The sequence below is a fragment of the Trachypithecus francoisi genome, unplaced genomic scaffold, assembly GCF_009764315.1.
Source record: "Trachypithecus francoisi isolate TF-2019V2 unplaced genomic scaffold, Tfra_2.0 Lachesis_group10, whole genome shotgun sequence".
Taxonomy (NCBI): domain Eukaryota; kingdom Metazoa; phylum Chordata; class Mammalia; order Primates; family Cercopithecidae; genus Trachypithecus; species Trachypithecus francoisi.
In genome coordinates this window covers 111,567,408-111,639,496 of record NW_022681455.1, presented here as the reverse complement: position 1 = coordinate 111,639,496, position 72,089 = coordinate 111,567,408, and the positions used below count along the sequence as shown (strand labels likewise).

Genomic DNA, 72,089 nt, shown 5'->3' with positions numbered 1-72,089 from the left:
TTAGGTGGTGCTAGGACGACTGGCTAGACAGTTTTTTGATAAAGTTAATAAAGTTAGATCTATCCCTTCCAACTACATAAAAGACTATCTTCCAAGTGGATCAAAGAGCTACGTGAATAAATGAACCCTACAAGTACTGGAAAAAAACATGGGTGAATTCTTGGTCGTGAAGAAATGACTTCTAATTTGAGTCAATATCCACAGTCAATAGAAGAAAAGATTGATAAATTTGATGATATAACATTTTAAAAAATTGCATGGAAAAAACATCATAAGCAAAATCAAAAGATGCGTGACAAATGGGAGAAAATTGTTTGCAATGTGTATCACAGGCCAAAGGCTAATTTCTGAAATATACAAAGACTTCTTAAAAATTGAGGGGGCCAGATGCAGTGGCTCACGCCTGTAATCCCAGAACTTTGGGAGGCTGAGGTGGGTGGATCATGAGGTCAGCAGTTCAAGACTAGACTGGCCAACACAGTAAAACCCTGTCTCTACTGAAAATACAAAAATTAGCCTGGCATGGTGGCGGGCACCCGTAACCCCACCTACTCAGAAGGCTGAGGCAGGAGAATTGCCTGAACCCGGGAGGCAGAGGTTGCAGTGAGCTCAGATCGCAACACTGCACTCCAGCCTGGGTGACAGAGCAAGACTCCATCTCAAAATAATAATAATAATAACAAATAGAGGGAAAAAAGGCCAATAAAACAATCGATGAAGGATGGGAACAGGTGATTCCAAAAAAGGATATGTAAGCAGCCTTTAAACATAAGAAAAAATGTTCAGCTTCATACATAATAAGTGAAATGCAAATGAAACATTAAAACAGTTTGACGGTTCCTCAAATGATTACTCATAGAGTTGCCATATGACCCAGAAATTCTACTCCTAGAGGTACACCCAAAAGAAACGAAAACATCTCTCCACACACAACGTATATGAATGCTTGGAGTTGCATTATTCATATTAGACTAATGGTAGAAACAACTTATAACAGACAAATGGATAAATTCCACAGATAAATGGATAAACAAGATATGGTATATATACACAACGGAATACTACTGGGTCATAAAAAGGAATGGAGTACTGATATATACCATAATATAGATAAGGCTTGAAAATATAATGCTCAGGTAAAGAAGCAAATCACAAAAGGCCACATATTGCATGAGTCCATTTATACAAAGTGTCTTAAACAGCCAAATCTATAGACAGAAAATGGATTTATGGCTGCTTAGGGTGGGGGGTATATGGGACATCAGGAGAGTGATAGGTAAATGGTACTAGATTTCTAAAATCGGCTGTGGTGATGGTTGCAGATATATGTGAATATACTATCATTCACTCAATTGTGCAGTGTAAAATGGGTGAATTGTATGGTACGTGAATTATATCTACATGAAGTGGTTTTTGAAAAACTGCCTTGAAATATTATTTCTCACCTATTAGACTCATAAATATTAGACAGCTTGAGACATTCTGCTGGTGAGGTTAGGGGGGAACAGGCCTTTTCATACCTTGTTAGAGGGAATGCAAATCGATACAACAGTTAAGGAGAGCGCCTTTGCAAAAGCTAACAAAACTACGTATTTGTATACCTAGTGACCCAGCAATCTCACTTTTAGGAATTCACCTAGGTAATTTACCCTGAAGATACCTGTCCAACAATATAATACATATTCACACGGTTATATATTGAAGCATGGTTCACAATGGAAAGATATTGGAAACAATCTCATTGGCCACGAATAGAAGACTGGTTGGATAAACGATGGTGCAATCAGACAATGCGGTACTATTCAGCTTTAGAAGAATGAGGAAGAGCTCCAGGTGTCAATGAGGAATGATTTCTAGGATGTATTGAGGGAAGAAAATAGAGTGCAAAAGATCATTTCTAGTATCCTCTTTTTTTATAAGAAAGAAGAGGAAATAAACTATACATGTATCTACCTATTTTAACAAAAGGAAACATTGGAAAGAAAATAATAAATGGAAGAGACTGGTTTCCTGCAAGAGGTGGGTAGGAACAGGTGGAAGGGCTAGGAAGGAAACTGGCACTTCTCTGAATATGTCTTTTTACTTAGTTTTGACTTTTATGATCATGCTAATGTTTTATACACTCAAAAAATCCACAGGGATGGGGAGAACACCCCTAACAGAAACAAATGAACCAAACAGTATTTCAAATGAGCAACACAGTGACACTGTGTGGGGTTGGGGAGCTGCCCCAAGTGACTTTCCAACAGAGAGTTCTGGCCAGCTACCCTCAGTCTAAATACTTGCTGAAATATTACAGTCTAGTTAGCAGGTATGTTTTTCACAGCAGTATGCACAAACAATTCCAAAACAACCTCCTATGTATTCCAGGATTGGACAAATGAATGAATATATTGAGAAACATGAGAGGTAGGTATCTAGTTTCTTTTAGTGAAGACGTTTTTTTCCCCCCAAATATACAGGAAGGGGAAAGCTAAAATGTTGTAGGACTGAAATGGAAAGTATCAGTATGTTTCATATGTGTGTGTGTGTGTGTGTGTGTGTGTGTGTGTATACATTCTGTCCATTGAAAGAGTCTTGAATTAATGATATCCCAGTAGCCCTGAAACTCAGATCTTTAAAATTCTCTTCTTCACCAAAAGAATCCAGGACTCTTTGGAGAGATGGCTGAATTCCAGGTCAGGTAAGCTCTTTCTTGCAGTAGAATTTAACTAATAAATGTGGAATGATGGAATTAGAAAATCATTGGGCAAATATCACAATAATAACTGGTTCAAACAAAAAGTGTCCATGGATGCTAAAACTAGGGGGTGAATATTTGATGAAGAACAGGATATTTATGTCACTTCAAAGTATCTCTCCACAATTTCTTATTAGTTGCAAAGGGAAAAATAGCAACCTAATAACAGATAGCATAAACCTGGCACATAGCACCTCAGCCAAGTCATCAAAGATAACATCACAAATAATGGCACTGACCCAAAATCATATCCTCTGACTTGAGGCACTGAGGAAGACACAGCATCACTTCTGGGGTGTTACTGCCAAAAATTCATCACCTGGATCTAATCATGAGGAAACATCAGACAAACCCAAATTGAGTAACCTTCTACAAAATAAATGGTCTGTACTCTTCAAAAATGTCAAGGTTAAAGAAAGTAAAAGAATGGGTGAAGATAAAGAATGAGGAATTGTTCTGCTTTGAAAGAAACTAGAGAGATGTGACAATGAAAGGCAATATGCGTTTACAGATAAAGCACATTATTGGATGGATGGAAAAAATTTGAATTTGGACTGTGGATTCATTGATGGTATTGTATACATGTTCAATTTTCTGATTTTGATAATTGCACAGTGATTAGGTAAAACAATGTTCCTGTTCTTAGGAAAAACACACCAACATGTTTAGGGATAAAGACCACAAAGCCAGCAATTTATTCTCAAATGACTGAGAAAAATTACGTATCTAGAGAGAGGGACAGACAGACAGACAGGGAGACAGGGACGTGGGGAAGAGGAGAAAAGGCATGAATGGTAAGGGAATGGGACAAAACGTAAACTGCTGGGGAAGCTGGATGAAGTGTCAGTAATTTTTCTACTATACTTGCTGCTTTTTGTAACTTTGACAATAAAGATGAAAAGTCAAGAAAGCATTGCTCACAGGTCTTTGAGAGTGGACGACTGCTACATCTCAGTTTTGACACTTGCTTGGGAACCTGGGGAGCTGCATAGAGAACCCGGGTCCCTTGGGCCTTTGTTTTTCAAGTTGCACCAACTTGCCCTGTATCCCTTGTCCTGTTTGTGGAACTTCTCAGCCTTACTCAGCTTAAAGGGGTTGAATGTCAATGGTTTGGAGCAAAATCTTCTCCTAGTTAACAGCATTTTTTTCATAGCCCTGGATTTAAATCCTTTTTATACAGAAATATTATCCAATTAGACACAGCTATTTTCTTTTATTTTCAGACAATAAAAATAATATTTTATTATTTCTTTTTATTTATTTTTATTTTTATTTTTTTTTTTGAGGCGGAGTCTCGCTCTGTCGCCCGGACTGGAGTGCAGTGGCCAGATCTCAGCTCACTGCAAGCTCCGCCTCCTGGGTTTCCGCCATTCTCCTGCCTCAGCCTCCCAAGTAGCTGGGACTACAGGCGCCCGCCACCTCGCCCGGCTAGTTTTTGTATTTTTAGTAGAGACGGGGTTTCACCGTATTAGCCAGGATGGTCTCGATCTCCTGACCTCGTGATCCGCCCGTCTCGGCCTCCCAAAGTGCTGGGATTACAGGCTTGAGCCACCGCGCCCGGCCTATTATTTCTTTTTAAAATTAATTTTAGTTTTTAAGTTCCAGGGTACATGTGCAGGATGTGCAGATTTGTTAAACATAGGTAAACACGTGCCAATGATGTTTTCCTGCACCCACCAACTCATCACCTAGATATTAAGCCCAGCATGCATTAGTTATCTTTCTTAATGCTCTCCCTCCCTCCACCCCAACCCCTCCCAACAGGCTCCAGTGTGTGTTGTTCCCCTCCCTGTATACATGTGTACTCATTTTTCAGGTCCCACTTAGAACATGCAGTGTTTGTTTTTCTGTTCCTGCGTTAGTTTGCCGAAGATAATGGCTTCTTGCTCCATCCATGTCCCTGTGAAGGACATGAGCTCGTTCCTTTTTATGGCTGCATCGTATCCCGTGGCGTACCACATTTTCTTTATCGGCTCTATCATTGATGGGCATTTGGGTTGATTCCATGCCTTCGCTATTTGGAGTAGTGCTGCAATGAACATATGGTTGCATATATCTCTGTAATAGAATGACTAATAATCCTTTGGGTATATACACCCAGTAATGGGATGGCTGAGACCCAGCGATTTTCTATATGATGTTGATCTGTGAGTGTGAAGTCCTGAAAGCTGCCCTGAAGGGCTGTGGTGCTCAGTGACTCCAGCCCAGGGCCCTGCTTCCCTAGGGCACAGATGGGTCCCCGACACAGCTGTGGCCAGGATTTAGAACATCTTGGTTCTGGGTTGTGAAACTGAGCCATAAAGACACTGGGATTCTCTACTGAGCACCTTCTGGGCTATGTATTATTCCTTGGGGAGGGCTCCCAGGCCAGAATGAGGGAGCTGCCCCTCTGAGACCCTTCTCACCCTTGGGTTCTTTCCCTCAAGGCTCAGGGGCCCTGCACCTTACGATCAGCCCCTCTCCTGGCTGTGAGCGTTGAGAGACTCCCAGCCAAACCATCCCCATCTCAACATCACATTCAGATGCGCAGACCAAGTGTGATGATCCAATGGATACACCCTCTGCCTGCCTTTTGGAACGTTTCCAGCATTTGGGAAACATCTGTCCCTCCCAGACCACTGACAGTTTGTCTTTGAAAGCTTCACACACCTGTAACACTCTGGGCTCTCCCACCCTCTGTCCTCTTGCCACCATGGATGCACAGGGCCCCCTTTGCTTGGGCAGGCAGCATCTGCCCACTCAGCCCAGACCTGTGATACCCAAGGTGAAAAAGAATCACTGATTGGCCAAAACAGCTATGGAATGGGTCACCCCTAGTTGTCATGCACTTTATTTATTTACTTATACAGAGTCTCACTCTGTCACCTAAGCTGGAGTGCAGAGGTGCGATCTCGGCTCACTGCAACCTCCATCTCCCAGGTTCAAGCGATTCTTGTGCCTCAGCTACTGGAGTAGCTGGGACTACAGGTGTATGCCACTACGCCTGGCTAATTTTTGTATTTTTCGTAGAGATGGGGTTTCACCATGTTGGCCAGGTTGGTCTCAAACTTCTGACCTCAAAATGCTGGGATTACAGGTGTGAGCCACTGTGCCCAGCCTGTCATGCTCTTTGGACACCGAGAATGGGGACCGCAGACCTAGCCAAAGAGACCTGTGACCTAAAGAGGCCAAGGAAGAGGAGACTTCTCTCCTCCCTAAATCATGAAGTTAACTATTTACCACTGTTGTAATTATCCTTATTATTTCATTTAAGAATGCTAATGATGATGATTCCAATTGATCTTCATGTTCACTATAAGGAGGTATGGTCATTCCTATGTTACAAGGGGAGGAAATTGAAGCTCAGAGTCATGAAATAACCAGCACAGGATCCTGGAACTGCTAGGTGCCTGAACCCAGATTCAAATCCAGGTCTCTGTGATGCCAGAGCCACATAGAAGACACACAAATAAATATTTGCTCTTTTAAATGACTGCAAAGTCTATGTTTACACAGTTAAGTCCCCAATTCATGTCATCCCAAACAAACTTCTTCCATCTGATTCTACTTCCTGACACAGCAGGGCTCACAATCGCAACCATTCCTTTTACTGGGAGTACCCTCAGCCTGGAGGGAATTGCTACCTTTTCTTAGCTTCATTCCTGTCTGCTCTCCAGGCCTGGATGCCCCATAACAGGTATTCCCGCAGTCCACAATGGTGTTCACAGCTTCGTTGGGATACCCAGCCCTGGAAACACTCTGTGATATCAGCATCTGCTCCATCTAGGGCATCAGGGACTCAGCCTGTTCCTCACACATAACCTCCTTGCCCAGTGGGTGTCTCTGTACCGTCCTCACCCTTCTAAGAGGTAGATACCAGCAACCAGGGGCAGCGAGACTCAGTGAGAGAGAAAGTCATTGTTATTGGCAGGTGGCTGAGGCTCCACTTGGAGCTATCAGTTGTGTTTAAGCATGAGTGCCGTGGTAACATATTTGCGCTGAGAACTACACTCTCTATTTGTCTGTTACAGTAGTTAATTTCATCTGTTTTGCAGAAATATTTACTAAGGGTGAGTGATGGAGGCAGGCAGCTGTGGCTGCACCCACTGTAACCATATGGTTTATTTACAACCAGAGCTCCATGGTGCAGATAGCTCAAAGAGGATTAAATTATACTTTGTAGATTAAAGTCCCGAACACTATAAAACTCATAAGCCTTTGTATGCTAAGCAAGAACTTTGATTCCCATTGGGCTTGAAGCTGATATTTTGCACACACAGAAAGACTGAAAACTTTTGATATTTAAGTATTTTCTTAAAAAGCTAGCAGAATATCAAGCTTGTTCCTTAGGCAGTTGACTGGTTAAAGGGGAAAAAAAAAGCAGCTTCACAAATACCTTTTAAAGGAACTGTGTGGCCTGCTTCATTCTCACTATAAACAAGGCCTCTCCATCTCTGTTTACTAATCTTCTTGAACTTGGGCAGGCCGACTGCTTAAAAGGAAACTGCCTCCAACCAGCCAAAGCCACGGTTTATTTTTCTGCTGGCCACCAAGACATACTCCATGTAATTACATCCCAAGCACTCGGCTTCTCCAAGTTGACTTGACATCGGTGAGAAAATAAGTCCTAAGGAAAAGCCTAGCATTGTTGGAATCTTCCATGCAACTGGGAGCAGCTCCGTTAAGTCTCCCTGCGATGGGTTGTTAATCACCTCTCTGGCAAGGGTCCTTCACCCTTGGGGTGGGTCATTTGCCCTCCTCCCAGCCCCCCAACCCCAGCCTCCATCCTCTTCAGAGCCTGAAAGAATTCTGTTCAATGTAGCCTTCTCATTCATCTTTAAAGTTTCACTCTCAGTCACCCTCCCACTTGAAGCCGTGTTTGATGTTTCCACGGGCGTTTCTACTGATGGACTTCACCCGGAGAGCTTTGTCGTTGACTTTGAGAGTCTGGCGTTCAGAAGACGGACTGATCTTCGCAGGTGTTATTTTCTGCACACGGTGCAATTAGCCACACAAGCCCAAATGGCACGAGCAACACACTCATATGTTCTTTGCACTGAACCCTTGGTGCTCATGTGGGAGGCTCTTGTGGGACCTGCATTCTCAGTTAAAGATGGGAAATTTCCTTGAGGATGACCAACCCTCACCAAGATAGGTGTAGAGGCAAATTCAGTCATCAGAAGCCCAGGGACTTCTCATTCATTGGAGGCAAGGCTTATGTTCCTATGTAGGGAATCAGATACCGTCTTGTGGCATTTCAATACATTGGTTCAGTGGAAAATCAATGACTTCATTAAAACACAGTGGGAAAATATACTTTTAAAAGATTTTGACTTTGGGAGGCCGAGACGGGCGGATCACGAGGTCAGGAGATGGAGATCATCCTGGCTAACATGGTGAAACCCCGTCTCTACTAAAAAAAAAACACAAAAAACTAGCCGGGCGACGTGGTGGGCGCCTGTAGTCCCAGCTACTCGGGAGGCTGAGGCAGGAGAATGGCCTAAACCCGGGAGGCGGAGCTTGCAGTGAGCTGAGATCCGGCCACTGCACTCCAGCCTGGGCGACAGAGCGAGACTCCGTCTCAAAAAAAAAAAAAAAAAAGATTTTGAAGCAAGAATGGGGATGGTTTTATTACCCTGGGGGTCCACAGGACCTTGTGTGTCTCAGCCTTCTTTTGGGGGCATCAATTAATAACACAGATCAAAACAGAACAGATTCCCAAGGAGTGTTTTTCACACTTTCTCACCCAGGGATCTCCCAAGGGAGCTCTTGTGGCTTCCTAGTACCTCTAGACTTTTGTTATGCCACAGCAAAGGTATCAAACATCTTAAAATCTGGAAAGGAGGCAGGGCCAAGGCTTGGAAGGCAACATTCCCCGAGAATTCCCCAAGCTGCTTGTCGCACCCCGTCCTCACGCCCTCCCACTGGAGTCACACTGGAATCCTGACACCTAGTTGGAGATTGATCACCTGATCAGAAGAATTATCTCTAGCCAAGTTCACAGTCAGCAACCTCACACAGGATTTGTGAGATCCCATACAGTGTTTAGTGTGCTCTTGTAGGAGGTGTTAACAGTGGTGTTACTAAAAGGTGATTGCAACTGTATCTTTCATTGGGGTGATCTTGTTTAATTTTCACAATCATTTCAAGAGATAAGGAGTACCGATGCTATCAGTTTTTGTAAGTGAGGAAGCTTGGGTAGAGAGCTAGTCTATCTCTTTACCTCCCTCCCTTCCTTCCCTCCCTCATTCCTTCCCTCCCTCCTTCCTTCCTCCCTCTTCTCCTCCCTCTCTTCCTTCCTCCTTCTCTCTTCCCTCCCTCCCTCCCTTTCTCCCTCTTCTTCTCCCTCTCTTCCATCCTTCTTCCCTCTTTCCTCTTCCCTCCCTCCTTCCCTCCCTTTCTCCCTCTTCTTCTCCCTCTCTTCCATCCTTCTTCCCTCTTTCCTCTTCCCTCCCTCCTTCCCTCCCTTTCTCCCTCTCTTCCTTCTTTCTTCCCTCCCTCCCTGGCTCCCTCCCTCTTTTCCTTTCTTTCCCGCCTCCACTCTTCTTTATTCCCCTTCTTCTTCCTTCCCTTCCCCTCCTTTCTCCTCGCCTCTCCTTTTCTCCCCTTTCCATGGATCCTTGAGAACTCAGGCCTGATACCCATGGCTTTTGCCTTTCCAGTTCTTTACTCTGAAATAAAGAACTGGCAAGGCAGAAGCCTTTCTCCTTGTGTCGGGAAAGTCACCTTTTTCCACACAGAGAAATCTGCCTTCTTTTAAGCGAAACAGTTTGAGGGGGGATGCTGAGTCTTCATCAGCCTAGACTCCAATCAGAATGGACCTATAGCAAGCTGCACTGAAATCACATCGGATTTATTCAACCCTTCTTCCCTGATGATTACCTGCTCCATTCTGAACAAGAATATCTGCTCTTTCTGGGTGAGGGAGCAGCCTGATGATAGCCTCATTAGAAAATGCGGCCGCTCCTTCTTGCAATCTAACTGGCTGACAGGGTTTGGGATGTGAAATGTAAATTGCTGACAGTGTGCATGGCCCTACTTTTATCACACTGAAATCTTCAGCTGTCAAAGCAAATGGATATGTGGAGTGTTTCATTTTATGTGTCATTAAAAGAACCATAATTCTGGCCACATGTTTTTCCTGGATTCTTTCAGGAGGTGGTACTTGGGACTCCCTGGACTCCTGAGTGTCTCCTTGACACCCTACACAACTTCAGGCGTGGTGAAGGCAGCTGTTGCAGCTTCAGGTGGTGAAGACTCAACTGAGAAAGTTGGCCCTATGTCAGATTTCTTGGGCTTCTCATATAGGCTCCTGTTTCACTCATCATTTCTCCTGTATCCTGACCCTTCAGTCAAGTGCTAGAATGTTCCAGAAGACGAGATAGTTGAATGCTGTTTATGGTCCTGGTGACTAGTGGCATTTCTACTCAAGGGACACTGGTTGGTGAGCAGCTTTGAGAGTCTGCAAGCCAAAGACGGTCTCTTGGGAGAAATCTCTTTGTACAGAAGCAGCACATGTGCAACGAAGTCTGTGCAATCCCAGAGCTTGAGTTCTGCTTCCTGGAAAGCATATCACAAGCTCCTCAAGGGGGCACGCGGGCCAGCTCATCGGGATCCAAACCCATGCGTCGGTCCAGCCGGTGACCTGAAAAATGGAGGTGTCAGCATCTGATGACCTTCCCCGCATAGGAAAGGGAAGTGAAACTGGTGGCATTTGGCATTAACAGTCCGAGGATACGTAAGGATGGCAAGTTAAACAGTAATCACCAGGTAACCATCTCAGACAGATAGAAAGAGAGGGGAAAAAACCCAAGAGTAGCTATCTTTAAAGAGAACAAGCAGATCTGAGTAATCCAATTTAGGGGAGATAAGAGCCTGCTGCTAGTACTGTCCTTTAACTGGACAAACGCCTTCGTTCAAGTGTCAACCCCAATCCGGAAGAGGTCACCGCACTGGGCCTGCTGCCTAATATACTCCTGAATTGGCTGAGTGGCTTTCCGAACAAACACACTGGTCCAACAGAATTGATTTTCAACAGGCCGTATTGGTCCCTAACGTAATTATCCAGCAGTGAGTCAGTTCACGGCGGCCCCTGCATTTAAACGCTGTTGGTCAGCCCAGGAGAGGGGACAGCTGTGCAGGGCGCCTTCTTCAAACATCACTTGGGAACCCATTTCTTTCCCCCCAGCCACTTTTCTCCCCGCTTCCTAAATAATTTAAAGAGCAGTGGGGATTTTGCGCAGCTCCATCTTAAGTGGGCATCGTCTTGCCCCTGTTTACAAGGAGTGGTAGAGGCCTTGGTCTCATGTGCCAATGAATATCAAGTCCTGGCTGTTTGATAGGTGAATTCAATTTACGATAAGGAATCAAATGGAATACTTTTAAAACGCTTCAATGTTTAACCTCTTCCTTTCTTCAAAGCCTTCTCGGCAGCATGGTTTCCATTACCTCTGGGTCTCCAGCCTTCCAGGGGGGCAGGTCCATAGGGGTGACCTTCCAGCATAGTGCCCTCCCCCAAAAGACTGTCGCTCAAAGCTTCTGGTCCAGGTCCTTGTCTGTCAAATGTAGTATGACCTTCAAACTTTCAGCTGACAATTACAAAAGTATCTAAATGTCAATGGCTTCCCAAAGCTGGGAGATCCATTATAAGGAGTATGAGAACTTTTATACCATTTCCAGGATATCCAAATAAAATAACTTCTCCCTGGATGCAAGAATAGTGGCAAGCCTCAAAGACCACAATTTTCCTTTCCATTCATCACTTCCACTCAGACTGAGAGAAACTTACATATTTCTCTCAGCCTGGGGAATTGCCATACTGGTACTATCTTTTATACACAGCCTTTCAGCTCATGCCTGTCACCCACAGAAAGGGCAGGAGTGAGGTCTAAGGCATCCTTGTCCTCTTGACACCCAGTGCACTGCATGGCCTAAAGCAGTACTCAGCAACTCTGTGTGGAGTTGAATTAAAATGATTTTTAACGACAAAATGACCATCAAATAGCTGTGTAAGCATGGGTAATAGCTTAACCTCTCTGTGCCTGGACTGCATTTCTTCATCTTTGAAATAAGGATAGCTCCTGTAGCATGAGGTTGTTATAAGGATAAACTGAGACACTATTTGTCAAGTCTTCGGTTTCTTTCCCTCTTTTTTTTTTTTTTTTTTTTGAGACAGGGTCTCTCTCTGTCACCCAGGCTGGAGGGCACTGGGCAAGATCACGACTCACTGCAATCTCCACCTCCTGGGTTCAAGCAACCCTCCCATCCCAGTCTCTCAAGTAGCTGGGACTACAGGCACATGTCACCACCCCAGGCTGATTCAAAAAATTTTGGGCCGGGGGTAATGATGGGATCTTGCTATGTTGCCTAGGCTTCAATATTCATCAAGCTGTTGAAACTGCACCTGGGACACATAGAAGCTTTAAGTAAGGGACACAATTAGCCACTTACAGGGTAATACAAGGGGTGTCCAATAGAAAGAGCCTTCCTGAAACTTTTCTTCATCTGGGACTTCATCTGCTGTGAAACCCTCAGTCTACTGATCAATCAGCCGTGCTATCCAGCCTGGCCTTCCTAAACTGGCTTGGTTCGGGGCCGGGGTCCCAAGCCTGTGTGTGTGCCTGACCAGAAGCCTCATGGTCCAGGGGTAAGTTGCTGATGGGGAGATGTGGAGCAGGATATGAAGAGATGTGTCCCTGCCTGCCCCGCCCTAGTTCCAGGGGGAATCCACACAGGCAGTGGCAATGAGTTCATGGTGGCAGTGACCATGAGAGAAACTGATCATCTAAGTTCTCAAGAAACACTGTTCATTCACAACTGACCTGCTGGGAGGCTCCGCTCAGGCAAATGGTAAGAGACACAATTAGAACCTGTCTGCAAGAGACAAGAAAAATATTCCCGTTTGTTTAAAAACATTGAAATCACCCACGGGCTCATTTCGCCAAAGGTGTTTTGGTTTTCACCGAGTTCCCCTGGCCAGAGCGGATCTGTGAAAGCCAAGGCGAGGACTCCCATCCATTTACTCACTCTGGGTTGGCCCAGGATCCTGCTTGGCTCATACAACCTGACTGAAATGAGCACGCTTTGGATCATTTCTGGAGAAGCCCAAACTAACACATACGTGCTATTAGCAATAAGATTGATAATATGCTGGATACTATTTAAGTGCTCTTCTTCTATCAGTTCACTTAATCTGACATGTAACATCACTGTCATTTCATCTGAGGAAACTAAGGCACAGAAAGTTTAAAGAGCATGACTGAGATCACAGAGTTGGGACTTTGAACCAGCTCATGGCCACTTAGCCATTCTGCCCCTCTGCAGAGAGGAAAGTGGATGGAGACGCTGCAGTTTACAAAATCACATGAATGCTGCTAGTACAGACCCAGTGTGCGGTGAAAAACGAAAGGAAGCGGGAGAAAAAGAGGCAGGAGGAGAAAGGAAGAAAAGAGGTTTGGCATAAAGAACAGGGGGAGATAGGAAAAAGAGAAATACATTATTAATACTTAACATTGTTATTTTTATTTACCAAATAAACAGTGTTCACCATAACGACAGGTAACATTCACGGAGAGCATAAAATATGCCACGCGCTGCATTGCATGAAGTACTTCACATTCGGTTATTTAATATTCATAATGAAGCGATCAGTTATTACTATGAATCTCATTCGGAGAGAAGGAAACTGAGGCTCAGAGAGGTTATAACTCAGTCAGTATGGGACCAAAATCTAACCAGAGTAGGGCTGTGGGATTTAGCAAATAAATCCCACACCCAGTTCAATCTGAACTCCAAAGAAACCCCAAATCATTTGGCACACACTTACATTAAAACTAAAAATCATTTAAGACATTATACTAAAAAAATGTATCCATTTATCTGAAATTCAAACTGAACTGGCATCTTGTGTTTCGTCTGGCATCCCCAGACAGAGGCATTATGAGGTTGTCTCAAGTTTTTCCAGTTTTAAGCTGGCAGGAACTTGAAATGTAAGGTCTCGAGTGTATTCATCTGATCAGATTCTCAGTGCATCTGTATAGACGCCAACAGGATCCAGATTCTTAACTGGCTGCAAATCCAAGTTATAAGTGCCCGAGTAGAATCTCAGGCATGCACAATGACTGCCCAGCTCTGTGCTGGGGGGCATGCCCGTATGGGGCCCTCATTTCACGAGGTCTCCCTTCCACGCCCTGTTACCTGTAGACCCCAGCATGGCCTCTGGACGACGTGCATTTGACCTCCTCCCCAGTCCAGCATCTGCCTGCATTCAAGCTCTTTCTGCCCCAAACAGGATGCCAAGGATTTTCCCGCTTTCAGTGTGCACAGCTGCCTGGCAGCCAGAGACAGCGACCTCATCCACCCTTCTTCCTGCCTGTCCTTCCCCTAAAGTACTCCTGAATAGGGTCAGGTTCTGGCTGTATTTTTCAGTCTCTAATTAGCAGATTCCAATTCATCACCCTGAGTATCTCCTGGCATCAGCCCCGAGATTCCCTCCTCTCGCGTGGTGAATCGGTCTTCATTTAAAACCCTCTCTCTTAGCCCTAAATGGAAATCAATTCTGCAAGTTTAGCAAATAGTTAATTACTCCACAAAGAGGATTGATTGGCCTTTGATCACCAGAAAGCTCTGCAGTGCTATTAGTCTCTTTCATCTGTGATTAAACCACAGAGAGAGAGAAACAAAAACTAAATTAGGCTTCCCCTGTTATCCTACAAATATTTAATGACGGGCTAATCTCCTAGAGGTGTGTTCGGGGGATACGTGTTCCATTAGGAGCCGGCTTCCATTCAACCTTGAACCCAGATTCCATCTTTGTGGAGAGCGCAGCAAAGAACTTTACAGAGGAACAGAGCTGGGCTCAAAGAAACGCTTTGTAGGACACACTCTTTTCTGCCTTTTCTTCTCTCCTCTTCTTATGTATGTTTTAATGCAGATAAAGATTTTCCCAGTGGACTCCTGACATGAATAATAATAATAAGAGGAAATGTGGCTTAAAAAATTCCATTTGGGTTTTTTCTAACTCTGTGACTAGAACCAGATCCTATCCTGTTGATTTGCACATACTGAGAGGTTCTTCTCTTGAGCCACAGACTCCTTCAACTAGGGGCAGAAAAGGCAGGTGACATGGAGTTTTTGGTGGCTACCTCTTCCTAAATAGGGACACTAAAGAGCAGGGCAGGAGCTGGGATGCTCTGCTTCATCCAATCCAACATCATCATGTACAGGAAATGACACTTTAGAAAAGGCACTTTCTGTGATACAAGAGCCCGATAAAGGACATAAGGAAGCTGAGGCACAGCAGGGAGGACAGATCAAGGATCTTGGAGTCAGGCAGAATTGAGTTCAAATGCTCCCTCTGCTTAATATCTGGGTGACCTTGGGCGAGTCGCTTCCCATCTCAGACTATGTACAAAGGTGACCATAATGCCTACTTTCCAGGGCTGTGCCGCTGATCAGTTCCAAGAGGGTGCGACGATACCAAGGACAGGGCTTGACGCATAGCAGGAGCGCTTGTTTCTAGGTTTGCTCCCCTCCCTTTCTTTTACTCAGGGTCACAGAGCTCCTTACTGAGAGAGTTGAGCCTGGAGCCATTGTCCGTCCCAAGTCCAGGGATTTTCTTCGCCCACATTCATGCTGCCTCTCCCTCTCCAGCAACCCTTCCACTGCACACTTTCCATTCTGCTTAGAATTCATCCCGGAGACCCACATTTCTGAAATAACATCAAGGCTTCAGAATTAAAGAAGAGATCCAGGCCAAGAATAATACAGCCAAGAAACCAACCAGGTTTTAGTTGAATGAGCAGTTTCTGAATGGTGGATTCACCCACCACCGACCATTGCCAACCGCCTGGATAAGCTACTTGGGTCTCCAGAAACAAACACAAGACAGGACCTAATTGATTGCTTTTCAGCCTGGTATGGCTGGCCCGATGGAGACAGCTGGCATGCACTTTATAACACCCTCATTTGTTCTTCCTGCAGTCTCCTGTACAGCCCCAGGGGTCATTCTGGGGTTTTCCTCTTCATAATTTTATCAGACAAACCCTGCTAATTGGACTGACCTAGAGCAAGATGGTGATGTTGGCAAAGTCGGTGCTCTGTAATACCAGTTCCAGCTTTGTCTTCAACTTCTCCCCACGCTGAGACAGAACCCCTCACTGTGGTGACACATTCCTTGTTCTACACGCTAAAGACCAATGGACTCTGCACCAGATCATCCAATGGGAGACCCAGCTCCGACACTTACAAGCTGAGCGACCTTGGACGGATACAATGGCAATGCTAACAAGTTTAATTAACATATGCTGAGCACCTTCTTGTGTCAAGGACGGAGCCAGCATTTCCATGGGGATTAAGTAGACTAATTACTTGAAAGTATTTGTAGCTATTAATATTATCATTAGATTTTGTTCAGTTTCACTCACGTCCTTTCAACACTCACCCTATACATGAAGGCTGTTTGCTGCAAACACCTACGATGCTCACCTGAGGGACTTTTTTTTTTTTTTTCCTGGCCATGGGAGTCTACTAGCCCTGTGCTGGGAGTTGCCCAAGAGCTAAAGGGGTGGAAAGCAGCCGTTAACTAGAGACTGACTGGGATTTCCTCCTCCCTCGGGTGGGACAACTCTGAGTATGTGTCCCATACCACCTCCCAAAGTTACCCAGCGGAGCTCAGCTCCAATTGGCCATGGTGGAAATGTGTTTGACAATACACATTTTATGGGCTTCTTTCCTTCCCCTCTTTCCTTTTCCCTACTCCTCTACCAGTGTTTCACCTTCCAAATAGATGATTTCTCAAATTTTTATCTCTAGTTCTATTTCTGGGAAAACCCAAACTAAGATAATAGATATTAATAACAATAATAATACCCCCCACCACAAAACCCCAGCGAGAATACTTATTACTCGACTGAAAATTTCAGGCACAAAATGCATCAGCAGGTTTGCATCTTGGAAGAAGGTTAAAATGAAATTAATTACAAAAAATAATAAAAATTGAGAGGGAAAGAGAGAGAAAACAGGAATATGGAAAAGCAATGGTAAAGTCTTTTGGGAACAAACAAACGGTGACAGAAGTAACCTAGGGCAACTGAGATGGCAAGTAACAAGAGTAGAGGGAAGGCCAGAGCCTTCTAGAATTGAGAGAGAGAGAGAGAGAGAGAGAGAGACAGATCCCCTTGGAGGCACACTGGGCCCTGTTACAGATGAGCTACTTCAATGTCACCATGGTTTTGCCAGAAAACCAGAGGGCTTACCCTATAGGCCCCATTCCTCCAGGTTCTAAAAGGAGCCTAAAATGATAGGTTCCCCTTGGACCAGTAGACAGGGGAATAGTAGGGTTCAGGCTGTACCTGGCAGGAATTTTTAGGGCATGAGAATTTGAACCTTAGCCTGTGTTGGGAGGTGTGTAGTTTGAGTGGATTCCGCTTCCAGGTCACTCTCTCAGACTCCTCACATTCCTTTGGCTCCATCTGGAATTGCCCATTTCCCTCTTCCAGGCTGGTCTGCTCCAACCCACTTTCTATGCCCACCCACTGCTGCTAAAATCCTTCAGGGACTTCACACTGCTCTCAGGAGAAGGAAAGGTACCCTGGGCCCACCCAGCTACATCTGGATCTTTCCCTGTGACCCTCTCCCATCCCCACTCAGAAGCATCTTGCTGCTCCGTGAATCAGCCCTGCTCCTTCCAGGGCTTCCCACCATTTTCTCCCTCTGCCTGGCTTCCCAGGCCTGGGCATGGACCTGGGCCAACTCTTCCGTATCTGTCAAGTGTCAGCTTAGGACCTTCTTTGGGAGGCCTTGCTTTGTATGGATTTGTGGTAGGCAGCTCCCGAAATGGCCCCCAGCACCGTCCACTCCCTGGCATCCACACTCTCATGTAGTCCCCTCCTCTCGAGTGTGGGCTGGACTTAGTGACCAACTTCTAATGAATAGAATATGGCAAAAGTGAAGGTGTGTCGCCTGCAGGATTAAGTCACAAAGGACAGCGGCCTCTCACGCTCACTTCTCCATCACTTGCTCTGATGTGAGCTGCCCTGTGAAGTGGCTATGTGGCAGGAAACCGAGCGCAGCCTCTGGCCAAGAAGCCATGAGGAGGTGAATCTTGCCAACGACCTGGTGAGTGAGTTCAGAAGCAGATCCTTCCCCATTCAAGCCTTGAGATGAGGGCAGCCCTGGCTGACACAGAATGCAACCTTATGAGGAACCCAAGCGAAGCTGTGCCTAGATTCCTGTCCTGTAGAAACTAAGATGGTAAACGTTGTTTCAAGCCACTAGGTCTTAGCGTAACTTGTCAGGCAGCAATAGATAACTAATGCAGATGACCTCTCATCCATATATGCAGACAGTGTATGCTTTAGGGGACAATTTTACAACAGGTATGGACTGTAAAACATCTCTGTGTCCAGCTATGGGAGGCACCATGGCCTAGTGGCCAAGAGCAGGGCCTCTGAAGTCAGACCACCAGGATCTGAATTCCAGCCTCTGAGAGGACTCTGTGTCAGTTACGTGACTTCTGGGATTCAGTTCTTCGTCTACAAAACAGAGGTAATAATAAGAGTTACCTTATAAAGTGGTTGCAAGGATTAAACAAGATAACACTTGTATGTTGTTTCACACAGTACCTGGTCCATAATAAGTATTTAATAAATGCAGCCTATTATCACTCTTATGAGGATAAGAGAGGGTATAATATAATTTTTGGAAATTGAGTATCTTGCTTTCTGCCTAGGGAGATGCCACAGCTCATAAAGGAAGATGATACGAGGTAATAGACAATTAGGTGCTACATGGTGTTCTTTAAGTTCTAAAAGGAGTTTAGAAGAGGTTTTTTTTTTTTTTTTTAACCAAAAGGGCTAGACTCCCCTGGAATGTTTCACAGTGAAGCTTTAACTAGGCAAGAAAGAGTATTAGACTCCAAGTGGGCACAAAAGGAAGAAGTAGGGAATGGCATGAGCACAGAAGCAGAGGTATGGACACAGGGGTGAATAAGAGGGCAAGAGGCTTGGCTGGAGTGGAAGGTGAGTACTGGTGGAAAATGACATCAATTAGGGTAGAAACTTACACACCATCGGCAAAGGCTCAGTCTCGACTCTAGGATTGGGGAACTCAGTGGCTAGGCTCAGTATTTGTGAAAAGTGCTGCAAACAGGAGAGTTTAGAGACAAAAGAACCTGCAGGCTGAGAGGTGCCATGTTCTTAGGATTGGAAACCAGAGGCTGGCTGGCTGGGTCTGGGAGCCCAGGGGCATTGGGAAGGAAAGGCCCCACGTGGGGATGGAGAGGCCACCCCTGCCAGACCAGCTGTGGCATGGAACGTCTGCAGCTATCTTCTCTCCGGAAGTGGGTGAGTCTGAGAGTAGGTCCCATTACCCACAAGCCACTGAAGCCCCGAGGCATGAGTGTCTGCAAGTTGGTGCGTGTTTAAGGTCAAGGGAACATTGATTTCCGCCCTGAGTTGTGGCAGAAGCCGCTAATTTGATAAGACAGAACATTAAAGATTCAGTGTGGATGGGTATTGATCATGGGGGTGGTTCTTGTTAGATGGGATTTTTTTAAATGATCAAATAACTATTGGTAGAAAACTAAGTAAGAATGACCCACCCGAACCTACCTTGCTTGAGGTGCTGTAAACCTGAGTAAGACATAACGCAGTGATTGAATGCACAGTTTTGAAGGCAGAGAGATGTGGGTTTGAGTCCTCAGTTTATCACTTACTAGTTGGGTGGCATTAGATATGTTACCCAAATTCTCTGTGCCTCAGGTTCCTTACAGGGACAATAAGACAGTCAATATCTATAGCGTGAAGTCATTGTGAGAATTAAACAGCAAGATACAGGTGACAATAATAGTATAATAATAATTGCAACAACACAACAGTGGGTTGTGTATAGACTAATTTAATTATCACAACCACCCAATGAGGAAACTTGCCAAAGCTTACACAGCCTAAAGCCGAGATTTGCTTTGTTTTATTGTGAGACAAAGCCTTGCTCTGTCACCCAGGCTGGAGTGCAGTGGTGCAATCTGGGCTCACTACAGCCTCTGCCTCCAGGGTTCAAGCGATTCTCCTGCCTCAGCCTCCCAAGTAGCTGGGATTACAGGTGCGCACCACCATGCCCAGCTACTTTTTGTATTTTCAGTAAAGACGAGGTTTCACCATGTTGGCCAGGCTGGTCTTGAACTGCTGGCCTCAAGTGATCCACTCACCTTGGCCTCCCAAAGTGCTGGGATTACAGGCATGAGCCACCATGCCCGGCCCTATAAAGCCAGGATTTGAAGTTGGAGAATACAGTTTTAACGTAAGACTGCAGTGTCTGGTATATGATGCTAAATAGATACTGAATAATTGACAGCATATATGTTGATAGGAGACCTAGAAGTCCATGGTGTCTCTTGCATTAGGTCTTTACAAGCTGCTGAAATCATAGCTGTGATTCTGGAGGGCCTCACTATTTTTCTGATGGGACAATGCAGGGATCCATGAAAAAGAAAGTAATGGGAGGTCATGAGCCATCCCAGCCTCCATACTGGATGATGGAGACAAGAAGATAAAAGGAAAGATAATGAAAAAGCAAGAACACACATATAAAAGCAAATAAGGAAATGGAGGTAGTTTTGGCATTTTGAGTTTGAGATGTAGGAAAGCTCATCAAAGCTTGGAAAGTGTCAACAAATGCCACATTGCATGCCTAAGTCCTGTTCCCAAGAGCATCGTTTGGTCTGGAATAATTAAAGGACTCCGGTAGGCTGGCACACTGGTAGCCCCCAGTGAACCACACTTCTTGGGATTCATGCCCTTGTTTGCCTCCTCCCATACCAACTCTGACCTTGGCTGGGTGATTTTCTTTGGCCCATGAGACAGCAGCAAGCTCAAGGCAAGTAGAGGCTTGATAGGTGCTTGCACTTGGGGCTTGCCCTCTTGGAAGCCAGCCACCATCCTGCAAAGATGCTTTGGTTTGAGTGATGAGAGAAGGACCACAGAGATCCAGTCTATTTCACAGCTGAATTGCCCAGCTGAAATCATGGAGAATACCACCGTTGTGGTTTTAAGTCACTCAGTCTTGAGGTGTCTGGTTATGCAGAAACAAACCACAGAATCAATGACTTTATTTTCTCTCATAAATATAATTTTCAATTACACACGATATACAGGAATCTATTCTTTTTTAAAAAATAGAATACTATAGATAAAGGCCGAAGTTCCATCCTCAGTCTTGGTCTCCCTCCCCCCATTGTAAAAGTAAGCAAATTAGGGGTCTGGTGTCCATCAAACAAAGATTTTTAAAGAAACTGTCACATACACAAATATGTACTCATAGATAATAGATCGGTTTTTGAGATTACTTTCTACTGCAACTTTGGGGCAATATTGTAAGCGACCGCCTTGATGTACTTGAAGATGAAGGTGACAGTTCTCCCCCATAACATGTGGTACAGTTTGGCCAATAGGAGGGGTTTCTCTTCTTCAACATTGACATTGTCTGAAAAAAAAAAATCAACTTGCCCCTAATCATGCTGTCCATCCGTCTGCCCTCATGCTTGTCATGAACCCAAATCAATGAGCCAGGGGATTTAGGAGCCAATTGTCATTTCTCATATCCTTATGGAGGAGAAATCCATCCGGGACAACTTATTCCAGCATGATTTGGGAGGATGACAGCTAAGAATGGTTTGGTTTTCCACTCCGGACCACACGCCTCCTTGCCTTCCTTGCCAACCCCCACCCAGTACCTCTGTTCCCCGCTACATTCCCTACGTAAGGAATATTTGCATCTAGGGAGAGGAATCAGGAGAAGCTCAGGTCTCTGAGAGGCACAATGTTTTGTGTGAGTTTGCAAATGGGACAAGGGGGCTTCCGGAGATCCCCCCCATTATCTACTTTGGAGTCTCCTTATCCTGGGGCAGCCAAGATCAGGCTTGCTGCCTGGGGGCCTGGCCACCCATGGGATGGCCCAGGAACTGAGTCAGAGGCCAGAGGAACAGTTGAGAGTGTCTCTATCTAATTCACACCTTGGCACCAGCTCACGGGGGATGGCGCATCCAATTTACAGCAGGAGCGTCTAATGGGTGTTAGGCCTCACCAGACACACACCGCACACTTCACAGAGTGTAAAGAAGGATCAGTGAACATCCTGCAAATGAGTCACAAAGAAACATTCAGAACCACCGATGAGTTCATCTAATATTTCAGTACCTAGAATGTGAGCAGAATGTGTGGCATAATAAAAGGCAAGGCAGGGCAAAGAGGGCACCTGCCCACCAGCCAATGGCACTGTCCTCATGACTGTACAGTTATGAAGCCATCCTTATTTCCTGGAGGTGAAAATGAATAATAACATCACTCTAATATGAAATTAGGGGGAGGGCAGATAGACTGTCTGAATTAGGAAGCTAAAATAGCAAATAGAGTACTGTCAAACAAAACTCCTGGCAGGTTTGTATCTCTTTCATTATCATGCTTAGTTGATATACAAGTAAGAACTACTAAAGTAACCTATAGGACCTAAAACACTTTTGGTAAAGGTGTTTGTTGTATTTGATTAAATAAATGATCACAATACTTTGTAACTCATTCCATCAAGAGGTGGAGTCTATTTCTCCACCTGGTATCTGGGCTGGCCTCATGCCTTTCTTTCAGCTGTAGAGGACAGCATAAGGGACACTGTGTGAGTCCCAGCGGCCAGGCCACATGGAATAGAACTGAGGCACCAGGCTGATGGTCAGCCAGTCCCCAGCCAACCTACCAGTTCACAAATGAGCCCAGCTGTGATTAAGTGAGCCTGGCTCAGGGCAGCAGCAGAGCAACTCAGAGGACCCAGATCAAATTGCTGACCCACAGAATCACAAATTAAATAAATGGTTGTTGTTTCAAAATAGAGAGCTTTGGGGTGGTTTGTTATGCAGCAAAAGCTAACTGTTACATATTTTTAAAAAGACTCCAAATTCTATTGACTTGTTCAGCCAACATCATTCCAACAATGCAATCTATGAAGAAAGACCCTCAGCATTGTTTTTCTCCCATTTTATCTCCATCTCCTTACCCTGTGCGTACCCCTGAGTATGCACTCAATGAAGATTTGTTGAGTAAAAGAATAGTGTGAAATAGACTTCTCTTGTTGGCACTTTAATTTTTTTTTTCCCAAATGGGGCAGGGAATAATGATAAATACAAGATAAATGAATAAAATAGAAAGGAAAAACACAATTAGACTATGTCTTAATTATGCAATATTCTTAATTAATGGGGCATGGATTGATGAATTTTAAAGCATCTGTGAGCTCCTTCTATCCACCCTTCAACAAACATTTATTTAGTACATAATTTGTATTTTGCACTATGCTCACCCCCAGGATACAATGGATAAGCAAGACGGATAGCATCCTTGGCCTCATGGAGCTGTAGAAATGTACACCATTAATTCTGCCTAATATAGAATTAATTTCATGTTAGTACTATAGGTAGCTACAGTTCTGGGCATGGCAGCGCATGCCTGTAATCCCTGCACTTTGGGAGGCCAAGGTGGGTGGATCACTTGAGATTAGGAGTTTGAGATCAGCCTGACCAATATGGTGAAACCCCGTCTCTACTAAAAATACAAAAATTAGCCAGGCATAGTGGCACGTGCCTGTTATCCCAGCTACTTGGGAGGCTAACGCACAAGAATTGCTTGAACCCAAGAGGCGGAGGTTGCAATGAGCCAAAATAGTACCACTGCACTCCAGCCTGGGCGACAAGTGAGTGAGACCCTGTTTCAAAAAATGAAAAAAAAACCCAACAACTTTAAGTAGCAACAAGTAAAGTTATGGGTACATATAACCATAACAAATGCCGTCTCATCCTGGTACAGGTATTTTCTTGCCTGTGATTTGATTTCTGACTGGCGTCTTTATTATTTCCTATTTATTTAAATTTTATAATAAATTCAGCCATTCAACAAATATAGTAGTAGGTATACATAATAGAAACTAAATAAAAGTATTTCCTGACCTCGTAGTTCTTTCGGTCTCGTCAGGGAGACAGCTATTATATGTATAATCACTCTACTAAGCAAATAATTACAAATTAGTCAAGTTCTACAAAGGAAAGCCCCACAGTGTGGTCACAGGGTAGCATGGCCTAGTCTAGCCGGGGAACTCAGGCATAGCAAGAAGCTTGGAATAATGTCATCATGACTCTAGCTGGTGAGTTTTAGGACATTCTTGTTAGATAAGGTTTTGAGGACTTGGGACTGAGTTGTATGGAGTCCGCGGACCTGAACTGTTGGCTTGTAAGCACCCTGGGACTGTGTGATTCCGTCTCCCTTTGTCTCCCATCTCATAGTTGCCATTTGTGGGCATTTTTCCATTCATGGGAGTGGTATAGCTAAAGTCTAGATATTGGGACAAGAAATCATGGATTTGCTTCCTGTGCCCCATTTCACATGGGGGAGCCACTGAAACTTCTCTCTGCCATCGTCCACCTGTAAAGTGAGGACACGTGCCGCCTCCACCCCACCCCCTCCTTTTTCATTATCAGCCCTCCTTTGCCATATGTCCTTGGGGCATCTGGGGTGCCCTGTGGCGCCTCGCCCCCCTCCCAGGCATGTGGCGAAGATCACTGAGACGATGTTTGTGAAGTGCCACATGTTTCAAGAAGAGAGGCGTTCTCCAGAGGAATTCCATGAGGGATTGTGATGATTACTGAGCCTCTGTGGAGAGACCTCCGGTACTTGGCAAGGTGCCACCCCCTTATCTGGAGACAGCTGCTGCCTGGCCGCCCGTGCATTTGCAATCACAGGCTTTTCTGCTTCACATACAGATTGCCTGGGGCTGCAGCAGGCAACAGGAGCGGATGCAGACGAGAGCTGGTGCCCACACCTCTGGGCTATCAGTCCATGTTTATTCATTCAGCAAATATTTATTGAGCGTCTACTATGAGCCTTTACATGAGTCTAGACATTGCTGGGGCATGAAAGTTTATAATGGAGGAGAGAAATTGTTTATGACTTGCTAGCTATGGGGCTCACCACCGAGCCAAATAATATCTCATTAATCCCTTTACAGATGAAGAAACTGCTGTTCAGTGACATATAGAGGGACGCAGAGTTAGCAAATGATGCAGCTGAGACTTGGTTTGATGTCAGCCCAATTCTAAACACTGTGATCTTTCTAGTTCTGCTTCAGGAACTTACAAAGATGACCAAGACCTCCATCTCCACAGAAGCTGAGATCCTTAAACGTGGGCACAGATCTGTATCAGCTCTCTGGCCCCCAGCTCACCAAAATAAACACAGCCTGTAGAAAGTCACATTCTTCCCCTCCCGATCCTGGAGCCACCTTCTTAAAAAACATCTTTCTTAGGCTCAGGCTTGATAGAGATTCCCAGGTGCAGGCAAGAGGAAAGAGTGTTCCAGGCAAGGGAACCAGCACGTACAAATTCATAGAGGCAACAGAGATTTATCTAGAAGAGGGGACTTGGGTCTGCTTGGTCAAAAGGAAGGAACCCAAGAAAGGGAAAAATCAAAGGTACAAGAGAAAACAAAACGGAATAATTGATGGTGGCAGGATGGGATCAAACATCCAGCGGAAGTGATAAAGAAGATGTTTTCTGCGCAGGCAGGAAGGTTAGATGCAAGAACATTTAAATTAAATAAAGGCAAGTGATGATCACTATGATACTCCAAGAGAATGGAAAAGGTTTGGCAATGGGAATTATGTTGGCAAATCATTTGCTGAAATGTTATTTAAAATAGCAAAAGAGTGGAACTACCTCAGTGTCCAGCAATAGGGGAGTACTGAGGAAAATTCTGAGAAGGATACTGGATGGGATACTATGTAGCTATTAATAGAGATCATTATGAAGATTTTGTAGCACCATTTTTAAAAGGCTCATGATGTAATACAGTGGGGGAAAACTATAGAAAATAAAATTCTGCTCTATTTTGATTCCTAAGTGGAAAAAAACAAAGAAATAGATGAGAAGAGAAAGACAGGGGCTGGGCATGGTGGTTCACACTGATAGTCCCAGTACTTTGGGAGGCCGAGGCAGGAGGATTGGTTGAGCCCACGAGTTTGAGACCAGCCTTGGCAATGCAGTGAGACCCTGTCTCTACAAAAACACAAAACCAAAATCAAAAAAAAAAAAAAAAAGAGAGAGAGAGAGACAGATAAGCAAGTCCACGGAGCAATGGTTCCAGAGTAGCCCACAAATTCCACTAATTACGTGATATTGCCGGCCAAAGTGTGTGTGTGCACATGTGTGTGTGTCTGCACACAATGCATGGGTCAATTTTTCCTGAGATGAGGTGAGAGCTCCAAGATTTCATTACTTCCTAAAAGGGTCTATGATCACATCAAGACTATAGAGGAAAGTTCGAATCATTGTACCACAAAGAATGTTCATTTTTGGTTGGGATTCTAAAGTTCTTTGAAATAACTGAAAAGTATTTTTGCCTAACATCTAACTCCCAACATTCTGAGGACCCACATTACAAATGATTTGTGTGTGGGCCCAGGTGTTCCCTCTGCTGGATTCAATGCTGACACTCATACACACTCACACATGGGCACATACACTTTCTCTCGCACAGTGAGTAATTTTCATCTGGTCTCCCGGTTCTTCCCGGTTCTCCCTCACTAGGGAACACTTCTGAGGAGTGAAGGAATCTCTTACGAAAATCATTTCAGGGACTGCATAGGGCTTTACGAAACATTAAATCACCGCCCAGTGCATGGTCATGGGAAAATCGAGCTCCATGGCTTTGGGACCAATCTGAGGTACTCAAGGCAGAAAGAGATCCCATAAGGCTGATGAACCAAGATGGCTCACCGCCCAGAAGACCACATGCCCTTATATCAAGGTGGCACACTTCACAGCATGGAGCAGGAAGAACAATATGCAGCAAAGAAAAGAAAAATAACCACTTAGAAAAACAAATGTTCCACGGCTTTTGAATAATTAAAAATGATGGTACATTTGACTGGGTCTTGTGTTCAAGCCGGCTCACAGAGACATGAAAACATTCTGGTGCTATTCTGATCCAGCTCATAGTCCTTCAGTCACCAAATGTTTACTGGCCACCTCCCACATGCTTGGTTTCTCCCTTTCCACCAAAGAACAAGAAAATCGTGTGGCTGTGGGTGTGGAAAGAATGAAAGGGATTAAGGATTACAGATGCTGGCCAGCCTACCTTGGGCTTGAATACCTCTGCCACCAGGCAAATCAACAGTATCCTCTGAGCCTCATTCCTCTCATCTGTAAAATGGGTGGCCTTACTTATCATGCAAGTCATATGAGAACTCCGTGAGTGAACGTATGTACGGCACCAAACACAAGATACAAGCACGTAGTAGGTCTACTCTGGCGTATACATAGAGGTAATAATTAAAGAAGGTCTTTTTTTTTTTTTTTTTTTTTGAGACAGAGTCTCACTCTATTGCCCAGGTTGGAGCACAGTGGCATGGTCTCAGCTTACTGCAACCTCCACCTCCTGGGTTTTCAAGCAATTCTCATGCCTCAGCCTCTCAAGTAGCTGGGATTACAGGCATGTGCCACCACACCTGGCTAACTTTTTTTATTTTCAGTAGAGTCAGGGTTTCACCATGTTGGCTAGGCTGGTTTTGAACTCCTGACCTCAGGTGATCCACCCACCTTGGCCTCCCAAAGTGCTGGGGAAGTACAGGCATAAGCCATGGCGCCCAGCTGCAAAGGTCTTAACACTACATCCCCTTTTATCACCCAGGTTGTTGGGCAGATTAAATGAATTAATGAAGTATGGAAGAGCTGCAAAACAAAAAGCCTCTGTAAAATATTACAGAAATATCATGAAATGAGTAAGCTCCTAGCCTGTGTAGGTGTGAAGCTGCCTCGTTTTCCAAAGGTCACAGGCTCCCCATTTTACTTATGGTCTTTTCTTGTGCTTCCAAAGAGTGTGTGAATTCAGTGGCTGTGGTGAGCTTTTTTTCTAGGCTCTAGCTGAGCCTTGGATGAGTTTTATCATGCTAAGGGTCAACATATCCCCAGACAGAATCGTATTTTAATTCAACAGCATTCAGTAGTTATTAAACTATGATAAATGCTAACGTGGGAAAGATTACACTTAGACGTAAGAAGTGTCACTTGAATCACTTAAAAATATTATAATGTATGGCTAATTGCACCTTGACTATATTATCCAGCGCTGTGAAAACACTTCAGATCCTTAAGTAAGGTACCATTTAAATACCTATTTCGGTCTGTAATGGGTAATATTCTTCAGTGCAAAGGTTGTTAACGGACCCAATATTCATTGAGTATCTATTATGTGCTAGGCACTTTGTCCACATTAATTCATTTAATTCTCGAAACAATTAACTCATGGAGGCAATTATTACCAGCCCCATTTTACTGGTAAGGAAATTGAAATTCAGAGATGTCAAGTGACTTGCCTAAGGTCACACAGCTGATAAATGGCAGAGCTGAGATTGGAATCTGGGAAAGCCATCTCCAGAATCCACTGTCACAGACAGATACAATGTGACCTCTGTGACTTCTCTGCCTCAGTGTCCTCACCTATAGTATGGTGACAGTAATTATATTAGGTTTTTGTGAGTACTGAGATGAATGAGAAAAGCTCAGAACACAGTGCTCAATAAATGAAAGCATTATTCTCTATTGTCGTTATTGGCTCCTGAAATGCCACTCTAGCACACTTAAGCTAACAACTACAGGGCTGGGGTTCGCTTTGGAGAGAAATACTTTCTACTCGCCAGCATGGATTTAGTAGGGTTGAAACAATACAGTGCACAGGTCTAGGCAGCAGAACTGGCTACATAATTTCCATGGTCCATTGCAAAGTAAAATGTGGTGTCCTTGTCAAAAAACATTAAGGACTTCAAGATGGTGACAGCAGAGCATTGAACTGAGCACTGGGTTTCTAAGCACCAGAATCTCTGCAAATGCACAAATCGAATGCCCATGAAGCCAGTACCTGTGGTGAGAAATGAGGCTGCCTTAGCTACAATCTGTGGTCTTGGGGAATGCAGTGGAACTTTCTGAGTCTCTCTGATTGCTCATCAGTAAAATGAAGACCATTCCTGCCTCACAGGTTATAGGAAGAAACAAACAAGCTGTTGGATGAAAAAGTCCGGCTCCACCACAAAACAGCATGCCAGTGGCTCTCAATCCTAACTATGCACCAGGACCACCTGTGAGCCTGCTAAAAATATAGATTCTGGCGGCTCTTGCTCCTGAAGATGTGGATCAGGAGGGCAGGGCTGTGCTTCTGTTATTAAAAAATTCAAGGTTATTCTGATTGTGCTAACAAGCCAAAGATATTCTTTACTATAAGAACACTAAGCTTAATTACTTAGAATTAGGATGGTCCTTTCTCTCATCTCTCTCAAGATTATAGTCAAGGCATATTTGCAGGGCCAGTCTTTTGAAACTCACCTATGAAATTGTTTCAATGTATCACTTGGTCAGACTGTTTGCGACATGGCTCCAGGCACACAAAAGATCCCTTTTATACCACTAGACATGGAACGATTCCTCACTTGCAACTGTAATGTCAAGGCCAAAGTATTCACACAGAGGTCAGTGCCTCCCACCCCCAGTCTTCCGGCTTCTTGCTGCCACATAACCAGAACAGACCAGTGCCAGTGAGAATGGGTATACCACAGCAGCCTTTCTTTGGAAACACCTCAACCCACGGAGAAAACTGATCATAAGGTGATGGCTTTCATGCCACCTGGCACATGCCGCTGTAACTCAGCTGCACTGTCACCTGGGTGTCAGCTTCGGGAGTGACAGAACGGCCACATCCAAGAAGTCACATGCATCTCTCATCAAAGTCATTTGATTTATTTTATTTTATTTTTTAGCAGACTGTGTTCTCCCTGAACAAAAGTATTAATGAAGGTTCGAGCATATGGGGAGGCAGGTTTAAGACATTTGAGAGCTTCGGGGTAGTGGTGACAAGGTAAAGCTGGCACATGCATGTACCATTAATGGGGTGTCATTTGGGTGGCACATAAACATGAATAGGAAGCTCAGTGCTCCCTGGAGTGGCTAGCTGGGGGCCAGTAAAGCCTATGTGCTAACCCCATAATATGATGCAAGCTCAACTCGAGTTTCCAGGTGGTAATTTTCAACCTACTATATATCCCGGGACTGTCAGTGTGATTACCAGGTTATGATGGTCAACTGCAGAAGGCTTCTGTCCCCATGGTGCCAGGCACAGCTCACCATCCTGATCCAATCAAAGGGCCATCCTGGACTGCCATGGAGGCTGCTGGCTCCTTTCTTTTGGTACTTGACTGCTTAAAAGGTCAACCGATATATGCCTCACTGGCCACAGGTCTGTCCTTCACTTTCACTTTTTCCAGTCATCTCGGATGTAATGGGTTCTTTCCTGTTTTCTGGATAATCTGTGATGGATGTATGCGTGGTTGACAATCCAGAGGTGCAAGATGCTTGGGAATGAAGGGAGCAAAGAAGCTCTTTGAGATGATGCTCTCCTGATCGGAATCCTTTTGGGAAGCCAAGTTTTTCTCTCTTAAACCTAATCATCAGTCAGGTGTGGTGGCTCATGGCTGTAATCCCAGCACTTTGGGAGGTCAAGGTGGGTGGATCACCCGAGGTCAGGAGTTCGAGACCAGTCTGGCCAACATGGAGAAAACCTGTCTCTATTAAAAATACATGGTGGTGAGTGCCTGTAGTCCTACCTACTCAGGAGGCTGAGGCAGGAGAATCACTTGAACCCAGGAGGTGGAGGTTGCAGTGAGCAGAGATCGCACCACTGCACTCTAGCCCAGGCGAGAGAGCGAGACTCCATCTCAAAACAAAAAGACCTCATCATTGAATTGTAGAATGTTGCATATGCAAGGGTTCTTGAGGTCAGTCATTCCAACCCTCAATTTTTTATTTTTATTTTTAGACAGAGTCACCCTGTCGCCTAGGCTGGAGTGCAGTGGTGCAAACTTGGCTCACTGCAACCTCTGCCTCCTGCCAACCTCCAATTTTATAGGTAAAGAAACCGAGGCCCAAGTAAGTTAAATGAGTTGCCCAGTGTTAAATGATAAGAAGTGGCATAGGCAGGGCGGGAAGCTCCCTCCACCAACAGGAACTGGTACACAGTATGTACCCCTCAGCCCATCTTGGTTTGCTGCAGCAAGCACTAGTGAGGCTCACAGAGGCATCATCTATGGAACAGGAGTTATCCTTTATCATGCTTCCTTTAAATATGGTTTCTTCATCCTCATGCTAAGCCCATTTTTCATACCTTGCTCCACTTCCTGGTTTATTGCTGCCTGGTTTGGGGCCCTGAAGTCAATGTCACTGGTAAATAGTTCAAAGTCTCTCTCGCTGATCGTGATGCCCTTTCCCTCCCATTCAAGGTCTCGGCCCAGCCCCTCTGGGCGAGCAGTTAAGATTTTCAGTGGCTATGAGCCCCCTTCCTGGACCTCTCCACTCTTTTTCAAGCCTAAACATCAGTGCTGCGTTCACATGCACATGTCACGCGAATTTTTCTACTCTTTCCACTTCCAACATAGCTTCTATTTCCAAGGAGTCAAAGGGCTTTTCAGAGTCCATAAAAGTCTATGTACACAATGGCATTTTATACTCAGCAGTCTTCCCTGGGACTTTTTCATTTTCTGCAGGTGATCCCGAGTTGAGAAATGACTTCTAAATCCCGTCTACTCTCATGGCTGATTAAAGTCCAGAAGTCCCTGTAGTCCGCCTACCAGTACTTTTGTGAAGATTTTGCATAACTACTGAAAACAGTTTAAAAGATCATGTCTGTGATCTATTAAACAAGATTTTTTTTAAGGGCGATAAAGGGTTTAAAAGGAACATGTGAGACAGAAATGTCTGCGCTCTGCTTATTATACATTAGAAATTATAAGAATAACACGTTTACTACTAATTACACAAGTCATTTATCACGAAGCTCTTGCCAGAAAACGTATTTGAATTTCCCCAAATTCAAATAAAGAATTAATGGGTAAATAATTTATACTCAAGTAATTATTTGCCAGACTTTATTCAAACTAGAATTTAGTCAAAGTTAATTCAAAGGTTTTATTCCTTGCATCCTGTAATAAAGTTGTTGTTTAATTAGAATGACAACTTGCTCCTCTAGGTAGAAGGAAGGGAAAATGTAAATTTCAGAGATGATTTTCTCTGGCTGCTCAGAATAACCACTGCCAAAATGGCCCATGATTTTGAGGAAGGACAGGACCTTGGATGATTCCAGTGACATTGGAGAGAAGCATAGAATTTCCAGATGAATCAAAGTCCTGGGGCTTAGGGAAATTTCTTCAGAGGACTGACACAAAACAAAAATAGTAATGAAACCCTCAAAGCTCACACTCATCCATTAACACAAACTCAGTGACACCTACACCCGAAACATACACCCTCGCATGCAGACACCTTCACACACACCTCTTCCTGGCTAAAATAAATAACAGTCCCAATCCCCACCCCTAATGACAAAACACATCCCAGATGCCGTCAAATTGCTTTCACAGAGTTTAACGAGTTGAACATCCAGAGACACACTTGTAGTTGCCACTGGTCTTGAGGCTTCTAACTTTTCCAGTGTGAAGAATTAGAGACACCTGGGCCTGGGGACTTAAATTTGTGGGGTGGCGGTGGTGGGGCATGGGGGTGGGGTGGTTCCAAAGTCTCCAGATCCATTTTCTTTAAGAGAGAGAAATTGTCAGACTGCTTTTCACCTTCTACTTTCTCACCAGTTGGGTAGCTATTCACTCCCTAGCCCTTTGGCTGAATTGTGCTGTGTTTTATGAAACATTGCTCTCAGGTCAGGAATTTTGGGTGAGATGGATCAGATAGGCAGAGACTAACTGCATTCTACCCCCATTGACCCCTAGGTCAATGAGCATGCTGTGGCAAATGGTCCTCAGGAAATGGGTCTTTGTGGAGGCAATACGGAAGAGCCTCTTGATAGTGTCCTGTCCACGAGAGATTCCTTCAGGGGTGACCCCCAAGAGTCTTAGCAGATCAGGATGTGGAAACTCCCTGGGGTCCTGTCGCCTTCCAGTTCAACTCCTGCTAGCTAGAAAACCGAGCTACCACCAAATGAACTGGATTGCTGAAGAAAAACGAAAGCAGAAAGTATAGGTTCTGCTAAGGACAGGTGCACAAGATTATCTGTGTTCAAAGAACAAAATGAGGCGGTACATGATAAAATTCTCCTTCTGCGCCTCAGGCCATGCCTCTGAATATGTCTTTGGTTTAGAAATTTACAAAGAGGGCTTCACAAACTCCCATCTCTGACATTCCTATGATGTACGATTTCCCTACACAATACAAGAAAATGTAACTGGAAATTTTGAGTTAACCCTTCAGACTACTAATGATTGTGCAAACTTTGGACTCAGATGACTCACAAAGCTATTGAAGAAAGTTATGCTGCTAAAATAAACGCTATGTTATTGCACACGAGATTGACGGGATCTGCAAAAATCAAAGCTACATAGTATGTGCACTCTCGGGATGAGAATAGGGATGGAATGCAGCATGCACGGGGTAAATTGGGAAGCAGCAGATTTGCCAGATCCTCCAGCCCTTCTGTGGGTCCATCAACGCAGTGGCAAGAAAAGCAGTTAGCAGAGAAAATGAGGGAGCCGGCAACGGGAAAAATGTGAAGCAACAGAGAGCAGGTAGGTTATTTCTTAAAGAATGACTTGTTTGGAATTTTTAAACATATATACAAACATATTTAATTGTATAGTATAGGATATTATACAAATTATGACTTAGATTTTTTTCGTTATAGAAAATAACAAGCCTCCATGTATTCATCACTTAGCTTCAACAATGATCAAGGCCAGTCTGGTCATCGGCCATTCGAGGCCAGTCTTGTTTCATCTATTCCTCCCACCCTCCTTTACTTTATTATTTTGAAGCAAATCTCAGACTTAAAATTTCATCTGTAACTATTTCAGCATGCATCTCTAAAACACAGTGATACAGTTTAAAAACATAACCATCACACCATGATCATACCTAAAAAGATTCCCTTAATGTCATCAAACATCCAGGCAGTATTTAAATTTCCCTGATTGTCCTGTACATTTTACTTTTGACGCCTGAATTAGGGTCCAATAAGGTCCATACATTATGATGGTTGATAGTTTTTAAGTCTCTTTAATCAATGTGGTGAACTTTCAATCTCTTTTTGTCCTGGATTTTTAAAAAAACTGTTGTTGTCGAAGAAATTGGGTCATGAGAGCTATAGAGTTTCACACAGTCTGATTTTGCAGATTGCATTCTTACGGTGGTGTTTACATGTTCTGCTCTCTCCTTTCTCTCTGGTAAATTGGTGGTTAGATCCAATGGCTTGACCGGGTTAACTTCTTTGGCAAGATTGTGTCATAGGTGATGGTATGGATCTCTATCAGGGGATTTCATTGCCTGCTTGCATCTCTTTTCTTGATGTGAACAGTTATTTACAATCATTGCTTATACCCGTTAATTATTTAAGGTTCACAAAATGGGCATCTTTTAATTCTATCATTCTTTGTCTTCCTCCTCCTTCTTCTCTTCTTCCCCCTTTTTAATAAAGCTAGAATGCTTCTATAAAGAGAAATTTTCCCCTATTTGGTTACCTTGAGGTTTTGGTTTTCGTTTATTCATTTTGAATCATTATAAACCCATGATTTAAACATAGTTGATCTGTGTGTTTCAATCCATTGAAATTCATGGTAGTTATTACTTTGGATAATCATTTTGTGTCGTCTTTGCCTAATGGCACTTCAAGTTGACTCACGCATCCTTGCTTTTTGATGTGACAAAATGTTCCGGGCTCATCTTGTGTACTTCCTTCCTGAGATTTGAAACTAGCCATTTCTCCAAAAAGCCCTGGGTCCTTTTAGTGAGAAGTAGTATTTAGAAACCATAATCTGGATGTTAGGGTTGGTCACTACTAATGGGTTTCCAAGTAGTTTTCAGTGAACACAGCAAAAATTGTAGATACACACACACTCTATATAATACATAAAATTATATAACTTTATAGGCATTTATAGATATTTAAGATAAAATACATTGTAAGTTTATACTGTTACTTCCCGTTCAAATTCAAATTCAGAGTTACAAGTTTTTATTTAACTTTATTGATCCTTCAGCTGTATCTCCTTTACTTCATGCTAAAATAATCTCAATTATCCATGACAATAATCTAAATACTTATTTGATTTATCCCATACTAGACACCCAATAGTCCCAGAAAAACAGAAATCCAACCATTGGTGATATCATTACTGAAAACAGCTTACTGTTTTCTTATAGGTCTTTTTGTCCTTAAGGATATACATCAAATTACTATGCTTTAAAATAATTTAGATGGGTCCTTCTCTGTGATCATGCCATCCACTGGATATACTGTTGGGTTCATTTATTTCATGTTGATTTTGATTTGAAGGATGGCTTTCTAAATTTTACTTTTGGCTTATACCTCTGTAAATATCTACATATGTCTGAAGTCAAATGTACAAAACAAGGTATATTCAGAGAAGTCTATCTCCTTGCCATCATGGCTATCCTATTCCTCCTCCTTCCCACTACAGTTAACTTTGAGATAAGTTATGGCTTATTCTTCAATTGGTTTCTTTTAAACAATATAGACAGCTGCCTTTTTATGTTAGATTTTATATATGTTTTTGTTATAGAATCAACAGTTTTATATCTTATAGAATTAAGTTTTCTAAACTGTTGCTGGATCATAATTGCTGAAGTACAGTTTTAAATCCTAGAACAGTTCAAATTTAAGAAGGTCATTACTGGCTTGTTACAATTCTTTAACATTGTAGAAAATGCTTGAAAAATTTTTTTAGGTTCTGGACCATTTTCACTCTCTGACCTTTACTCAGCTCATCCATAGAATTTTTCAGCCACGTCAGCAAGGCTTCTACCAACTACTTGCTGAACTTTAATTCATTTCATTTTCATGAAAGGGAGGAAATCCCTTGAAATCACTTATTAGTTCTTCTAAAAAGGCACAGCCATCTGGGACTCTTTCATGTTTGTTGTGTGAGCAGCCATGTCATGCTTTTTGCATCATTGGCTGGAGTCAATGTTGAAATCTTAATTCATGGTGTTTACAAGGGCAACAACTGTAGGAGAAGATTTATGCTTTCCAGGAGGTATGGTTGAGAGGCGGATGGAATGTGGCAGTCGTGAGGAGGAAGATGTGCATACTTGGTGTCAATGGACGACACAGATGACCCACCTTACATTCGATGTCCTGCTGAGCAACTGACTTCTCTGTCTTGACAATTATAAAACTGGTTGGAGAGTTGCTCCATGATCTAAGACATTTTACTAAGCTGCCAATATATTGGGATAAGACCTTCTAATTATTGCCCTTTAATATTCTGGGCTTTGCAAAACAGTAACTCCAATTTTTCCAATTTTTTCAGAAACATTTTCACTACCATGACTACTTTTCTTTTTTCTTTTGAGAGAGAGAGACAGTCACTCTGTTGCCCAGTCTGGAGTGCAATGGCACCATCTTGGCTCACTGGAACCTTCATCCCTCACATTCAAGTGATTCTCCTGCCTCAGCCTCCTGAGTAGCTGGGATTACAGGTGCATACCACCATGCCTGGCTAATTTTTGTATTTTTAGTAGAGATGGGGTTTTGCCATGTTGGCCAGGCTGGTCTTGAACTCCTAATCTCAAATGATCCACCCATCTCGGCCTTCCAAAGTGCTGGGATTATAGGCATGAGCCACCATGCTCGACCCATGGCTACTTTTGATTGCTACAACAGTGCCCCCAGTGGTCTCCCTGCTTTCACTCTGTCCCCTTCACCCAAATCTGTCCTGCACATAGTGACCATCAAGGAGGACTCAGATCTACCAGGTATTAAGACTTACCATAAAGTCAGTGATGAAGACAGTATCAGCACAGAGACGGACAACTAGATCAATGGAACAGAACTGAGAGCACAGAAACAGACCCTTGCACATTTAGATGCCTGCTTCACGACAGAGGTGGTATTGGAAATCAATGTGTAAAGATGAGCACACTGTCTCATGCACATCTTTCCATCTCAGCTGCCATTCACATACATCACTTTTAGTAGCTACATGGTACTCAGCCATATGAACATACCATCATGGCACCGCCATTCATTTCACCAATCCCTATCCCTTAACATTTAAGTGACTCCGGTTTTTGTTTTTGTTTTCGTTTTTCCTATTACAAATAATGCTGCAATGGAGATTTTTGTATTTAAAAATGTTATATACATTCTTATGTCCTTGGTTAGAATTAATTAATCAGATGGAGCTAATAGGTCAAAGGGCTCAGATATTTTGGGAAAGCATGGTCCACATTTCTTTCCTGAAAGGTCTGCTACTCCCACTAACAGCCTATGAAAGAGTCAACGTGCTTCCTCTGACAACATGGAATATCGTTACTTTAAAATCTTTTTGCATTTCGGGAGTAAGGAAGGGTATCTCATAGTTGTTTTAATTTGCATTTACTTGATAACACATAAAGCTAATCATTCCTCCCCCGCAAATGATTGACCCTTTAAGGTTTTTCTTTTGTAAAATAATTTGTTTTTGTTTCTACATGGTTACTAAACTGCTATTTCTGACACCACTCCAATCCACCAGGTATGCCACTGTGAAATTACTATCTCTAAGCAACTCCTGAGTACCTGGTTTCACTGTTCTAAGAAATTCTAAAAGTTAAATGCTAAAGGTTAAAAAAAATATAAAAATACGTACAGATAAATTTAAGATAAAAGACATGCTTCTTGCTTCCTGCAAGATAAGGGCCAAAGTCTTTCACCAGAGGTTGATCTGCACCAAACTAACCTCGGTATTCTCTTCCACCATAACCCTCGTCCTTGACCAACTTGGTCTGCTCTCTGTTCCTTCTCCATATGACATATTCTTCCCCCCATGCTTTGGCTCTCATTGCTCTCATCTCAGAATTTTCTTTTCACTTGCTCAGTTTCTTATCTCCCTTTATGCCAAGCTCAAGTGCGTTATCCCCTTAAATCTTTCCCTGGGAGAGTATCACCTCTGACCTTCCGAGATACTTACTGTAGTACCTTCCCATGCTTCATGCCATCTACCTTTTTAAGATTCTTTTGGGGGCACATGTTCTAACTGAAGTGTAAAACTCTCAAGGAAGAAGACAGTACATCTTGAGGTTCTTTTATGCTAGTGTTTCGTACAGTCCCAAGAACTCAGTGTGTGGATGATTCTGATGATCCCATGAAGGAGGATCTGTCAATGGCATGTTGGGGAGGGGGAGATGAGATTCCTATACCCTTGTATCTGCATAATCCCAAATATTTTTATGATGTTTTTACTGAATTTTCAGATGTTTAATGGTAATACAGTCACGGAGGAGTAAAGGTGTTAAGGGCAAGTACAGGTTATAGTGAAGTCTGCTGAAGTTGGTAAGTAGCCATTATTGGGTCATTCTGGAATGCCATGGCTTTCTGCTTCTGTTGACCCACAAGCCCCAATCTCAGCACAGGCCCCAACCTACCACCCCACAAGCCCCAATCTCAGCGCTGTATTGTGAGCTGGCAGACTCTGGAAAATGAAAAAGCAGCATACAAGATAAAATGGAATAAAAGCCAAGTTCCACCTCTGCTACTCACAGGTTATGTCTCCATAGGCAGGCTACCTAACTCTCTTCACCCACATAGCAGAGACAGTAATATATTCCCCAGGATTCTTGTGAGAATGAAGTAAGACAATGTGTATAGAGTAGGCAAAGTTATCTCCACAGAGCCAGAACTCAATGCATGGAAGATATTAATGTAAGCAGAAAGGAAGGGGACCCTGCTGGTCATTTCTGTCTCGGCATGAAGCAAGAGGTTGGGTCAATATGAGCAAAAATAAAGTCAGGCATGTCCAAGGTAATAAGGGACAAAGAGTGGAGTCTTATTTGGGGTCCACTGCTAAAGCATTTATCCTACTCTGTAGGGCACTAATTCCTGTTCCAATTCAGGGAGTAAATTAGGATGGAAATTGCAGAGTGTATGTGCAATGCTTACTTCTGACCGAAGGGAGCCTCCAGGGCTACTGAGAGTCACTGGAAACAACAACCAGAAATTTTGGAGACTAAAAACACAGTAACTGTGAAGTTCCTGGAGGAACTCTAGAGTTCTTCATTAATTGATTCTGCAATGAAAACTGGCAAAGGAGAGTGAAAACGCAAAGTATAGATGAAGCATAACCAAGCAAAAGAGAAAGCAAAAGTAGCAATGTGGACATCAGAATGAAATTTAAGGTTGAAGGTATACAACAGAATGGAGAATGACATTATATAATGTTAAAAAGCACAGCTGATAAAGGAGATATAATATCCATAAACCTGTATGCACCACAGAACATGACAGTTAAACATATAAGGGAAAAAAGAGCTTAAAATACAAGATTTTAATGAAAGTAAGAGTTGGAGTATCCATACACATCTCTCAGAATTAGACATATTTACAAGACAAAAATAAGAACAGAGGGAATTCAATATTTTTTAAAGAACTCGGTAGAATAGATAACTTGCTAAAGTTACATTATCTGAGAAACTAGTGAAATGCACTGACATAACAAAATAAAATCACCGGCATCAATATTGAGAAAAGTAGATAAAATTCTCACTTTTGTGTTGATATATCTGAATACCTAGAAAGCCCAAGAGACTCTAATGAAACACTAGCCAAATAAATTAGACAACTCAGTAACGATAGTAAAGATAAATACACAAAAATCAATTGCTTCACTCTCCACTAGCGTTAAGCACCCAGAAATGAGAATGGGAAAAAATGACAAGAGATTAAGAGGCTTAAAAAACTTTAAAAATACTTAGAAATTTAACATAAGAGGAACTTGGGTGGTCAGGCACAGGGGCTCACACCTGTAATCCCCAACTGTTTGGGAGGCCGAGGTGGGAGGATGACTTGAGCCCAGGAGTTTGAGACCAGCCTGGGAAACCTGAGACCCCATCTCTACAAAAGGAACTTGGACCCAGAGTTATATATTCCTGGGGTCACTATATCCTCACCAGTGAGGTCTAAATTTCAACCCTGGGTTCTCTGTTCTATCTTTGCTTGCTCTCTTTCAGTCCTAGATATAGTAGCTGCTTTTTGTATTTACTATTCCTATCTTCCTTAGAGTCTTCTTTTTAACTCTTTTAGTAGTTAACCACTATTTTACTAGTTAAAATCTTACATAAATTTTCCCTGTTTAAATTACTGGTGTGGTTTCTCTCTCCAGACCCTGACTGAAGCAGACCTATATGAATAAACTATAACATCTTACTGAAAGATGCCCAAACAAGAACTAAACCAATAGATATTTTCTCAGACAGAAAGACTTACTACTGTAAGATACCTTTTCTTCCCAGAAAACACATATAAACTTAATGATATTCTAATTAGAATTCCAGTAAGATTTTCATTATTTTTGGAAATGGATAAAAATATCTTAGATTCTCATGGTAGGGTAATTTCATGAACAGCTACAAAAAGCATGAAAAATAAAAATTGTGATGAGGGATATGACTAGCTGTATATAAAGCCATAGTAATCAAATCTAAGTGGTTTGGGCAGAGAGAGAGAGACAAAGAGATGAGTGGAAAAGAATGGAAAAAGCCTGGGAAAGATCTTAGGATACATTCAAATTTCATCTATTACAAAGACAGAATTTCATTTCAGAGGGCAGAAAGTGGTATATTTAAAAAAAAAAAATGGGCTGGCACCAATGACTAGTCATCTAGAGTAGAGGTTGGCAAGTTTTTTCTATAAGGAGCCAGATAGTAAATATTTTAGACCAGGGATATCCAATCTTTTGTTTCCCTGGGCCACATTGGAAGAAGAATTGTCTTGGGACACACATAACATACACTAACAATAACAATAGCTGATGAGCTAAAAATAAAAAATGAAAGTCCATGCATAAATCTCATGTTTAAAGAAAGTCTACCAATCTGTGATAGGCCACATTCAAAGCCATCCCTGGCTGCATGCAGCCATGGGCTGCGGGTTGGGCAACCTTGGTGAGACTTTGGTCTAAAACATTACAGTCTCTGCTGCTACTACACAACTCTGCCATTATGGTGTGAGAGCAGAGCTAGACAATACATAAATAAATGGGCATGGCTGTGTTCCAATAAAACTTTATTTACAAACACAGGCAGCTGGCCTGTGGGCCATAGTGTGTCAACCTCTGGTTCAGAGGGAAATAAAGTAGTCCCCCATTTCTGACCAAATACAGAAATAAATTCCCAATGGAACAAGAACTTAAATGTAAAATAGAAACCTCTTAGAAGAAAAATCCAGATGTGATAAGGTGTGATCGTATTACGAAGGGTATCCATCTTATGTCAGAAAATTCAGAAGCCATAAAGGAAAAGCTGGACCTATTCGAATTTACAAAAACGTAAAACTTTTATACGACAAAGATGTTATATACAAAGTCTGAAGATAACAGATTTGAGAAGAATGTTTGCAGTACGGATGACTGATATCTCTAATCTACAAAAGGCTCTTACCGATTGGCAAGAAAAAGACAAACAACCCAACCGAAAAATGAACAAAGGGTATGGATTTTAGTTTAAGTGCAATTGGAGCCCTTGGAGGTTTCCAGCAAGAGAATAATATGATTTATGTTTTAAAAAGCCCACTCAGGCTTCTGTGTGGGGAATGGATTGTTGGGGGCAGGAGGCAATGAGGAAACCAGGGAGGCTGGCTGGAATGTTTTTGCAGACTACCCCACTTCCCCCTAGAGAAGGCTTAATAGATGTTCAATAAATGTAGGCTGATTTTTGATGAAAACATCTATGCTGTGCCCCGCTATGGCATCTAGGCCAGGGGTTCTTGAGCTGACTTCTTGACCTTCCCTTGAGGGTGTGTGAGGTTCAGAATGTGGTAGGACTCTTTTCAACTTTCAATAGAAACAAATGTGTGTCTCTGGTTGATGAAACCCAGGAGCCTGGATGAGGGCTACGCCTGAGAAATCCTGCCATTCTCGTCCACGGCTCAGTGCGGTTGCCCCTCTTGACTCTGGTTATGGAAAGGGGAGGCAAGAAGACCTGTTGCAGTCTGAAGGAACCGGTGAATTCTTAGTCTAATGAGGCAGGACACAGGAGGAAGGGGATGAAACTGACAAGGAAGTGGGACCCTAAACTAACACAGGAGATGACAGAGCACATGCCTGGACACTCGCCACATTCCTACATGAGGAGGAGGGGGTTGTACTGAATAATCTCTTCTCTTCTTATAAGGCTTGGGGACCCAATGACTTAACTGCAAGTCATTGGTCCGCACGTGCAGCCAACAGTTTTCAAGTGATAAATGGTCAAAACGAAGTAACGACTTGCTTCACCTCAGCTAGAAATTGGGTTTGGAAACTCCGGCCATCCCCCCAGGGCCACCCACCCAGCAGCTGGAACAGCAGCTGGAGTGACAGGCAGCACAAAGAAACATCCCTCCCTCCCTCTGCAAGGTTTAGGAGGCCCGAGGCAAAAAGCTGAGGCTGTAGAGCAGCACTGGGCCTGGAGTTGGTAACTCAGGCTCGGTGGCTCCGTGTGGAGCCTCCGCTTTTTCAAATGTAAAATAAAAACCATCCTGGACAGGAGGGATCTCTGGAGAAAAACGAAAGAACGCACACAGACGACAGCTGCCAGGGAGAGGCAGCGGAGCTGACATTTTCTGCAAAGGGAAGAGAATAGCATCGCCGCAGAGGGACCCTGAATCCAGCAACAGAGCTCTTGCGGCTTATCTTTGTGGAGTCCTCTCTGTTGCCCGAAATCCCTTGTGGAGCAAGCACAAGAAAGTGGATCGGAAGGAACTGCGGGGGTGAGGGGTGGGCAGTGTTAACTGCCTCCAACTCTGCACCTCACAGCTGCATCTGGGCAAATTAAGGATGCTCTGTTCTCCATGACCAAGCCTGTGTCTGGTTTCCCAGGGAGATGGGCACAATGGACCCTGCTTGCCAAAGATGCTGGTCTTTAACAAAACAGCAGCACCTCGTGCTCTGCACAAACACACATTTCTGCACATCCAGAAGAACGCATGCCTTCCGAAGAGCATCTGCCATGTGGTAGACACTCAGGAAATTCAGGATCCTGCAATCATTTTAAAGGCCTCCCAAACAGCGAGTGCTCCATAAACACACTTTGAAGAAATAAATGAATGAATGAGCAGATTATTTTGGAATCATGTTCTAATAATCCATCTGGGTATGTAGACCCCCAAACAGAGGCAACAACCATGTGAATTCGATTCCTGCCATGATGTCAGATGCTCTTGGCCAGGAATTGGCAAATTGCAGCCCAAGGACCAAATCTGGCCTGCACCCTGTTTTTATAAATAAAGATTTACTGGAACACTGCCACACCCCTGTGTTTACATATAGTCTATGGGCTGTTTTTGAGCTGTTAATAGTAGGCCGACTTGAGTAGTTACAACAGAGATCATATGGGCTGCAAAGTCTGAAATATTTATTATTTGGCTCTTCACAGAAAAATTTGCAGACTCTTGCTCTAGGCAACTTCCTGGATATAGAAGGTCTGAGGTAAGGTCAAGGATTTCATGTTTCTAAGCAGCTTTCACTTGAAGTTGATGCAGTTAGTCTTGAAGCCACCCTTTGCGAAGCAAGGTTTTAGGCACTCTTTTTTTCCAAAACAAACAAAAGTATGATGAACCATTATACATTAAGTACCAATACTGTACATGGCATGAATTCGGCCCTGCAGTATCACATCACTTGAGTCAGCTGCAATCAAAGAAAGTCTTGGATATCCCTGTTTCTCACTCATTGGCCTCACTTACTGATACGAGCCTAGCAGCATACACCAAGGAAGAGACTGGAACATTCCTGTTTAGTTCATTGATAGCCACAAATCTAGACAGACAGCTCAGTGGACATTCATTGCCTTTTGACTTCCAGCATCCATTCATCCCTCTCCCAATGGCAGCAATTTTGATATATTTCTCTCTTCCCATTTCCCTTCTTGTGCTTTGGGCAGGGCTGACTCCAGCCTCAGCCCAATCAGCATCTTGCATCCCTCCTAAGTTACCCTGATTGTTTCAGGGGTGAGCATGTGTCCCAGTGTGTTCCTATGGGACCTTTGCAGAGACTTCTGTGAAAACAATGTTCTCTCTTTCCTAGAGCATCTGTAGTGAGACAACATAGAATCTGAGCTGCTGTAGGTATCTCATGACCCTAAGAAGGGACTCTAAGAAGGAAAGGAACAAGTATGGAGGGGACAGTTCCAAGCAACACGGGGAGAAGAAACTTGCTGATTTTGTTTAGGCTCCTAATCCAATGATACCCCTAGCCACAGGATGTTCCCATGGGTTTTTCAGTTATATGAGCCCATACATCCCTTTTTGCTTCTGTCATTTGGAGTTGCAATTTCTGTGCTTTGCAATTGAAAAAAAAATTCAGATAGGAAAGGTTACCAAAACTTTCCATCTGACTGTGGCTGAGCAGTTAGGGCCATGAACACTCCTGCATGAGAATCCTGCAAGTTTGGACACATTTTGGCACATCTGCAGGAAGAGCATGAGTAAATGGCTGCCTGTCTTAGAGCTGAGGCACTTGCTGCCTTGACCATCACCAAGGCTGCTATTGCTTATAGACCCTGGCAGCTCCAATCTCTCCAACTGTAACTAGCTCAAGTCAAAACAAGAGAAAGGATCCCGGGAAAGGGTTCAGGAATCCTGCTGCAAGTCAACTGCTAGGTTTTGAAGGGAAGGTGAGGGTTAAAGAAAGACAGAGAGAGAGAGAGAGAGAGAGAGTGGCAGCTCTACAGCAAATGCAGGCTTTATGTCCAACATAAGACCTCCAGAGGTGGAGGACCAGCCTAAGGCCAGTGCCCACCACTGCTTACAGGCTGGGGTACTTATAGGTATGGGCAGGAGGGGCCTGGGCAGTATGGCTTGCTGCCCAGGATGATATTGATAAGACATGCCCATGATGAGGCAGTTTGGCCTTTGTTCCCACGGAATGTGATGTTCCTTGCACTTTCTCCCAGCAGGGTGTGATAAGGATGTTCCTGTGCCTTGTGGTCAGGTGGTTGGCCAGGATGTGTCTCACGCTCCAAAGCCCCGTGGAATGTTTCACTTGACCAAGTTCTGTGAAATGGCAGGGGGTGGGGGTGGGGTTACAAAATGATGCAGTTTGGTCTAACACAAAGAACCACTAAAGAAACTACCAAAGGGTAGGTCATCTCAGGCGAAACTATACCAGGTAATGTTTTCTTTAGCACCATTCCATGTTCTGTTAGCATCTTCTTGACCCTAAAGTAACCAATGCTCGCTCTCGCTCGCTTTCTCCCTCTGTTTCTCTCCCTCTGTCTCTCTCTCTGTTTAACTCTCTTACCAAAACAACTTTCAACTAGTAAACAGATAGGAAAGCATTTTACTAACCCACAGGAGTCAGGTTCACCAGTTTTTTCACCAGATAGATCTGGATTTGAATTCCAGGCTCACCCCTCGCTAGATGTGCATGTATAAATAAGCAACTTAAATGCTCTGAAGCTCACTTTGCTTATTTTTAAAATACATGCTTTGCTGAGTTATCATAGGGAGATGAGATAAGGCATATAGTGGTTAGGTGTAAGACTATCATCAAACCATAAAAATAATATTACGGACATAACATTAATATTGTTTTAGCCTCCTGGGGGTGTTTGCATTTTCATAATGAGCAATTCCTTTCTTAACCCAGCATTAGGAACAGTAATGTCAGAATTTCAGCCTTGGTGACAGACCTGTTGCTAGATTTATATCTGACAGATGGCTACTTATAGAAGGTGTTCAAGAGCCCTACACAGTCCTTAGACAATGACCCTGAGAATCAGAAACTCAGGCCATATATGTGGAAGCAAAAAAAAAAAAAGATTCCAGAGATTGGAGGGGTCACTGAGCAATAATCAGGCTATAATCACTGAATTCTGATGGGCTACCTGGAACTGACTTAGGGTGGGATTGCATATACCTTCTGCCACATCAGATCTCCTTCTATTTGGTCAGGGGTAGCATCATCCAATGAATAAATCTGTTAGTGATCTCCCTCACATAACCTAGGAATTCTCTCAGGATCCATTTCTCCAGTAGTTTTCAGAAAGGAATCAACGACAGCAAAGAGAGAAGTTCTTCCATTCCAAGAGCAGCCATCTTGCTTAACTGACAAACTAGAGAGAGCTGCAAGGAGTCAGTACATCCCTGGCACAATCCACTCCCTCTCATGACATATTATATGAGGCTGTGTGAGCCCTGCTTCCACAGTACACTAAAAACCCACAGTCCCTGCATTATTTCAGCAACTGACAAGCTTCTGAAGTTAAGATTCATGAACGCTGAGAGTGGTAACCAGTGGATTTGTGCCAGGTGAACAGATCCTTCTCATTTCTCATTTTGGAAATTTCACATTTCATTCTGCTTTGTGAATCCAAAAACTTCATGATAATATAGATTAACATTTTGCAAAAATATAACAAATATTGTTCTGCTTGAGGGAAAATCAGACATTAGGCTTCTTACAAGAAACAAGGGGTCATGTTGAAGACTTCAGGATAACATATCTTGGAGAAGAAAAAGCCATTCAGTGGTTCACGCCCCAAGTCTGTGGGAGGGTTTTTTTTTTTTTTTTTTTAAGAAAAGGTTATTTTCATAACTTTGAGACTACAATTAATTTCTGCAAAACTCATGGAAAAATTGTCTCTTTTCAATAATTTTTCCCCCATCTTTTTCCCCAAGAGTCTTTAAATTTGACAAAATTTTTCTTTTCAATTAAAATAAAAAAATTGAACAGATGTGCCTCAAGAGGGCTGGTGGCACTTTTAAGAACTGGTAATAATTTATTTAGAACCATGTATGGTAATATAATACATCTTTACACACAAGTTGCACAGAAACACCCACTGCTTTTGGTGTGGTACTTACTGTTCCTTGTTGGAACACCCGGGAAACTTCCATATGTCAGAGATCATGTGTGACAGTCCTATCTTCTGTGCAAAAGGTCATCTCCCAGCAGAAGAATAGCTCGCCTAGTTAAAGGGATACCAATTTTTAAACGCTCTGCCAAGCTGAAGACGGAGTGAATGAGTGAGAGAGGGAGATGTCAGATTTCAAATGCAGGGCACGCTCATTGTGCCCTCAGATGCTGAGCTGGGAGGAGGGGGAGAGAAACCTCTATTTAGAGATGATTGGAAAAAATCAGTGCTACACAGTGCACTTGAGAAGCAATGCAGGAGGCTGTTCTTGCCCTCTCCTTGGATATGACAAAATGGCCGCCATGGAAACAGGAAGCAGCAGCAAATGGCTGCCACAGGTCTTCTTAGATGCTTGAGGAAGTGTCTACGTGTGTCCAGGCCTGTGTGGGGTATTCCTAGGGTAGCAGGCTTTTAAAGTCAGGGTGAAGAAAAGGGAGGCATTTAGAAGGAATGGACAATTGACAAGGAAAGTGGTCAGACAGCACCAAAGGGTAACGATCTGGGAAAACCCAAGGCTCCAAGAAAGTACGTTGACCCCAAGAAACAGAATTTACAGTATTTTAGCCACCCTGAAACTATATAACCATGCCAGCTCAAGTAATCAAAAATATCCTAGTCCCTGCAGCTCACTAGCCACTTTTTAAATATCCCGTTTAAAATGACCCCTTCACTACCCCGGGTAATTTGGCAGGGGATTGGAGGCTCCATGGAGGGCTATCCCTAAGCCAACCTGCCAGGCAGGCAGGCAAGTTTCTGCCCTTCCCAACCTCCCGCTGCTAGCTCCCTTCCTCCTGAGAATTGAAGACTTCCTAATGTTCCTGGTTGCATCAGACACCAATCTGGCCCAGCTTCCCTATTGGAAGGCCTCCGTGACAACCAGCCAATCTGATGCACCAATCTGAGTAACTATGTTTTCCCTCCTTCAGGACATGGTTACATTTAGTTCAGTTTTTTCCTTCCCAAGGCAGATGCCCAAAGCAAAGAGAGTGAAGCAGTCAGAATTTCAGACACTGTGAACAACTCCCCTTGGGGTACCTCTGGGGCTGGCGTCTTTACATCACAATGACAGAGAACTGGCCCTCACAGACTACGGCCACCGGGTCTTAGAGGTTTTGTTTCTCTGTGGGCGTCCATGTGCTCTGTTTCTTTCTCTCCTCACCACTCCCCAAACCACATTCACACAAATATACATCCCCATATGCAAAGATGCACATATGTATATTGTACATCCGTGTGACACTCACACGCACGTGGGGTATTAGCATAGCCTTTCCCCCCTCCCCGCCGAGTCCCTCTTGTGTTTCCCAGCACCCAGCATCCTCCAAAGCGGGCAGTGGCACACTATGGCTCATAAGCTAAATCCAGTCACTGCCTGCTTTGTAAATAAAGTTTTGCTGGAACACACGCCTGCTGATTCGTTTGTGTATCATCTGGCTGCTTTTGCACTAGAACAGGGTTGAGTAGTCACAAAAAAAGACCACGTGGTCTGAAATATTTGCTCACTGGCCCATTTAGAAAAAGTTTGCTGCCCCCCCAGTCTAAAGCAGCATCTTATATCTAGAAAATCTATTTCTTAAAAATTGTCAAAAGGTCTTTCTCTTATCTTAAAAGTGATTCATAAACCTGTACCTCTTAGAGTCATGAAGCCTTGTAATCAGAAGGTATATTTTAGATTATTAGTCCTACTTATGGCCTAGTGCCTGATTCTCTGATATCAGACGACCTGTGGACGTCTCTTTTCTCTTGATGGTTCCAATAAAAGGCAGCACACAGCTGTTCACAGGGAAGCTGTGATGTTTCCCAAGAGCTCTGTTGGAAACCTCTTTTTTATCTGTAGTGAAAATCTGATTTCCTATCATTTCCACCCACTGGTTGCCATTCTACTCTTCGGGACCAGTCAGGAAAAGGAGGACAATCCTCTTTGAAAAATCGGCCAGGCATGGTGGCTCACGCCTGTAATCCCAACACTTTGGGAGGCAGAGGCAGGCGGATCACTTGAGGTCAGGAGTTCGAGACCAGCCTGTCCAACATGGTGAAACCCCATCTCTACTAAAAATACAAAAATTAGCCCGGCATGGTGGCGCACGCCTGTAGTCCCGGCTACTCAGGAGGCTAAGGCAGGAGAATCACTTGAACTTGGGAGGTGAAGGTTGCAGTAAGCCGTGACTGCACCACTGCACTCCAGCCTGGGTGACAGAGCGAGACTACATCTCAAATAAATAAATAAATAAATAAGTAATAAAAAAATAAACCAGCAAGTATCTGGAGGTAACTGACATGCCTCACTTTTATGTTTTGCTTCTCCAGGTTAAAAAATAACCCCGGTCTGGCCGGGCGCGGTGGCTCAAGCCTGTAATCCCAGCACTTTGGGAGGCCGAGACGGGCGGATCACGAGGTCAGGAGATCGAGACCATCCTGGCTAACACGGTGAAACCTCGTCTCTACTAAAAGAATACAAAAAAACTAGCCGGCGAGGTAGCGGGCGCCTGTAGTCCCAGCTACTCGGGAGGCTGAGGCAGGAGAATAGCGTAAACCCGGGAGGCGGAGCTTGCAGTGAGCTGAGATCCGGCCATTGCACTCCAGCCTGGGTGCAGAGCGAGACTCCGTCTCAAAAAAAAAAAAAAAAAAAAAAAAAAAAAAAAAAAAAAAATAACCCCGGTCCCTTGACCTGTTCCTGGGGTGGTATGGTCTCAAGGCCCCACCACCTCTGTAGTTTCTCTTGGTGGCCAATATCCCTCTTAAACTTAGAAAGCCATGAGTACCGTGAAGACATCACATGCTTTCTCAAGATGAGCATTCATTCCTGGTCACCATGGTGCTGAGAGTTCACCAACGAAGTGTGAGAAGCCTCTGGAGGGCAGGAACAGAGGCTTGCTGTTCTCTTTCTGAAGCAGCGGCACAGGGTAGCACCATCATCTAATCGGGTCCTAAGAGACCCTCTGAAGCTGGATATGCCAAGCCTTTGCATCGGTGGCTGGAGGCCTAGCGGGGATTCCACTGGAAAGCTGGTTCTAGAGAATGGTATATTTTGAATTAACCACTCAACAAATCATAAAGCAGGATTGTCAGACTCATTATGGGAAAAGCTGCCCTGAAAATAATGCCTTAAGGACGTGTTGTTGCTGCTGAGGATACAACTAGTATTAGTGGCTTAAGGGGCTCAGGATATTTCCATGAGACCGTAACAAAGGAACAGCCAGCATTTGGTGGGAACAATGGAGGATGGACCCTTTTTATTTTTCATCGATGAAAGGAGATCTTACTTATTATTTGAAAATTTGCTACTCCAAACACCCACTTCTCCCCCTGGTGTACCATGTCAGAGTTACTGAGGAGGAGGTTTAAAAAAATAAAATCATTAAACAACCCCTCCCCACCGCAAAAGATGGCTCAATGAGGTCTCATTCCGTGGTAATGAGCTCCAATTTAACGCCATCATTATTTCTGACATTAAAGGCCCGAGAATAGTGTCACATGCCCAGAAGCTATTTTTTTTCTTTTTAAAACCAGCTAATCCCAGAAATAAGAAACTGCCATGAGGGACAGTGAGTCAGGGCCTGTAAAAGTGCTTTAGGAGAGGACTGTGGCAACAGACTGACCTGAACGTGGGAGGCACAGCCTGCACAAGGCCCTTAGTCACCTGGGGCGGACAGGGCCCAGCTTGTGCACTGACTGCCCAGTGAGTAATTAAGAGCCTAGGTTTTGGCAGGATGCAGCAGCTCATGCCTGTAATTCCAGCACTTTGGGAGGCCAAGGCATGCGGATGAATTCGAGACTAGCCTGGCCAACATGGTGAAACCCTGTGTCTACTAAAAATTAGCCAGCCATGGTGACAGGCACCTGTAATCTCAGCTACTCAGGAGGCTCAGGCAGGAGAATTGCTTGAACCCAGGAGGCAGAGGTTGCAGTGAGTCAAGATCACACTACTGCACTCCAGGCTGGGTGACAAAGTAAAACTCTGTCTCAAAAACAAAAATGTCTAGGTTTGGTATTGGATTCTAAGTTTGAGGCTTAGCTGCACTGCTTGTGCCAAAACCTTACGACTTTAGGGAATTTTACTTAAGTTTCTCATGCCTTGGTTTGGCTCATCTGTGAAATGGATCCCATAATAGTACCTACTGCCAGGTGGAGACAAAATGAAATAGGAAGCAGGAAACAGACTCTAACATATCAAAGAGAAGAAAGGAATCTACAGGATGATGGACAGGGAGGGACATCTGGAAGCAACAGCTGGGCTCTGGGCTTAGAAATCAACCAGTGCCAAGGGGGGCAGATCAGAAGGCTCTAGAAGAACTTTTATAAGATGAAATTGGTAGAATACCCAATATGTTTGGATACCTTGAGAGACAATGCACATAACTGGGGGAGACTTCAGGTATATGTCAATGACAGAAGACTAAGAAAAGCAAAAACAGAACCACTGAAAACAGAGTTCTTCAGGAAAGGAGAGTAAACGGAATACGCTACATGGCTCAGGTAGGCTAAATATTGATCTGATAAAAATGACAATACCACGATATTGGCAAGATGGGAACTTTGAGGCCAGGAGCTCGACACCAGCCTGGTCAACATGGTAAAACCCCATCTCTACTCAAAAACACACAAAAAATGAACTGGGTGTGGTGGCATGTGCCTACAGTCCCAGCTACTCAGGAGGCTGAGGCACAGGACCCTTGAACCCTGGAGGTGGAGGTTGCAGTAAGTCGAGATCACACCACTGTACTCCAGCCTGGGTGACAGAATGAGACTCTGTCCCAAAAAACAACAACAACAACAACAAAAAAACCATTTTATTGAGCGATATGGAGGTAAAGTTCTAAGGAATCAGTTTAAAGCATTAAAAGAGTTTATCCATAAGGGAGTAGGAGCTAGATGGGGGATTTTGGTGTATTTCTGCAACAACGCTGGAAGGACTGTATCAATCTACAAACTGTATATATAAGTAACTTCGATAAAAGTAAAACTAAATAAAATTCCTATTGAAATAGGACCCATCAATTGATTTCATCACCAGTTCCTCTGGATTTATCAGGATTAAGACCAGATTTAGCAGTTTCTCTGCCGGCTCTCTCAACCTTCTAACAGATGAAACGTTGAATAAGGCAGGTCAAGAGTGTTTCCAGAAGCGTATCTTTTTTTTTTTTTTTTTTTTTTTTTTTTTGAGACAGAGTCTCACTCTGTTGCCTAGGCTGGAGTGTAGTGGCATGATCTCAGCTCAATGCAACCTCCACTTCCTAGGTTCAAGAGATTCTCCTGCCTCAGCCTCCTGAGTAGCTGCGGCTATAGGCACCTGCCATGACCCCCAGCTAATTTTTGTATTTTTAGTAGAGAGGGGGTTTCACCACATTGGCTAGGCTGGTCTTGAACTCCTGACCTGAGGTGATCTGCTCGCCTCAGCCTCCCAAAGTGCTGGAGTTACAGGTGTGAGCCACCATGTCTGACCAGGAAAGAAGTTTCATTGGCTCACAGGTCAGCATGACTGGCTGGGCTCAAGCAATCCTTCCACCTCAGTCTCCCCAAATGTTGGGATTACAGATGGGAGCCATTGTACCTGGTCCTTCCCTCCAATTTAAGCTGAACATTTCTTTGATTAAGTCAGTATGTTGCTTGTCAGTACGTTCTTGTCAGTCTCAGTGGGCTGACGATTGGGCCCATGACATCCCCCGTGATCACTGACAGTATTTTACCGTTCCTGAAACTGCAGTTCCTGGTCCTCCCCCTTCCTCCATACAAACATCACATTTAGTACTCTCAATCTAGACAGCTGTTCATATGCTAGTTCCTTTGAGATCAAAATTATGAACTCAAATTTGAAGCAGAGATGAGCACATACCAAAGGTATTTGGTGCTGTTCACGACTTTAAAGTCGCTGGCGAGAAAATCGAGTTGCTACTGGTCATATGCATTCCTTCTCACATGAATCTTCCTTCTGATACTGTGTGCTGTTTCCCAGCTCTGATCACATTGAATAAACTATGAAAGTTGGGACCTAATCTCCAAAACGAAAGGACGATAATTCTTGCAGGAAAACACATTCTCTTGAGAGTCACCATAGCATCCAGTGGGTGAAAACATTGTTTCAAAAGGAAAACTGCCAGAAAATACTGAATTGTTCAATTAAGAACATTGATTCTTTAGTGGTTTTCTACCTGTATGCCAACACTACAGATATCCTATTATGATATATATATGATACACACACACACACACACACACACACACACACACATATATACATACACACACATATTTTTCTTTTTGAGACAGAGTCTTGCTGTGTTGTCCAGGCTGGAGTGCAGTGGTGCGATCTTGACTCACTGCAACTTCCATATCCTGGGTTCAACTGATTTTCGTGCCTCAACCTCCCAAGTAGCTAAGATTACAGGCACCCCCCACCACATCCAGCTAATTTTTGTATTTTCAGTAGAGATGGGGCTTCACCATGTTGGCCAGGCTGCACTTGAACTCCTGGCCACAAGTGATCCACCCACCTCGGCCTCCCAAATTGCTGAGATTATGGGTGTGAGCAACTGCACCCAGCCCTATTTAATATTTTAAAATAATACTTTACATGAACAGAGACGAAAGGACCCAGATATACTTGTAATGGTACAGAAAACCCTGTTGAAATCATAAAAACTGGTATGGTAAATAACTTTCTAGATTTTATATTAATTGAGGCTTTGACATGGTCCCAAAGTAAATTGAACTCTGTACCCTTTAGATAACATTTTCAGTGTACTGTGTGCCAGACACTGACCTAAGCATCTTATATTCATCGTATTACGTCACATTCTTATTAACCCATTTGATAGATAAGGAAACCAAGGCCCAGAAGGGTAAAGACATTTGCCTTGGGATTGAAAGTTCACGTTAGTAAAGCCAGGACTACAAAGTGCCTGAAATCCCAGCACTTTGGGAGCCCGAGGCAGGTGGATCACCACTGTCAGGAGTTTGAGACCAGCCTGGCCAACACGGTGAAACCCTTTCTCTACTAAAAATAGAAAAAATAGCCAGGTGTGGAGACGCTTGCGTGTAGTCCCAGCTACTCAGAAAGCTGAGGTAGGAGAATCGCTTGAACCTGGGAAGCAGAGGTTTCAGTGAGCCAAGATCACACCACTGCACTCTAGCCTGGGTAACAAAGCGAGAGTCCATCTCCAAAAACCCCCCAAAAAACCAACCATCTGGCCCCCATGCCCACAGGGTCACCCTGCACTGTGCTCTGCTTGTTTTTTCTTTAAGAAATTCTGAACTAATTGCCCATCATCCTATCCACAGCATCTAGACTTGTGGCTGGCACATAGTAGGCTGTTGTCTCCTAACTATTAGCAAATGGTTTTTCTGAAATTATTAAGACCCTATATGGCTACATAAAAAGACACCAATTGTTTTTCTTTCATAAGTGATTATGTGCCTAATACTTTAGAAAGGCCTATAGACTTGAACCTTACCACAGGTGCTTGGAACAGGGGCCCTGATATGTAAAACTCCCCAGGGATGCTATAGAACTCCCAGGAATAGACCCTAATTACTTACCTTAAGTGCAGATATATAAGACATCTACCAATTTGTTTCACTACACACCAGTTGTCCCACAGGACTTTGTTAAGTATGCTTATATGTACATCTTAGAGTTACACTTTTAACAAGGTTTAGAAGAAAACAATGCTTACTATACACTTCTTGGGTTTTCTTTTCCCTTTGTTATTTCATAATCATCACCCTACCTGGAATAAATAGGCCAGGGCCTTAGAGGAATGTAGCAATTCTGTTGAAGTTATGGGAAAGTGGCCGAAGGGCCTAAATGGAAGACGGGGAGTTAGAAAATGGAAAGACACAGTATTCCCTGTTAGCCTCCCAGCGGGCATCTTTCTCCATGCCTTTCTAGTTTGTATGATGGGAAGAAGATAATGCGGAGGAGGGGATGGAGAATTAGGTCACACCCATGATAACTGAAGATTGGCTTATTTATGAATGTCTTGCACAGTGCAAGTGTACCATGTAGGCTCAAACTGGAAAAGGCTGTATTTTACCTTCCTAATCTCCTTTTGCAGCTTTAATGAAAGTTTTCAAAGGGGAATTGACATGTTTAATTGTTAACTAGAAGACTCATTTATTTATTTATTTTTCATTCATTCATTCAACACATACTAAGTGTATTAATCTGTTTCCATGCTGCTATGAAGAACTGCCTAAGACTGGGTAATTTATAAAGGAAAGAGATTTAACTGACTCACAGTTCTACATGGCTGGAAAGGAAACTTACAATCATGGCAGACAGCAAAGGGGACGCAAGTACGTCTTACACGGCAGCAGGAGAGAGAGAGAGAAAGAAGGGGGCAGTGTGCCAGACTTATCAAACCACCAGATCTCGTGAGAACTCCCTCACTATCACGAGAACAGCATGGGGAAACCACCGCCATGATCCAATCACCTCCCACCGTGTCCCTCCCTCGACCCATAGGGATTACAATTAAAAATGAGAGTTGGGTGGGGACACAGGGCCAAACCATATCACTAAGCACCAGAGTATCCTCCTGAGTATACAGATGGCCTACATTTCCCAACCTCCTTTGTGGTGAGGTGTGGCCATGTGGATGAGTTCTTACCAGTGCAGATGAGCCTAAGCGATGCCAGCTACTTCTCTGCCCAGACCTTAACACTGATCCTGTAGGTGGTGGCAATGCCCCCTGCAGTGTGGAAGCAGCATAAGAAAATGAACCTAAGTGGCTCTCTTGTGAGCAAGAAATTCACTTCTTTGCTCATCCAGCTGCTCTATTTGGGGGCATCTTTGTCAGCAGCCTTTGTACTTACATGGATGTCTAATAGCAGTCTATGCACTCATGGACTTCATAATCTAGACAGACAGTAAATACCAAAGATAATCAGGGAGGCCTCTCTGAGGAGGTGACATTTATGATGAGACCTGAACAGTAAGGATTATCAGTCATGCAAAGATCTGGGCGCTCAGGCAGACAGAAAATCACATGCAAAGGCAGAAATTAACTTCTGTCTGAGGAATAGAAGAGTGATGTGGCTGCAATGCAGTGATGGGGTCAGAGCGTCACTGGGTGAGGTTGAGAGGAGGCAGACGAAGAGTAAGTGGAAGCAGTTCTAAGTGTGACGTGAAGCCACTAGAGTGTCTTAAAGTGGGTGTAGGCATGTGTGTGGAGAGAGAGAGGGAGAGAAGGAAAGAGATAGCATTTGATTTGCATGTTGAAGATCAACTTTGGCGATGGCATAGAAAACAGATTGCAAGGATCAAGAATAGAAATGAGAAAAGCGAAGACAGAATTGCAGTGGTTCAGTGAGCAACGAGGGTGGCTTGGACCAGGCTATTAGTAGTGGGGATATGGGAAAAGGCTGGATTCAGGGATGTGTTTGAAGAGAAAGTCAATGGATCTGGCTGACAGATTGGAAGTGGAGGGTGAAAAACAGTTCTTGTCTTGAGCATGTGGGTAGTGGTGGTATTTATTAAGCTGGGCAAGACTTTGGGAGGTCTTGGAAATGGGGGGACATCAAGAGACCTGTTTTGTGTATGTGTGCTTTTTTTTTTTTTTTTTTGGAGATGGAGTCTCCCTCTGCCACCCAGGCTGGAGTGCAATGGTGCAATCTTGGCTCACCGCAACCTCTGCCTCCCAGTTCAAGTGATGCTCCTGCCTCAGCCTCCTGAGTAGCTGGGATTATAGGTGTTGGCCACCATGCCTGGCTAATTTTTATATGTTTAGTCAAGACAGATTTCACCATGTTGGCCAGGCTGGTCTCAAACTCCTGACCTCAGGTGATCCAACCGCCTTGGCCTCCCATAGTGCTGGGATTACAGGTGTGAGCCACTGCACCCGGCCAGGAGGCCTGTTTTAAAAGTGCTAAGCTTAAGATGCTTGTTAGAGGTTGACATGGAGAGTCTGGAGTTCAGGACAGATTATTGAGGAGTCTTTGGCAAATCAACAGAATTTAAAGCCATAGACCTAGATGTGTGCTCTTAGGGAAAGGGAAATGGGAGAAAAAGAGGAGAAGACCCGGTAAAAAGTGTCTAGCAGACATTTAGGCATCTTCTCACCAGTGTCTAGGATAAACAACACATCAGCATTTCTAGGGAAGCAGGGAAGAGCCTGCACTGTTGGAAATTGCAATTGGTACCATGAGAATTTCTTTCTGTGAGTGCTGGTGTTGGCCTGCATAGGCTCATGGGAGCTGTTTGTTAAATTTTCAGGAGTCGTGTGAGCCACTTATTAAATACAGCTATTATTGTGGAAGTCAGGTGGAGCATTTATAACACAGAAATCAGCAAATTATCCATAGGATGATCTTTAAAAATTTTTGAGAGCCTATTTATTAGCACACCACTGGTGTCCCCCATACTTTGTGTCCAGACTTATCAGAGAAATGGCATGGGATGCCCAGATGCCATCTGACTCACTTCTTACATAAGCTGACCCGTAAGCACACCATTTGTAGTACATGATGGCACGATCCCATTGGCTGGGAACTCCTATAACACTGAGACCACCATCCAGCGTTGCTCTCTTCCCAGCACAAGTATACGGTAAGTAGCAGTGGGTTTTTTTTTTTTTTTTTTTTTGAGATAGAGTCTCACTCTGTTGCCCAGGCTGGAATGCAGTGGCACAATCTTAGCTCACTGCAACCTCTGCCTCCTGGGTTCAAGCAATTTTCCTGCCTAAGCCTCCCAAGTAGCTGGAATTACAGGCCTGTACCACCATGCCCCGCTAATTTTTTTTTTTTTCATTTTTAGTAGAATCGAGGTTTCGCCACGTTGGCAAGGCCAGTCTCAAACTCCTGACCTCAGGTGATCCACTCATCTTGGCCTCCCAAAGTGCTAGGATTACAGGTGTGAGCCACTGTGCCCGGCTGGCAGTGGATCTTAAGCAGCCCTAGAAAAATGTTAAAGGGAAGGGTTGGGAACCTGAGCATCTGGATTTTTGTGGAATTCTTAGAAAGGTAGAATATTCTCTTTACTAAACAATAGTCACAAACAATCTGGAAATTTGGGGAGTTCCTTTCCTCTGAGGCATGGGTGGAAACACTGACGTAAATACTTTGCCCCTTGAAAGAAAGCAGAAGGGACTCCAGTTTTTTGGATATTCATCTCTCCGACCCTGGGGACACACAGCACCCCATGATAGCAAGTTTGTTTTTAATAATCCTTCTTTCTTTTTCCTCCACTCAGTCTTGGCATTGTCTCTACCACACCTATTTCATTGACTCTAAGATGCGTTTTCACGGAGGTGCAAATGGGTTGATTAGTTTATTCAGGGGTATCGACATGCTCCGGTGCACTGGAGCATGCAGCCAATCTCCCGACACGCTTGAGTGGGCCGTGGTTACCTCCACGGCCTCCAACAGGAATCGAGTGCTGTTTTGTCTCCGTACTGGGGGACTGGAGAGATGTGTCATTCCAGTGTCACCCTAATTATGATTTTCAGAAGATGTAGCTGTCTGGATACAACAGGACCATCACAAGTGTGTGCAAAGAGTGTGTGGTGTGTGTGTGTGTATGTGTGTAGATAGCGCAGGGTACACCCTCAGAAGCTGGGCTTGAGAAGGAATGAAATGGAGTTATTGCATTACTGCCTGTGCAAAGCTGAGGCTGCACACACAATAACAGACATACAGACATAAGCGTTCACACGCATGTGTACAAAACCCATGAGCTTTCCTGAGTGAGGCATTTCTTTACAAATGAATTTAGTGAATCAGAGAAAGTCAAATCTGTAAAGAAAAAAAAAATCACTAAGGTTATCAAATCCAAAGCTTTGTTGTTTTTTCAGATGAGGAAACTGAGGCCCAGAGAGGGTAAGTGATTGCCCTGAAGCCACACAGCTAACCAGAGAAGAGAAGATACAAGTTCCTGCCTTCCTTATTTCCGATTCTCACAAGCAAGTTTCCGCATGAACAAGGTGGCAGGTCTGAGCAAAATGCTAAAACTGTGGCCCCGTTTTGTTTGTGCATGTGTGTGTGTACATGAGCTGTTGGTGTGTGACGGGAGTTTGCGGGGATATTCTCTCCCTGTTTCATGTTTTCATTTCTCCCACAAGACGGGAATGAAAAGGAAGGAAGAGCTGAACCATTCCCTCAGGCAAGCAGATCTGTGGCAAACAAAGAGCCCACAGCTTGGTCTCCATGGGGTCAGTCTGACTTCCTTCTCTCAGAAGCATCCCGGGCTACATTTTCATCTTCGCTATCTTCCAATCTTGCATAATCTATAATAATGTGATTCCGAATGCATTTTAGCAAATGCAAGATGGAATGGGACCCCCCCGGCTGCTCCCAAACATCTGATCTATGAAACCTGTAAGGAGCTGCAGCGAAAAGTTCACTGATAGAAAAAAAAAAAACAGACAGTTGCCTGTGTCCCCAGTTAGGGGTGAGGTTCTTCTGAGGTGGTGGCTCTTGGTCATCTTTGTTTTCCTTAAAAAAGGGATAATGCTGAGGAGTTGGAGGTTCACCTTTGCTCTTATGTTTAATTGCTGCAAAAGCCTTTTGTTCTTCTGCAGAGGGGACACTGTCTCTCCCAGTCACCAGGCCTGCTTGGTGTTTGGCTTCTCTACCTGCCCCAGAAGCCATCCCCGTCACCTCTGAGTATTTCTGGGTCACTTCCATGGCCAGGTTTGTCTGGTTCCAGTACAAGAAGGCCCGCATGAAAGGAAGAGGAGCGGAACTGGGATTTTTTTTTTTCTTCCTTTGAATTTTGCCTAAAATTCCATCCCCAGCCACCTAATGAGGAAACATCCATCATCTGTCTTTCCCTGGGAATGTCGGTGGCCATCTCGAGCCGGTTTGTGGTCCCGCTCATCTGTATGCAGGCAGGGCTTGTGAAATTGCTTTCCCCTCAGAAAAATATATTCATTTCCACCTTCCTCAGATGGCTCTCACAAATGAAAGTGCTTTGTCATTTTTAATGCCCGGTGTTCCCTTTCTCCCCGCACTGCCTCCAGTCACGATCCAGCTGATAAAGCCCACAGGTAATTTAAAAAACAAAAAAACAAAAAAAAAAAAACCACACACACCTCAAAAGCCCAGAGGACTGTCAGATTCCACCGGTGTCCCCTTGTGGGTTTTCCTTGCACACAGAGCAAAAATGACTGCAAGGGGAGGTTCTTTCTGTTCCCTGGGAATCTCCTTGGGCCTTGTGCAGCATTTGGATGGACACGCAGCAACAAGGGATGTGCTGAGTTCTAGGTAACAGACGCTTGCCTTAAAATGAAGGCATGAAGCCCAGCCCTGTCCCCTTGGCTGGCTGGCTCTGAGCATCCTGAGAATTAGGATGTACAGAGGTACATGTGCTTTGTAAAAACTGGAAAGTGCACTAAAAATTCAGTTATTATTATTTCTAAAATGTCTCCAGCCTACAATTTGTCATAGACACCTATCATTCTGCTTAGATAATTGGGTAATTGTTCCTCATGCCGGAGGGAACAAACGTCTGTCTTTGAAATGTGCATGGAGGCTTACACACAGAGAGCCCTGTTACAACAAGGGTCTGACTCCACAGAGACCTGTAAATGCCAAAAGACTAACAATAATGTCCTCCAAAAAACAACTGCATCCAGCTTTTCATAGGCAAGTTAAAAGGATCACCTGATTCCAGCATTTTAAAAGAGTCACCCTCTTTATGGAAATGGAGCCAAAATACTAGTCCAGGAAAGGAACATGATAGATTTATTGGCCAAAACTTATTTCAAAGCAGAATCTTTGCAAAATAGGATCGTTTCCCACATATCTGCATTTCAAGACTGGGTTATCTTTGTTTCTTGTGATCGTTATTTACATACATATTAGTTTTAACTTTTTCTGCATTTTCTTGATCACACCAACCACTCAGTTAAGGATCTGTAAACAAAGACTGAATTGAGCCAAAATGATCTAACTTCCAAAGGGACCGCTTGTTTCCTTGGATAAACTTGAACGTCTTCATTGATGATGGAGAACCTTGCTTCTCAAATAACCTGGCATGAAGGGCAACTTGGTTGTTGTTTTTGTTGCTAATATCCAATTCCCCATGGCCGGATACTTTTGTAAAATACATACAAGTTGAATTACTAGAAAAATAAAATGCCGCTTGAATGCTGCAGTCATGTCAGATGGCTATAAAAGTCTCTCAACTCCTACTCCGAATTTCTGTACTTAACTTGTTGAGAATCCCTATCAAATGGTTCACAGACCAAGAATGACCTGTGGACCCGCTTTGAGTAGCACTGAGGTTGAGAAAACTGTCCTGCCATCTTAGCCATGGTGGCTCATGTTCCAGCTGTGAAACTGCTCACTCCTTAACTTATAAGAATTTGTCAATCCAATGTTTTAATAGCTTGTTTAAAGCAGGGACAGGTCTGTATACAAAGCCTCCAAGCTAAGTAATCAATTGATAATGAGAGGGAGGGCTGTTAATGTCAATATGAGTTACACAAGGCATTGTCCAAGAATAAATCAGGAAGTTACCCTAAGGTACGGCAGAGGGAGGGGAGGGCTTGGGGGTTGTTGTCGTACATATGGAAAATAAAAACAAAAAATTACAGAGAAGTAATTCTTAACCTGTATTCCGTAAGACAGTAGATTAAGAGGTAATAGAGCTAACACCAGGCTGGACTAAAGAACTGGATGCAGAGAATATACACAAGAGTGTAAATAGGCACACACATGTGTGTGCATGTGTATGTATGTGTGTGCATGTGTGGGCACACGGTCCACCTGGCGGGCTGGCTGACTGGAACTGAGTAAGGAAGGGTGGAAGAAAGGTTGAAGGAGCATTTTCAGAAAGGGGGTCCAATTTATATCCGTTGCAGTAATTGGTTTGTTTGTGTAGAGCAGGAAGAAGGGGCAGTGGGGGACGTGATGGAGTGAAACACAGAGGGCTGTGACTCCCCTGCTTGATGAGTTGGAGAGAAATTGTTAGTAACTAAGACTGGTCCCGCAGGGGTTCATTAAGTGACTGGTCCTCCACCATATCCTGTCATTTCCAACCTGGATGCATCCACATTAGCCAGCTTTGCAGTATGCAATTGTGCATCTCTAAGGGTGTGTGAAGGCGCAGGAGTGTCTGCGGGCTGGGTCTGTGTGCACATTTGTACCTTTTCTTGTGGATACAGTTAAGTTTTCCATGGGAATTAGAATCACGAAGGCCACATGCAATTTTTTTTTTTTTAAAGGCAAAAAGCAAAAGGTGCTTTCTTACTGGAAACACAAATTTGCTCTGACACTGAAAAAGTACCGTGGAGTAGAACAATAGGGAAACTAAGAAAGGGTCTGAACCGGGCGGGCTGGAGGGAGCTGAGCACTGCAAGGCTGGCCGGTGGCAAACACATCCAAATGGTAACTTCTTAAATCAGCCCTGAAAGGGACAGCGAGCAGTGTTTGTCTCTGGATTGTGAGGCCTGTCAGTCCCTGGGAGGCAGGGGCCCAGAAACTGGAGTTCAGGCCAAGAGCCAGGAAGGAAGGCTCGGCAAATTTGCCAAACGTGCAGACTGCCCACAATGTCTGGGCACTGGTGGCATTTGGAGTCATGGTTGCTCTGCCTTTGGATCTTGGGATTTTTTTTTTTCCAGGCAAAAATGGAAGAAAGACTCTTGTGGGGAGTTTTAAGGGTAGGAGTCCCCTTGGGAACCCCATAAATTCAGATCTAGAGAAGCACTAAGAGAAAAACCAAAAATGCTTTTTGCACCAGTGGGAACTCGCTGCCTGTCTGGGTTAGCCAAGAATCCAGCTTCAGGGGCTGGGGGAAAGCTAATGCCATCTGAAGGAGGCCAGCCCCTCCCACCTCCTCAACCCACTCAGCTCAGTCCTGGACAAGGCTGGCCTGTAGCCTCTGGACAGAGGATCCCCCTTAAGGCACAGAAGAGGGCTGGACTTCAACCTCTATTCTGTGGTTTGTAATGGTTTCCTGGAACGAACAATCAGAATGTAAAACCTGAAAGACATGAAAGTGACCATCTTTGAGTGCTTTTTCTACTTCCTAAAACTGGGATGCACTCTATCTGCACAGAGAAAAACTCGCAGGACCTCCTAGGATGCATCTTGGCTCCAAGTTCGTGCCGTGTTATTAGGAAATTGCAAGTGGAAGCAGCCACAAACAGACCATTAAATCACATCACCTGCAGGTTTGCAAATATATGAAGACAGGCAGCGCTAATTGCCGTTATTGTTGTTGGTATCATTATTGTTAATAGATGCCATCCGTTGATACTTCACATCTTACACATGCCTCATTTTCCTCTTCATTATAAGCATATAATAGAGAAAGGCAAGTACTATTATTATCCCCATTTTACACATAAGGACACCAAGTCTCTGAGTTCAGGATGTCCCTATGAGCCCAGGCCACCTGAGTCCACAGCCATGCTCTTAGCAGCTTGTTTTGCTGCCCCTCCAAGTCCTGTTACCATTTCCGAAGTGTTTCCCAGGTGGAAGGCCCATTTGAAGCACTTTACATATATTATCTAATTATCTCATTTGGTCCTCAGAGCCACAAATCAAGGTAAGCAGACTGCCCAACCTCCAAGCACTTATGAGCTTGTTGTTCCCACAGAGTCACATCATCCTTAGACCATTTGCAATGGTCCAAGGTGGCAGAGAAATCACTTCTGGGCACAAATGTGGTCATTACCAATGGCCGTGATGAGACCTGGGGCTGTTGCTCTTCAAGGCTGATATGAGCCTCTAGATAACTCAGGAAGGAAACTTTTAATCCTCATCATTACCACCATCCATGTTGTTCTCAGCATCAGCGACCAAAGCCAGAAAGGAAATAAAGAAGGACTTTGAGAGTCATCTGTGTTTTGCAATGAACCAAAGGCAAATGGGGCTTTCCTGAATTTTTTAAATTTCAGGGCCAGAATGGAAATTAGTCTGTTTTTTTCCCCACATCTACCAAGAAGGACTAAGGCTTAGCTGTACTGCTTTCTACGATCCTGGCTGATTTTTCTTTTTCAATAGAATAACATAAAAAAAGAAGGCCAGGTTGCTCTCCAAACAGAACCCAGATCTAATGAGGGGATTTTGGAGTTGTTTATATAGCATGTCTCTTTATCTGTATAAAGCAAAGAACATCTCCAGGTATTTTCAGTGGATTGATCTCATCAAGACACAGATTTATTAAAAAGAAACACAGAGAAAAACAGGCCACTGTAATTTATACATTAGTTTTTTTTTTTTTTTAAGAAATAAAAACTAACTCCAAGTTTTTTAGTCATTGCAACGGGGCCCTGCACATCATGTATGTGATGTAATGACAGCTTCAGACTAGGGATGCTTTTGATGCATTATTAACCATAAAAAAAGACATTAAATACCAGGCTTGAATGCCATGGGGATGCATATTTCACTAGGAATTATTTTTCAATGTATGCTTAAAGTTTATTTTGGTAAACAGATGACTGGAGGCTGTCAGAGCCGGAGTAAGATTTATGTTCATTTGGAATCTTCTTGAAAGGAGCGGAAATGCCTGGGACTTGTGGAACACCCACAGCAAAATGTAAATCTTTTCTTGGCCCCAGGGAAGGTTGGAGAGTGCCACACAAACAATTCCTCCTAGGGATGTGTGGTTTCTAAGCAGCATCAGCGTAGATGCCCGTAGGGGCACACGCCAAGGGGAGGGGTAGAGGGAACACACATTCCATTGTCTCTAGGAGGAGGGAGCAGAGCAAAAACATCTGGACTGGGAAGTCGGCCTCAGGATGCCCCATCAGATGCCTGTGCTTCAGCTACAAAGAACGCCCCGAACTAATTCCTCCGTTTCACAGGCACCCCCATATTGGCACCAGGAGCTGTTTCCTTCTGTGCTGACACATTTCTAAAGCATTTCTGGTTGTGGACGTAGAACTTATTGACCATGTAGGTTTTCCTATCCTTTGTAAATGATGGAGGCATCACTACATCCATCTGCAAAGTCCTTCCTTGGAGCTTCTACAGCCCCAGGAGCTATGACAGAGTTATAGTCGAGGCAGGACCAATGGGTACCTTTCTGAAGACAACTTCAGATGATCACAGTGTCCACCTTTAGGGCCTGCTTCTGCCTTTTTTCTATTTGATACTTAATAAGTCTCATCCTAAAGACATACCCATTTTGGCAGATACGGATAACTTCATGTAGCCGCTCCAGGCTCAACAATTCATATGGAATGTGATAAATTCTGTTTAACATTTGTTACGTAGATACTTAGCTACAGATTCAGAGCCAAATAGGCACACCTAACCCATGTGCATCTGTAAAATACTCTCCTGCCCAAATCCTGACTGTACCTGGAACACTCTTGAGTGCTCAGAAGGTGTTACTACAATTTTAGGGCCAAAGGATGGTCTATTTCAGGTCAATGATCTGTGATTTGCACGAATGGGATATTAGTGGCATGAAGATGTCTGCAAAAGAACAGAGAGAAGGACTTGGGAATGTATTTTCTTTTTGCAGTCTTATCATCTTGAGCTTTGGCTGGGGCTGGTTTATATTATCTGGCGACATTCCCATTTCTAAATATGGCACCAAATTAGCCTATGCATTGATGTTTCAGTTTCTTAGAGTAACAATTAATTGAATCAGTGTTTTGGTGATGCCTTCCTCCACGGATGGCTGATTCTGTAGCAGCAGTTCTCGGCAGAAAGGGTGATTTTGTCCTTCAGGGCGTATTTGGCAATGTTTAAATATATTTTTGGTTGTTACAACTTGGGAGTGCTAGAGATATTCAGTAGGTAGAGGCCAAGGATGCTGCTAAACATCCTACAAAGCACAGGACCTCCCTACCTCCAACCACCAAGGAGAACGATCCAGCCTCAAATGTCAGTCGTGCAGAGGTTAGAAGCCTTGTTCTAAGGGACCGTAAATGTGGCTGCTATGCTTTGTGACTAAAAGCAGCTGGAATGACAGTTCAGCTGTGTACAATCCAAAACCGATTGCATTGGAAAATGAGGGAGGGGCCCGAATGCTGGTTTTCCACTGGGTGGAAAGGTGTTTCACCCCTTGGGTCCTTTGTTCCATGGCCTGTGGTATGATGTCATCAGTGCTCTGAGACCCACACAGCTTGGTAGAGGACACATCAGTAGTCCAAGAAGGTGTCACTGTGCTCATTCCATGGTTCAAGAAATGGAGGTACAGTCCAGGTCAATGACTTGCAAGAGACCACAGCGTGAGGGAGTGGCAGGGTCAGGAAAAGACCACGGACCCTTCCACCTTTAGTCTCCCATCTCCTAGTCTGGTGTTAGAACCAGGAGATCACACTGAACACTTGCTCCCTCCCTTCCTTTCCTGCATATAGAGATATAGCAAAATGCAGGTTAAGTTGACTTTAATCTTTAATTCATACACAAGGATGTGCAGCACAGAGTGAAACAGAGAGTAAACTCCAGAGGCAGCAAGTTCTGTAGGTTTGGCCAGATCTTCCTTTTCAAAGACAGACAGCCTGGGGAATCGTGTGAATGGCCTTCCATTGCCCTCTTAGATTCCTTTTATGGCAAAATGCTGGCTTTTATCAATTCCTACCCCAACCTCTGATTCCCACAGGCTGGGAAAAGCAAACAGCAATTGGGGGAAGTGCACCCACCTTCTCTTGTGATGGAAACAGGAGACTTGGACCCCTGGGGAGGCCAAGAAGGATGGGAGTGAAAAGGGGTGAGCTGCAGGAGTGGATGGGGGTGGGTGAGGAAGAAGATCTGGTTGCAGATGCCTGTGAAGCTTTTTTTTTTTTTTTTTTTTTTTTGCTTGGGTGGAGGGATTTGGCCTGGGACCTAAACAGATGGTTGTTCATTCTGACCTCCCAATAGGCATTTCTGCATTAAATGATATCAGAGTGGATACAGGAGAAAGAAAAGTCTATTGTTGTATCCACCATAAAAATAGACGTGTGGAGGAAATGATCTTGGCGCAGAATTGACTAGAGAGGGTGAACTCGGGCAGAAGAAATCAACTCGGACAAGCCAGAGTCCCTGACAAGGTCTTGAGGTCTCAAGCCAATGGGGTGACATAAAAAGGGATTTGGAAGGCCAATAACTGTAACCAGCAGCAGATGCAGCTGCTACTGGTTCCTCATTGACACATCTGCCCTTCCTCTTCATCCCCAGGGCAGTCCAGCCAAGAAATAAAGGCAACTCGGGATCCCAACAGCTGGAAGTGCTGTGGTTCCATATGTGTCCATTGTCTGGAACCCTCCGGTCTGGGAATACTTACTCCTTTGGGAATGAGAGGAACACGAGCAGAGCAGGGCTTTGGAAATGCGGTTCCCAGCTAGCTGAACTTGGGGCCCTCCAGGCTTGAAGTCAGGACAGCGGTGGCCTGGACATTTCCAGGGAGTGGCCCAGAGGGTTGAGTCATTGGCCAGATGCTGCTGTGTGCCGGGGTCCGAGCCCCTGCTTAAACAGGAGATAGGCATGGCCTTGCATGGGACTCAGGTGTTGTGGTCCTCTCCCATTCTGGCAAGGCAACCAAAGTTGTCCTCATCTGCCAGACCTGCTCAAACTTTATAGACATCAACACCAGAGACTACCCACCCACCCCAAAAAAATGTTGGCTTTCTCACCATTCATTTCAGGATGGCCTCGTGCAAGGGACTCCCACTGTTAAACACTTCTTTCTCTGCATTCAATACGGGGATTCATTCATTTGGTCAAGGCCAGCCACAGTAAAGTAGAAGTGTTAACTTATCTGCTACATGAGCATTCACCCAAATGAACAGCTTACTTGCTACCTAGCCAACTATTAATACCTTTTGGTTTATAGTGCCAAGATACAGCATTGCAGGCAGTAAGCCAGGAGAACATGTCCTGACCTTGAAAAGCTTAGGGTTCCCTGGAGACCCCAGTGATATATCTCAGCAAGGAGAAGACATACCCTGGCTGAGTTATGCACCCTGGATATGGCCACAGACAAGAAAAAAATGGTTTCATTTGGTCTGGGGACAGCCGTGCCTCAGATACATGGTAAAAAATCTTGACTCCTGGAACATGCTTGCACCTCTCGTTTTAAGAACTGTCTTCGTGGCCCAGTTATAATGGCTTTTATTCAAAAGACAGGCAATAACAAATGCTGACAAGGATGCAGAGAAAAGGGAAGCATCGCATACCACTGGTGGGAATGTAGATTATCACAACCACTATTGAGAACAGTTTGGAGGTTCCTCAAAACACTAAAAATAGAGTTACCATATGATCCAGCAATCCCACTGCTGGGTATAATCCCCAAAGAAGGGAAATCAGTATATCAAAGAAATACCTGCACTTTCGTGTTTATTGCAGCACTGTTCTCAACAGCCAAGATTTGGAAGTGACCTAAGGGTCCCTGATGAATGGATAAAGAAAATGTGGTACATGACACACTGGAGTACTATTCAACCATAAAAAGAATGAGATCCTATAATTTGCAACAACATAGATGGAACTGGAGGACATTATGTTAAGCAAAATAAACCAGGAACAGAAAGACAAACTTCACATGTTCTCACCTACTTGTGGGAGCTAGAAATGAACAGCAATTGAACTCATGGAGACAGAGAGAGAAAGAGAGTAGGATGATGGTTACCAGAGGCTGGAAAGGGTAGTGGGCTGGGGGGTGGGCAGGTGGGAAGTGGGGATGGTTAACGGCTACAAAATTCAACCATAAAAAGAATGAGATCCTATAATTTGCAACAACATAGATGGAACTGGAGGACATTATGTTAAGTGAAATAAGCCAGGAACAGACAAACTTTACATGTGGGAGCTGAAAATGAACAACAATTGAACTCATGGAGACAGAGAGAGAAAGAGAGTAGGATGATGGTTACCAGAGGCTGGGAAGGGTAGCGGGCGGGGGGAGGGGGTGGCGGGGGTGGGGGAGGTGGGCAGGTGGGAAGTAGGGATGGTTAATGGCTACAAAAATGTAGTTAGATAGAATAAATAAGATCTAGTGTTTGACAGCACCATAAGGTGACTAAAGTCAACACTAATTTATTGTACATTTAAAAATAACTGCAAGAGGCCAGGCATGGTGACTCACACCTGTAATCTCAGTACTTCAGGAGGCCCAGGTGGGTGGATCACTTGAGGTCAGGAGTTTGAGACCAGCCTGACCAACATGGTGAAATCCCATCTCTACTAAAAATACAAAAATTAGCTGGGCATGGTAGCAGCTGTCTGTAATGCCAGCTACTCAGAAGGCTGAGGCAGGAGAATTGCTTGAACCCAGGAGGCAGAGGCTGCAGTGAGCCGAGATCGTGCCACTGCACTCCAGCCTGGGCAACAGAGAGAGACTCTGTCTCAAAACAAAACAAAACAAAGCAAACAAAACTACAAGAGTATGACTGAATTGTTTGTAATACAAAGAAAGGCCAAATGCATGAGATGATGGGTACCCCATTTACCCTGATGTGGTTATTATGCATTGTATGCCTGTAGAAAAGTGTCTTATGTACCCCCCAAAAATATATATACCTACTATGTACCTACAATTAAAAAAAAAATGTCTTCAGTTTGTAGCCACAGCCCAGATGAGTGCTGTCCCATCTCCTACTGCTGGACCAGTGTGATCTGAAAGGATAATATCCAGTAGATGGAGGAAGGACCCAACAAGAGAGGCTGCATCCTCTGATGATACTAATGGTATTCCTAAGAACGAAGAATCACAGTGTTTACTGTCCACCAAGTATAAAACGTGCGTGCTACACACACAAGCACGATTCCATCTCCTTCCCAGAACAACCCATGGGTGATGGGAAACTAAAGCACACAGACTCGAAGTGACTTGCCCAGGTTCCCAGTGGCAGGCCCAGAACTACAGCCCAGCATCCAATAATCAAAATGCCAGGCTGTAAATATCCAGTTGTCATCCCACCGACATAGCACAGAACTCTGATACATAAGATGGATGTGGGTTGCTCTCCTAGAGCTGCCGCTGGCATTGAGCACTTCTGAATATGTCACGGGTGGCCACCAACTGGACAGCTTTCATGCTGCTGGAATTTTCAAGACAGGGCCCTGTGATAGAGAATCCGAAGAGACTAGGAATAACCACATGCTAGAGTTGACTTCAGAAACGCTGATGTGAATTTCCATCTTTAGAATCTCAGTCCTTGGCCAAAACTGTCCTCAATTTTTTGACTTCTTGTACAGTGGGATTTAAAGAGGTTAGCAATTAAATTTAATAGGAGATTGGTGCATTATTGTTAAAATTTCATCAGAAATTGGCACCTGCCCTTTGAAATACGTACATAAACTATTCCCTGAAGTATGATTTTTCAAGAGTGCTGTTGAACAAAAAATCTTTATCTGTGGGAATACCTTTCTGAAATTTTAATGGCCATCAAATGGGAATATATGATTCTCTCCACAAAAATTCCATTTATACTTCTTTATTTTTTTTTCAGGACCACATTAAGTGAAATATGACCATATACAGCAAAGATGTCATGGGTAGGATCCAAAAGTGTATTTGTATGCTTGTGAGGGGGTTGGGGTGTGTGTGTCAGTTTACCTTGTTTTAAAATTTTAAATTTAACTATCAGCATATAAAATCTAGGAGATAGTACATGAAAATTCAGATCGATGGCTTCTCTTGAAAACATGGAATATTTTGAACCCTGGGTGCACATGTGACTGAAGCTTAGTTCAAGCTGGTCCTTTATATGCGACATGTACCCTGCAGGTTACCACCACGCTCAGCATCCTTATTCCTGTTCTGTTTCATGAATTTTCATGGCCTGCCTTCCCCCTTAGACATTTGAGTTTGTGATCTCCAGTCTACATGATAGCAGGTGCCTCCATGTGTTGAAATAAGTCTGTCTTGGTTTCTTTGTTGATGTATTTAGTTTCTACTGGGGCTAAAACTTAAGGAAGAGCAATTAAAAACCTCTAAGACAGGCACAGATAGGCAGTCTTCCAAAGACGTTCCAATAAAAATAAATATCAGTCAGGATCTGTGGCTCATGTCTATAATCGCAGCACTTGGGAGAGTGAGGCAGGTGGATCACTTGAGCCCAGGAGTTTGAGATCAGCCTGGGTAACATGACAAAACCCAGTCTCTACAAAAAATGCAAAAATTAGCCAGGCACAGTGGCGCACCCAGTCTCTACAAAAAATGCAAAAATTAGCCAGGCACAGTGGCGCACACCCGTAGTCGCAGCTACTTCAGGAGGCTGAGAAGGGAGGATCATCTGAGCCTGGGAGGTCAAGGCTACCGTGAGTCATAATCATGCCACTGCAATCCACCCTGGCAACAGAGTGAGAAACTGTTTCAAAAAAAAAAAGAGTAAATGTCAGAGAACGTGTTTGTCCCCTAAAGTCCCTGCACTAGTGCGCTGTACCCGTTCCACCTGAATTGCCATGGCAGACTGGACGGACTCCCTTGCTCAGTTTGTCATGGCTATATTATTTGTGCTTACCTCATTCTTGCTTACAGCAGATGACTCCCTCCCCTCCCCTTCCTTTCCCCCCATCATCCACCTTTATCTTCTTCCATCCCGGCCTCGTACTTTGCCTCAGGGCAAGGTCTGTAGTGTTAAGACTGCGGATGGCCTGAGAGAGGAGGCCGATGAACCCCTGGGGCTGCTATTAGTATTGGACTTTAGACACATTACAAGTTAAATAGGCTTTTGTGGGCTGGCGGGAGACACAACCACCACGTGTGATGCTGTTTCTAGAGGAGTATTTCACCCAGGTTCTGAACAACAGACTTAAAATGAACTTCTGCAACATCGTAGCCTATTAGTACATTTGACTCTTCCAAATTGTAGAAGATAATTGGGCTTTCTTATTTGCAACGTGTTTTCTTACGGCAAGATCTATGTCTGTCTCTCTGTGCTATGCTATTGAAGAGCAATAATACAGATGCATTTATGGATCTTAACAGGAGTGCTCAGCTCACCAACTATTAGCTGAGGGCCCACTGTGTGCAAAGTACTGGGGAAAAAAGTAGAGAATACTGCCTTGCAGGAGTTCACAATACAGTGTACGTGTTGGGCAGGAAGGTGGAAATGGGGCAAACAGATGGATTACTGGCGATTATGAGTGATATCAGAGAAGGCCACAGAGATTCAGAAAATAGCAGGACTAGAGACATTCTTATGAAGAAGATGGTTTGGAACGAAAGTGAAAAAATAGGTAATAGTTCAAGAGGCCCTTGCCATCAATGATGTGGGATTCCACAGGCATTCCAGACAGAAAACAGAGCAAAGAACAGCAGAGGAGTGAGAAAGTTCAAAGGAAACTTGGGAAACAGAGGGGAGGTTGGTTTGGGTGAAATGTGACCTGTACATAAGGGAGTGAAGGAGGATGAGGCTGGAAGAACGAGATGGGACTGTGTTGGAGAGGGCTCTGGGCACCGTGTGGAAAGACTGCCATGTAAATGACCCCGAGACATAGCAGGCCTGGGTGTGGACAGATTTGAGGGCCGTTAGACCAGATGTGGAAACAGCACTTAGAAGCTCCTGCAATCAGCAAAAG

The 72,089-nt window shown here is 43.9% G+C and overlaps 1 long non-coding RNA gene across 1 annotated transcript; it reads left to right on the top strand.

The window, feature by feature from the left end:
- Window positions 1-45,872: 45,872 nt before the first annotated feature.
- Window positions 45,873-60,780, top strand: LOC117088780. The gene is made up of 2 exons (XR_004439320.1): window positions 45,873-46,074; window positions 58,469-60,780. It is a non-coding gene; the product is annotated as an uncharacterized LOC117088780 (long non-coding RNA).
- Window positions 60,781-72,089: the final 11,309 nt, after the last annotated feature.